The 68,986-nt window shown below is 28.9% G+C and overlaps 8 protein-coding genes and 2 long non-coding RNA genes across 12 annotated transcripts; 5 read left to right on the plus strand and 5 right to left on the minus strand.

The window, feature by feature from the left end:
- Positions 1-2,356: 2,356 nt before the first annotated feature.
- LOC135146114 (ras-related protein Rab-8A-like) lies at positions 2,357-3,840 on the minus strand. The gene is made up of 6 exons (XM_064078256.1): positions 3,807-3,840; positions 3,510-3,711; positions 3,311-3,403; positions 3,150-3,218; positions 2,947-3,083; positions 2,357-2,641 (listed from the first exon to the last, which is right to left on the minus strand). Exons 2-6 carry the CDS (start codon positions 3,613-3,615, stop codon positions 2,420-2,422), a joined length of 627 nt encoding a protein of 208 aa, XP_063934326.1. The 5' UTR covers positions 3,616-3,711; positions 3,807-3,840; the 3' UTR covers positions 2,357-2,419.
- A 3,507-nt stretch (positions 3,841-7,347) lies between these two features.
- Positions 7,348-8,256, plus strand: LOC135146130 (uncharacterized). Its single transcript, XM_064078276.1, has 3 exons — positions 7,348-7,413; positions 7,469-7,561; positions 7,625-8,256. Exons 2-3 carry the CDS (start codon positions 7,472-7,474, stop codon positions 8,246-8,248), a joined length of 714 nt encoding a protein of 237 aa, XP_063934346.1. The 5' UTR covers positions 7,348-7,413; positions 7,469-7,471; the 3' UTR covers positions 8,249-8,256.
- A 2,859-nt stretch (positions 8,257-11,115) lies between these two features.
- Positions 11,116-16,189, plus strand: LOC135146104 (uncharacterized). The gene is made up of 20 exons (XM_064078247.1): positions 11,116-11,160; positions 11,773-11,845; positions 12,004-12,102; positions 12,359-12,509; positions 13,007-13,026; positions 13,102-13,167; positions 13,239-13,475; positions 13,549-13,674; positions 13,772-13,811; positions 13,877-13,939; positions 13,987-14,024; positions 14,336-14,430; positions 14,481-14,520; positions 14,671-14,854; positions 14,991-15,125; positions 15,186-15,329; positions 15,381-15,499; positions 15,552-15,608; positions 15,671-15,745; positions 15,805-16,189. Exons 1-20 carry the CDS (start codon positions 11,116-11,118, stop codon positions 16,035-16,037), a joined length of 2,040 nt encoding a protein of 679 aa, XP_063934317.1. The 3' UTR covers positions 16,038-16,189.
- Positions 16,190-16,257: 68 nt separating this feature from the next.
- LOC135146113 (alpha-centractin-like) lies at positions 16,258-18,195 on the minus strand. The gene is made up of 14 exons (XM_064078255.1): positions 18,154-18,195; positions 18,037-18,101; positions 17,919-17,979; positions 17,654-17,723; positions 17,519-17,592; positions 17,330-17,454; positions 17,214-17,260; positions 17,073-17,148; positions 16,915-17,011; positions 16,772-16,858; positions 16,672-16,712; positions 16,545-16,625; positions 16,428-16,480; positions 16,258-16,373 (listed from the first exon to the last, which is right to left on the minus strand). Exons 1-14 carry the CDS (start codon positions 18,193-18,195, stop codon positions 16,258-16,260), a joined length of 1,035 nt encoding a protein of 344 aa, XP_063934325.1.
- A 5,062-nt stretch (positions 18,196-23,257) lies between these two features.
- LOC135146168 (non-structural maintenance of chromosomes element 4 homolog A-like) lies at positions 23,258-26,096 on the plus strand. The gene is made up of 10 exons (XM_064078328.1): positions 23,258-23,300; positions 23,686-23,756; positions 23,834-23,914; positions 24,181-24,356; positions 25,145-25,233; positions 25,294-25,396; positions 25,445-25,518; positions 25,575-25,735; positions 25,793-25,875; positions 25,940-26,096. Exons 1-10 carry the CDS (start codon positions 23,293-23,295, stop codon positions 26,033-26,035), a joined length of 942 nt encoding a protein of 313 aa, XP_063934398.1. The 5' UTR covers positions 23,258-23,292; the 3' UTR covers positions 26,036-26,096.
- A 91-nt stretch (positions 26,097-26,187) lies between these two features.
- LOC135146163 (solute carrier family 53 member 1-like) lies at positions 26,188-27,096 on the minus strand. 2 transcript variants are annotated; one of them, XM_064078321.1, is made up of 5 exons: positions 26,900-27,096; positions 26,748-26,835; positions 26,578-26,694; positions 26,304-26,459; positions 26,188-26,247 (listed from the first exon to the last, which is right to left on the minus strand). In XM_064078321.1, the coding sequence occupies exons 2-5, from the start codon at positions 26,804-26,806 to the stop codon at positions 26,199-26,201; spliced, it is 381 nt and encodes a 126-aa protein (XP_063934391.1). In that variant the 5' UTR covers positions 26,807-26,835; positions 26,900-27,096; the 3' UTR covers positions 26,188-26,198. The 2 variants fall into 2 exon arrangements, with proteins under 2 accessions (XP_063934391.1, XP_063934390.1); XM_064078320.1 differs by having other exon boundaries at positions 26,889-27,096.
- Positions 27,097-28,787: 1,691 nt separating this feature from the next.
- LOC135146174 (uncharacterized) lies at positions 28,788-32,348 on the minus strand. 2 transcript variants are annotated; one of them, XR_010283728.1, is made up of 5 exons: positions 32,269-32,348; positions 32,014-32,136; positions 31,598-31,664; positions 31,019-31,069; positions 28,788-28,903 (listed from the first exon to the last, which is right to left on the minus strand). It is a non-coding gene; the product is annotated as an uncharacterized LOC135146174 (long non-coding RNA). The 2 variants fall into 2 exon arrangements; XR_010283727.1 differs by having other exon boundaries at positions 31,598-31,773.
- Positions 32,349-42,960: 10,612 nt separating this feature from the next.
- Positions 42,961-44,312, plus strand: LOC135146092 (uncharacterized). Its single transcript, XR_010283675.1, has 5 exons — positions 42,961-43,094; positions 43,827-43,869; positions 43,917-43,980; positions 44,034-44,099; positions 44,221-44,312. It is a non-coding gene; the product is annotated as an uncharacterized LOC135146092 (long non-coding RNA).
- Positions 44,313-51,047: 6,735 nt separating this feature from the next.
- LOC135146134 (protein O-mannosyl-transferase TMTC2-like) lies at positions 51,048-58,744 on the plus strand. The gene is made up of 25 exons (XM_064078283.1): positions 51,048-51,172; positions 51,315-51,421; positions 51,528-51,631; positions 51,769-51,848; positions 52,019-52,154; positions 53,293-53,429; positions 53,608-53,746; positions 54,395-54,467; positions 54,814-54,937; positions 55,024-55,109; positions 55,202-55,342; positions 55,581-55,634; positions 55,691-55,774; positions 55,836-55,971; positions 56,030-56,116; positions 56,184-56,291; positions 56,397-56,432; positions 56,487-56,590; positions 56,697-56,792; positions 56,902-56,971; positions 57,038-57,122; positions 57,266-57,286; positions 57,348-57,411; positions 57,704-57,800; positions 58,686-58,744. Exons 1-25 carry the CDS (start codon positions 51,064-51,066, stop codon positions 58,742-58,744), a joined length of 2,337 nt encoding a protein of 778 aa, XP_063934353.1. The 5' UTR covers positions 51,048-51,063.
- Positions 58,745-59,889: 1,145 nt separating this feature from the next.
- Positions 59,890-64,254, minus strand: LOC135146175 (uncharacterized). The gene is made up of 14 exons (XM_064078334.1): positions 64,155-64,254; positions 63,918-63,997; positions 63,826-63,867; positions 63,661-63,739; positions 62,189-62,298; positions 62,062-62,126; positions 61,751-61,853; positions 61,524-61,685; positions 61,355-61,470; positions 60,941-61,038; positions 60,731-60,871; positions 60,477-60,584; positions 60,199-60,289; positions 59,890-60,090 (listed from the first exon to the last, which is right to left on the minus strand). Exons 1-14 carry the CDS (start codon positions 64,180-64,182, stop codon positions 59,952-59,954), a joined length of 1,362 nt encoding a protein of 453 aa, XP_063934404.1. The 5' UTR covers positions 64,183-64,254; the 3' UTR covers positions 59,890-59,951.
- Between the last annotated feature and the right edge of the window lie 4,732 nt (positions 64,255-68,986).

The raw sequence follows: 68,986 nt of genomic DNA on the forward strand, positions 1-68,986 counted from the left end.
TTCTTCATGATCATTGCTTTAAAGGTTAGTGAACGTTGTTCGCCTTTGCTTCCTTAATTTGTTCGTGACCTGCCAGACTTAAGCGAGTTAAATTAATGCCTTTACGCCCAGAGTTCAACCAAATACATACTTTTGCATCAGTATATCTATTTTAAATGTTTTTCATTGCTCACAATTAGGTAGACTATTCAGATAACGTTCAAATTTTATTGAGTCTCTGTTACCATTTTCCTCCGGGTGCCCACCACTAGAGAAACAACTAATTTATTAAAACCTCGAACCCCTTAATATTTCGCCATGACATAGTTTAATATCAGAAATCTCCTTTTCAATGTTAGTTTTATGACTAGAAGTTTTGTCCCGTAAGAACTTTACTTTGTATGCGAGGAGCCAGTCTTTCGTCCGAATTCCCCCTTTGGTACCCGTCTTATGATGTAAAAGACTATTCCATCGACACTGCTGATCAGAGCCTCAGAAGCTCGATAGTATTTGTAAAATAGAAAGGCTCTTAAGATCATTTTAGAAAGTGTTAACCATTACAAACACTCTTCTCCTATCTCCCGAAGTTGACAACCATAAATAAATACGTTTTTCTACTTTTTAGTCTAGCAAGTTATAAAATCCATATTAACGTAGAACCTTTGAGAGCGGTAGTGTTGAAAGCTACCAGTTAAGTCAAACCTCCCTCGAGGAGATTGCTGTATTTTTAAAAAACGTTATTTAAATTAATGAATTTTTTATGGGCTTAAGACTATATATTTTATAACTGAGTTTCCGAAAAATAAAAAAACTACTTTTTTTTTTATTTTAAGGCAGCAATAAAACTTTATATTTTTAATTCTAGCAGTGTCCTCGTAAGTAAATAGCAGAACTAACTTACCTGTTATGTTTAAATCCTAGTCATAATATATAATACTTTTTGTAAGCGAATAATATGGCTACTTCACCTGATAATATATATTTATAGGCAAAGTTACAATTTGTAAAAGCATAGCTTTATTTAGAGATAGACAATCTGCGATTAAGAAGGACCTAGCTTTGGGTCAGCATTGATGGTTTTTCACTTATCTACTCAGGAATTTTTTTTTAATTGTTAAAAAGACTTTTTTGGCTTATATTATAGTATTTGTTAAACTAAGATATTTCAGGCGGTTCATTTTGGGGTGTGAAGTCTATAGAATTAAGCAAAGTTTAGTTATATGAACACAACATGCATAGACATCACTAGTTTGGGTACTACAGCCTACATAAGTGGACATGAAGCCATATAAAATTTATAAAATAAGAAAACTTTAAGGTATATAAAATGCTAAAATTATTATTTAGTGAGTATCTTTTCCTTTTAATTAAAGATAGCTAAAATGACGCTACTAGTTTTTTGTTTCTTCGCACACATTTGTTCACCAGCGTTTTTTAAAAGGGGTAGTACTGTGTTAGTAAAGAATTAAGTTTGGAATATATTTAATTTAAAGCTATAGGCCAAATTTTTTCAGTCATGCTAAAAATTGGCAGCACGCCTTGAAGAGATTGTCTATTACAACATCAAGTTCTGATTTACAACTTTTTAATAAATGCCAAAGTACGTAGAATTATTATTTATGTTTAAAAGTAAACTCCAACCTTAAACCGGCAACAGTGCAGCTAAAATTACCAGTTAGTGTGAGTGAGGGGGGGGTATGAAAAATTACACCAATTTTCTAAGGGCTCTCCTTAAACTTCCTTTTTTCTGCACGGCCAATTTTTTATAAAAAAAAGGTTAAAATAATTTCATCTACGTTAATATATCATGAACCTTAAAGTCCTACAACTGTTTTTCATACCCTTTTCTTATCAGAAAATATTTGTGCCTAACTGCTAACAAACCTAAGCAATATTCCCCACTTATAAGGGTCATAACAAAGCTGGAAACCATAACCAACCCGCGCCTCTCTTTTGGTAAAGAATTTACTTTATCTTTCGCGGGACCTTTTAGAGGTTGCTCTCATTTGAGCAAAAATAGTTATCAGAAATTTTAAAATTTTTGTGCAGGTCTCACAAGTTTTAAAAACAGGGCAAATTTAATCTGGCGTTGTTTACTAAATATAAAGAAAGAATTAAATAATATGCATGACTGGCATCCTCAGAGCGTACGCTTTTAGAACTCATGAAAAGTGTAAAATAATTGTGAACGCAGTAACCGATATCGGGAATCTCTTTAAGTTGTAAATAGTTAATTGACTAAAAAAAATTAGTACAAAATTTTTGTTAAGCATAATTTCCCTATCTAAATCCTTAATAATATGAATTATTTATATATATTATATTTCTTATAAAAAAATTAAAAACCATCTTTATTTTTTTAATACAAAGTATACTACTAACACATGAAAGCTCCTGCAGGGAAGCGAACAAATTTTAAATAAAAACTTTAACACTTCTCTCAGAAAAACTTGCAAAAAGATGATCCTTTTTTCTCGTGTTTACCCGAGACTTTCACGATCCCTCGTGCCTTAGATTTCGTTGAGGATGGCTCTACGCGAGACTCCAGCTTACTTTTGATGCGTCCAGACATTTCTAAAAAGGCCTCTTTTATATTAATCATTTCCTTAGCACTCGTCTCGTAAAACTGAAGGCCATATTTTCTAGCAAGATCTTTTCCTTCCTAAATATGAAAGATCCAAAAAAAAGTTAAGTTCGCATATAAAAAAAACGATTTAAACGAAATACTTTAATCAATTAAAAATCCTCTAGGCTTAAGCTACATAAAAAAAGTTTTTATGTTTTCCTTTACTATTAAACAACAATAAAATCTAATTTGTAAGTAAAGTTTGTTTAAAAAAAGGTAGACTAAAGCTTTTCAGCTAACTATAACAACTTTTTTAATCTTTTCATACTGATTAGTAAATTCTTCCTTCAAAGCAAACATATTTTTTTTCTTTATTGATTATTCTAAAACCAAAATCTTACCTCTTTAGAAACTTCACGGTTAGAGTCCATATCGCACTTATTGCCAAGAATAATCTTCTCAACGTCATTGCTGGCGTTCTGTTCAATATTTTTCATCCATTGTTGAATATTTTCAAAAGACTTCCGATTGGTAATGTCTATAATATTTTTTTAATGAAGCATTATTAAATTATTTTTAGTAATTTAAAAATAGTAACACGAACCGTACACTAACATAATGCCCATTGCACCTCGATAGTAAGCCATCGTTATGGTTCGAAAACGCTCTTGGCCTGTATAATACAATTTAAGTTGGTAACTAATTCATACAATATAAAAACATTATATCTTATTCAAATACTATTAAAGAATTATTATAAATAACCTGCCGTATCCCATATTTGGAGTTTAATGGTCTTTCCATCGATTTCAATAGTTTTAATTTTGAAGTCGATGCCAATGGTGGAGATAAAAGTGTCTTTAAATAAATTTATCTTCAATCGTAAAAAGAGCAATATATAAAATATTAATAAAAGTAACAGAAACGGGTGAAATTTAAATAAGTAGGCAACGAAAAAACTGACCGTTAAACGCGTCATCACTAAAACGAAACAAAACACATGTTTTTCCTACTCCTGAATCACCAATTAATAAAAGTTTAAAAAGGTAGTCATAAGTTTTTGCTGCCATTATAATTATGAATCCTCTGAAGGCAAAAAATAACCCAGAGTTTTTTTTAAAGAAAAAAAGGCCGCTTTAGTTAAACTTAAAGCAGTTGATTTTAACCTATAAGTTATAAATATATATAACCAGAGAAATATTATAATATAGCTTAAGGTATAGGAAAAGACTAATTCTTCCGGTTAAGGATAATAGCTTACCACAACGCAAGCACAAGCCGACTCAGCGAACAGCTCGTAGTCGCGCAAACCTCATAAGTGGATTTCCCCGTTTTATGAGTAATACAGTTAAAAGGAAAAATCAATAAAAGGAATTTTTTAAAAATGCGTGGACATAATCTCTTTTACATTAAAAAAAAAACCGAGATAAGGCATCGAACCTGTAAGTTACATTTTAAGTATATATACTCTTAATTATGTAGTAAAACGAACTTTATACTTGGTTGTAGACATGGGATTTGTTTATTGATGCATTTTGTGCTGATGAAGACTAAGTGTGAAGAGTTCTTAAATTAAAATCGATGAAGCTCAAAGGTCATAGGAAAATCGCTTTTCTAAAATGTTAAAAATAACTTTGGCTATTTCCAAAAAGGAGAAAAGTCTCGTCTTCTTTGCATGAAAAAAAAAGAACTAGCATCGCAAGATTAGATACGTAAATTTGTTTTGTCAATAATTTTACTGATAGTAGTGACCAAAATTAAAAAGCTTTTATACTAAAACATAAAAGAAGCAATTAATGCCATATATAAAAATATCCTGAGTTTATTTAAAAGATAATAATTTAAATAAACATTGACAAGATCACCCTAAAAAATAAGTCCTACACTACATATTGAAGAATGAAGAGAGATGTTATTAGCGACTATTTGGGTATTGTTAGTTATGTTTTGATATTATATTATAATTAACAACAGCTGTGTGATGCGGTGCAAGTTTTACAAGTACAAAGAATTAGTGGAAGGTTTAGCCAAGTTAGAAAGTCAATATTTTTGATCTATAATAAGATGCACCGAAAAGTTGACAAAAATATTTTGAAGAGGCCTAATAAAATAATTTTTTCGACCCTAATATCCTAAGGTTCTAAAAAGACCAAATGTATTATAACAAATCACAATTAAAAAAGCAAAAGCTTAATTCATAAAAAGTTAAACTCAAAAGGCTTTGAGAAAAATTAACTTAAAAACTAACGATAACAGAAGCGAAATAAACTTAGAACTTTGAAATTAAGGCAACAAGCAGATCAGTATTTAACTAGTTTTTTTTAAAATAACTGTATCGGTAAAAATGCGAGCATAAATTATATACAATATAGAAACTGCACTTGTCGCTATTAAAGTAAATTCGTCCAACGAAATTAAAGCTTGTAGCGGTGTAGAGCGAATCACTGCTGTATAAAGCAAAGAGATGTGATCTTTGCTAATCGTATTTAAGCTACATTTAGCAATTGCTTACAGCCCCAAGATTTCGTAAGGAATGCGATATAAATCTTAAAAGTAGAACTACTAAGGGATACCATAAATGGTAGAAACACGCAAGTACTTTCAAAAGGTAATTAAAACTTAAGAATTATTAAAACACTTCAGAATAATTAGTACGACATGCATAAATTGCTGGTGAGCAGGAACTATTAGCATTCTAACGATTGAGATAATCGCATACTTATAATATAAACTAATGGGACAACCCAATTTCTATCTTCAAGCTGTAAGCGCCAACAAACTGGGTAAAAACCATTATGACTCTCTAGAGTAAGACCAAGTACGCTAACGCAAAAACACTTTGAGAGAAAAATAAACATCAATGTGGCATAATTACCTCATAATTTACTTAATTCAACTGTAATAATTCTAGCAATTAGTGTGCGGTTGAGAGACTAATTTGGCCAGTCCCAATGGGTTTATTTTTAAGAGTAATCCCATCACACTAGGCTAAATGGAAGGAGCTTACTATTATTAAATTAGTCTTAAAAGAATTTTGACTATTCGTTTTCTAGTGTAAAAGAAGCAAAGCGGGCAATCATTATTAATTAGGTATATAAATGTACATATAGTAAAAATAAAAATAATTCGTATTTCTTGACGGAACCTTTTTGTTGCTGTGTCCTTGTTTAGTGAAGTTAACTTGTCATGTACAGTAAATGAGCAAATAAGCTGTTATATGTGAGGTCCTGCAGTAGCTCAAAAACTCTAAAAATTCTTAAAAATTAAAATGTATGAAAGACAGTATACTTTTATTTCGGACACATAGAAATGGTCGGCAAGAATTTTTCATCAAGAGAACCTAAATAAAACAGATAAATAAAATTTAACATTTAGGGCTTAAATATTAAGAAAAATTACCTTATATATTTAAATTAAAAACAAATCCTCTCTTTCTTCCTAAACATTGATAAATAAATTTGTTTCATTTAATTATTTTTAAAATAAAATATTTGTACAAAGTATTAAGTAATTTATAGTTATTCATTTTGGTTTGTGGTATTTTTTTTTTTTGTTTCTTCGTACAAAGCCCGTCGTATAATAAAACTTTTGTTTAAGGTATTTACATAAAAATGGTTTTAAAATTTTTAAAGTTTGCTTGAACTCGGTGTATTCTTTATTTGCTGATGTATGTATGATAACTTAATGAGGTCTTAGCTGGAAGTTTATTTAACTGATAATAACTTATTGAGGGCTTACCCTGCTCTCCTTGTTGTTAATCTCATTAAAAGTGAACAAACAGGTTTAAGGTAGCACTTAAACAGTAGCATATTTGTTCTACTACCCTTAGACTTCATAAAAGAAAATTAACATGTGGATAATTATATATAAAAAACTACATTTGTAAAATTTAAAAAAGGAAGATATACAAAAGAGAGATAAGTATAATGAGTAGCTTATGTCTGTGGAGTTACTAGTAACTTTTTGTGGATGTAATATTTGGGGTTTATTTAAGTTAAACTAAGGCTACTTAACAATTTATACTTGATAACAATAGTGCCTTCTCAGTGTATGCAATATTACGTTAGAAAGGAAGCCAAGAACAATAAGGTTTCCGTATCAAAAAAGCAACTGAGAGATAAAGAAAATTTTCAGATATATATTTTAGCCCTGGTCCTTTTAAAAAGGGTTACCATTGATATGTAAAGCTACTGAGCCATTGTGAGAAGGTTTGAAAAAATTTAAGTAATATGCTAAGAGAAAAATTTCTTTTATAACTACTTGCATAATATCGCGTGAAGTGGCCTACAAGTAACTAACGGCGCTCTAGTTTGCATCAGTTGACTCCAAGATAGGGAGTTACTAGGTTATAAGAAAACCCTCTAGACGCAGTTTTCCTGCTTAAATAAATTATGATAAAGAAATACATTAGGCTATTATTGCTTTTGAGAATTTTTTAAATGATGGCATTCATTAACTATTTTAGCATTGAATTTTGATAAACAAAATTATTAGTATTAAGCCTTTGTTTATTTGAGTATGTTCGTCTAACACAGACGTTGTGTACCTTTACGACAGTTTTTAATAAATTCATATTACATTTATAAATCTTTTCACTTCCATAAAACATGTATTATGGCGACTAGTAGTAATTATTGACTAAAAAAAAATAACTTCGGTGGTTATATATGCAAGAAAACCCTAATCTATGTTTTTAAATATTATGCAGAGCAACCCGGGAAGGCGAGCGCCGCACCTCACGTTACCCTCAAATTTTTATAAGGTTACAGTATGACAGCAAACCACTAATTAAAGCACATGAACGCGGGCTGCCTGCTTTTATATATTTTTTTTAATTTTTACCTTCCCTGGAGCTTCAAATATTTTAGGTAAACCTTCTTTGGAGCTATATAAATTTATATTATTTATTATATTACACTTAAGATCATGGTTGTTCCTCACACTATCGCTAAAAAGCGGGACAGAAACGAAAAGTTAAGGCTAGCTTTAATTAAAGCTCGCGTCTTAAAGAGAAGGGTGAGTTTTTTTTACTCTTGTTTTTCTTTTAAAAGTTACTTTCATATATTAACACGCCTCTAGGAGGTCACTTTGAAACGAAGAGGTTTTATTAAGAGAACAGCAAGATATTATAAAGAATATGAAAATAAAAAAAAGGAATTAATCCGCTTAGATCGCCAAGCGAAAAAAGAAGGCAACTTTTTTGTGAAGCCTGAGCATAAGGTTGCCTTCGTTGTTAGAATACGTGGAATTAACAAGATTGATCCCAAGTCTAGAACTATATTAAAGCTTTTACGCTTGCACCAAATTCACAATGGTGTTTTTATCAAAGTTAATAAGGCCACTATGAATATGGTGCGAAGAGTAGAACCTTACGTGACGTATGGTTATTTAAGTTTGAAGACAGTGAGAGATCTTATTTACAAGCGGGGTCACGTAAAATTTAACGGCCAGAGAATTCGTATTCAAGACAATGATGTTATTGAAAATAAACTTGGCCGCTACGGTATTCGTTGCATTGAAGATTTAATCCATGAAATTTATACCTGCGGTCGTAATTTCAAGCGAGCTAACAATTTTTTGTGGCCTTTTAAACTCAGTTCTCCTCGAGGTGGTTATGTGAAAAAGGGCATTCATTTTCAAGAAGGTGGTGATTACGGCAATAGAGAAGAAATGTTAAGTCAGTTTGTTGCTAGAATGAATTAGTTTCTTTGGTTATAAATAGTTATTTTAATAAAAGCTTTACTCTTCTCATTTTTTATTAAGTACTCGTAATTATACACTGTTATGTGTTGCTTCAATGTCTTAACTGTTTTTATAATATACTGCTCTGTTCTTTATTTTCCCCTTTTTTTACAGATATTATTATCAAAACAAAAAGTTTTTGGTGTATATACGTTATATTTTCATAATTTTTTACCACTTTGTTTTAATATTTCCTTTGGACAATGCTATTAAATAGTTGTAGCTCTTTTTATTTAGGTTAATCGTTTTATATTAGCTAAGAACTATGCCATCTTTGGCGTTATTATTAATAAAATATAAAATGCACGCCCAGGCTCAAAGTGCTTTACTTTACTTACATTACGATATGTAAAGAATTTTATTTCAAAGATTATGATAACGTGAATAACAAAATCGTAGCTTTTTGTACTTAACTATAGGGTGATTAAAAAATATTTTGTACGAAGCACTTGTCGGTATTAAAGCTTTTCCTCTCTAAGAATACAGCAAGTTATTAAAGTAACTCTATAACAGTTTTGGTTTTTATGTATGAATAAGTGGTGGGTTTTTTAATATATTAAAGCCTTCAGTACGGTAAGGCAAGACACGACTTACAACGAAAAAGCGTTTAAGGCCGAGCCCAGCGGTCTCGAGCATTTTTCTGCAAAAACTTTTCTAAACGCTTTCATTGCTTATTTAGACGTTTTACTAGTCTTAAGGTATTTTAAGGTTGGACGTTTGTATATTACTACATGTTACTCTTATACGAGGTTAAAAACCCTTTTATCCTAGACGAACGAAGCTCGTTACCGCAAATAAATATTCTGCTTGGACGGTCGCTTTTTAATGTGATAGATAATAAATCGATGATCCCATTAGCATTGCCCGGATTATTTTGTTCTCTGTCTTTTTTTTTTCTTCTCTGCACTGCAGATAGTTATAAAGTCATAAGACATAAGTCACTATTTTGTAGCGATCTTCATTCTTTCGCTTTAATAAAAACAGTTGCTTTAACTTACTGACCTTCGAGTTGGGGAACATTCGCTTTTGATAAAAAATTTTTTTTTTGTTCACCTTTCGGGATTTTATTTCGCTTTATATACGTGAAAAGTATAGCGAAATATATAGAGGTAGCTATTAACTAACTTTATGAAATGCGATATAGAGTTGAGCCTTATCATTTACGAATAATGGCCGGTGATGAATACTTTTGGGCGATGAGTGATCATCTATAAAATCTTTTATAAGTGCGTAACGCAAACGTAGCTAAGAAGACAAGAAGTGTACTCTGATTTAGATGCTATTAATATATAGATGCAGATGCATCTTCAAAATATTTAAGTGAACATAACTCAATAAACGTCTATAGAAGCTGTTTAAGTAAAAGTATATTAAGTTAAAAAGTTGGCTATGAGAAAAGAAGATCTTAAGTTAATAGCAAGAAAATAATTAACACCTATATGCTTTCCCTTTAAAAGATTATTTGAAAAATCTTGAGAGTTACTGAGTAAAAGACCAGTATAGAAGACCGATAAATGCTATCTTTTTAGTAAACAAGTCAATTTGCTTAGATATACACAAAAATTAGAACGAGTGCTTGAGAAGTGGATAGGAGTAGGAGAATTGAGAAGCTCAATGTTTTAGTAAGTTGTACTTCTGTGTTTTTAACAACTATATAAGACTACTAACTTGTTCTTTTGGTTTTCTAATTTTAGTTTTGACTGATGTTAAGTCCTGTAGACACAAACAAACAGTTACAAGACGAAGGAGCGCAAAGTAGGAGAATAATCTTATTTTATTAAGTATTTTTTTACATATATACACTGCTGTCAGTGAATTAACCACAAATCTTAGAGGTATAGGTATTTGCGTCTTGAAATTTTGGCTTTTTAATTTAAAGATGCCTCTTAGTAACAAGAAAAACCGAAAACGTACTATTATAATAATTATACCCGTATGAGGAATAATGTTCCTAGGAAAAATTATACTTAGTCACCTAATTTATACGAGAAATCCAACCCAATTAACAAAAAAAACATTAATTTTATATTAAAACGCAATTAACCAAGTAAAATTTATATAGAAAAAGTACACACTTTTCAATAAACAACATTAAACAAATCAAAAACAAAATAAAAGCAAAATAGTAATAGGGAATGATATTAAAAAAAAAAACGGCAAGTGAACACTAACATTAACCCGCAAATTAATAACAGAATATATAACATCTGATAAAACGATTCTGAATTTTTAAAAAACCAATTAATAGTGTACAAATAATATATAAACAAAGAAAAAATTAAAAATAAAATAAAAGCAAATAAACTATTGGTGAATATGTTTGGAAATTAAACTTTAGCAAGCAAATTGTAAACAGCAAATCTGAAATATCTATCATACAAATTTAAATTTATTTAAAATTGTCTTTTGTGAAGGTATATAAAATGCCAGTATTGATAGTCAGTTTGATCTTCAGGCTCGCTGGTTTGCAAAAAAGTTTGTGAATTTTTTTTTTAATCACTTAAATTGTTTAATTTAAGTTTGGAGTTGACCCTGTCTCCCAAGTAGTTTTCACTCCATGTTAAATTGTAGTTGTCCCCGGCACTCATGTTCGTATTACATCGCCACTAGTACTTCGTGCTTATAACTGTGTATACAAAGTTGAGCATCGCTTCGATCGTCCGACTGTCGAGATTAGCTTTTTATCTGGGGCCTGAAGCAGCACTCGCAGCATGCCAAAAGAAAACTAGCAATAAATCGATTAAACCGACATTTATTAGTAAAAAGCTACAGGCGCACTTGTTGCCGTTAAAGAAAGTTACACTACAAACTGGAGGCAGGTGGAAGCGATGACTTCGTTTGGCAGTTTATTAAGGGGAATGATTAGGGTAGAGGTGCGTTACTACCTTTTTGAGAGATGGTGACAAAGCACTTTTATTTGTTGATTGTTCTGTTGTTAATGTGTGCCACCTTTCCCCTTTAATTGCCAATAATAGCTTATTAAAGCGAGTTTTAGTGACCTTTAACCCTACAGTAGTTGCGGAGGGGCTTGCAGTTCTGAAAATTATTGTTTTTTAAATTTTCAAATTAGATGGAAGTCAAAGTTTAGTGTGACCCGCTTCCTAATATCTCAGTAAACAAAAGTGTTCAAAAATTTACTGTGTTTTTTATATAATATAAAAGTAAAAAATTTCAAAATCAAGGGGTCTGAGAGACCTACTGCGGCTACAAATATCTTGAAAAGAGGTGCAACCACTTAGGGTCAAATAGACCATCAGCACCGAGATTCAGGAGAGCATAAAAGCTTTCCGGAGAAAGAACCTGGTACTGAAACACATGCGACTGATAGCGATACATATTTTACTATCTTTATTACTTAAGAAGACGCTAACCCTTCACAGCATTTCGATTTGATAGAAAAAGAAGACTTTTGGTGATGTTACTACAGACGCCATGGCCTGCATGTCTGCCAATTAGATAGAGATCTATCAACCTCTTGTTCGCAGTTGGAAAATTTGCTGTGGCCGCTTGAAGGAGGCCTTAATGCCCGCCGCGACCTCTACCAGAGTTACAGTGTGGGTAGGCATGGAATTAAATGACTCAACAGTCTCCAGTATAACATAGCAAATTATCCTGTGTTTCTTCTTTTAAGTTAAGAAAACATTTGACTGAGTGTTGCATGAAGCTTAAAAATTAAACGCCTATATCCCTCCTATGTGGCACCTGTGTTGGCAAAGCACGTCAGCATTTAAGAAAACTAGCGGGGGTAATCCTTGCCTTCTATGAGCGACTTACATTACCGACTAGACCTCACTATAAGGTTGCCATGTACATAGGTAATAGAACCTTTAATTCTTCATCAAAGCCGCCCGCTCTACTTTGAAAGCATTTGCACTTCATGCTTGCTTTTAATTGCTGTTTTTTAAAAGGTTACTCTCCAAAAGACGCCTGAGCAAAGAACATTTTATCATGGAGAACCACACCGCTATCGGCACTGGTCTTTAATGACACGATAATCCAGTGGTGCAAGCCAAATACTCGATAATTATTATCAGCAGTATACTTTCGCGGTATTTACACGAGACTTCGTAGTTGCAAAGGTCATGACTGCGACGGAAGCACAATACCCTTTACACTACGTAGCGAAAGCAGCTAATTCTGACATATACCTCTGCTGCTTGGGAGCTCCCCTAGCCGTAAGAGCTCTAAAACAAGTTACTCCCACTCTGTTTCAAGCAAAACGGTGCTTTACATAGAAACCTTTAGCTAGAGTCTAAATTTATATTTTGTTGTCGTGTTATTTCCTTTAATGAACTGTCAACCCTCCCCTAGCAGTTAAATATATTACGAATGAAAGGATGACTCACACTATCGTGGTTCGCCTTCAATACAAGTTTGGTTTTTGTCAGAATATTTAAGACTGATGTAAAGGTAAGGGGAGGGGAGAAAGGGTAACGCAGGGGCTAAGCGAGAAACCAAAAAGTTGGAATGACGTTACTAGTCTGTCTAAAGGCTCGAGTATTGAAAGTTTGTTGGCGAGTTAAAGAAAAAATAATTTTTGATTAATAATTCAACGAAAAACAAACTTTATGTCTTTAATGCTTTGGAACGTTACTTTGCAATAAACTTCTTTATAAATGCTTATTGTTTCCTTTAATGTCGCAAGTTGGTCCACAACATATCGCGAAATTACTTTACAATTTGGCTCTTTAGAAAAATGGCTTAATTTACTTAAAATAGACATATTGTGTTTACAAGAGGTTCTAATTTTTTCAAATTTTTTTGTTATAAAAATTACTTTCTTCGTTAGACAAAACTTTCTTTGGAAAAAATAGGTAATAACGCCCACTTTTCAGGATCTTTATTAAAAGATTGGGAAACTTTTTGGAGTTGTTGCCGAAGTTCGACTTTATTCCTACTATTATTACTATTTAGTTAAACCTAATTTTTTTTGTTTGAATTTTTTTTCCAGGCCGTCAAGGCTTTAATGGCGTAGCTACTTTTGCAAGAAAAGGGTTAACTAGTAGCGCAGATGCCAATCCCTTTCCCTGTTCGAATTCTACTTTGTTATCTACAATATACATTAAACATAGAACTAACTGCGCTTGTAATTCCGATTCAAACAAATTTTCGGGACACGATAACCAGTTGGGTTTAAAGGAGGCTGAGCTACTTAACTTGGAAGGGCGATGCCTCGTTACGTTTCATGGTAATCTGTTTTGGCTTCTTAAATGTTTCCTTAATTTTGAATTCTTTTTTTAATCTTTGCTCGTCGAAAATAGGCAGTTTTTTAATAGTGAATGTTTACGCACCTTCTTCTAGAAATTGCCATAAAGCGCAGTTTCACCTCGCCTTAACCCAGTTGGTGGTGAGCTTGCAATCTTCTTTGAAGGCCGTCATTATAGCCGGTTTCCCTTCTAAATTATATTATATAATTATTTACACTATTTATATATATCGCTTTTGTATTTTTTTGTATAATTTTAAAATATAAAATTATTGAAGGGGATTTGAACTTGACGGGAAGAAAAGAGGATGTTTCTTGGTACCTATAAATTATTTTTAACTAAATCATAAAATTAAAAAAAAAAATAATCTTTTTATTATCAGGTTTAACAGGGTTATATGTTATAGTGAACTTTTAAGTATAATAAATAATCACGAAGGAAAGAAGTAAAACATTTTTAGCTATTTATAAAATATTAATTAATTAATTTAAGTAACGAGAGCGGTCAACTTGCAAGAAAACTAAAAAAAGGTTTAAGAGTTGTTAATATTTAAACCCCCTCGGATTGTATTTTTACATTTTTAATTTGTAAAATTTACGGTAAGGATGTTTTTGCTTAATCTAGTAAATATTGATTGTACTCAAAGTTGTTGATGCTTTTTTTTAAGTTTAATATTAAAAATAAAGAATTTTTTATATAGTTAAAGAAAAACTTAAAAATTTTATACGGAATCGACAACTCGAACTTATTATAAAGTAGACCTAAAAATTGTTTTTTTAAAAAAGTTTCAAACTATAAATTCTTTTGGAGAGGGATATATATTTTTATCCATTTTTATAAGGGTTGGAGCGAGTTATTTTATTACTGAAGAGTTTAAGTGTGCAAGTTATTGAAATCGTGGAGAAAAAAACTTTAAAGAGAAAATTTCAGTACAAAGTAAAATAAAAAAAATTTATAAATATGAATTTTTTTATATTATTTTATAGATTGTTTCCAATCTTAAAGATATAAAGCTTCGGCACATTGGTAGTAATTTTTTTTACTTTGATTAGCAAGTTTATTGAAATCATCTTATTTTTCGTCTCTTTTTCTTCAATATAAATCTGGTTTATATAATAAAAGTTGTATATGAGTATATGCTTATCAGTACTAATTTATTTTTACTATTTGGATCAGGTAAGCGATACGAGAGCTGTTCAGAAGCTCAAGATGCCTTTTGTATTGGAAAATGGAGTGGAGAAAATTGTAGTGCTTCTTATCGAAATACACTTTTTGTCGGTCAGTGGATTGAATGCTACGAAAAAGCCGCCAACACAACGTTCACAAAAAAGGAGGCTTATATACTCTCCGATTTTGGCGCGTACGGCTCGCTCTCCTTTTAAAATAATTTAACAGTTTTTTAAGAAAAGTGTGCAGTTAATATTACAGTTTGCGACTTGCTAAACTTAGACGGTTTTGTGAAAAATTTCAACTTTTTTTTTTCCGATGCGAATTAGGTCGCCCACTGATTCGTTTTTCCAGTGCTGGTTTTACGACTTGCTGGAGCGGGCAAACCTCGTAGATTCTCTAGTTGCGATGCACCCCGAAGTCAAGGAAAGGTTTACTTGTTTTGATCAGTCTAGAAACAGAAGGTTTCTAAATAATTTTCATATTTTTTTACGTAGCAGTTCTCATTGTCGTCATTACAACAGATTTTCTAATGATGGAGCGAGAATCGACTTCTTACTGGTCGAGAAAAACCTCTTTAACCAGTTTGTTGTCGCTGGCACGCCCCTTCTGAACAAACAATTTTATACTTTTCTGAATGATAGTCGATACTATGAGACGGTTGCAAGGTCTAATTTTTTTTCTCGCATGCAAATTTAAAGGTATTTATATAAAAGCAGTTGCTCGCTGGAAAAATTGGATTTTAACCGCACCAAGTCTTACCAAGAAGACGAGTCTGATCTCCTTTTCTGTCTCACTGCTGGCGGACTGATCAAGCCAGCTCCGTACGACGGCACTGGTTCGCTCTTTTATTCCTTGACCGACTCCGTATTGGTAATTTATACGTACAGGAATGCAAGACGCCCCGCCTGCTGCCTACTATTTCCATATTGTACCCCCGCACACCGGCGAGCTGCTTTTTGCTTATTGCGTCGTTTAGAAAAAAAGTTTTGATAACTGATTTCCGCAGGGATGCTGTATACTCCTCCGCAGTTTTCTGATCACCTGCCCATCTGTGTTTTGTTGGACGCCGACAAGCACGTGGGTCTCGTGCATGTGCACACATGCGTGGGATTTTGCTACTGAGCTAAACTATCTCTGCAGAAACAAGTCCGGCCCTACCTAAAAACCTGGCACTAGATGGACGCTCGTCCACACGCGTAGCACAGCCGCACAAGTCCCAAAAAAAGCTCACGGCGTTCTTCACGAATCGCGCTCCCCCGAAGAGAACAGCTGAGGACGAGAAGCGGATGGACAGACAAAAAAAATCCGGCAGACAAGTTATTGGAATCGAAAAATATTTTAATCCTTCTAAAAAGTCTAAAGACGGTCAATGACAGAACGGCTTATTTCTTATTATTAAAAAGTCTTTTTCAGAAGTGCGGTCATCCCGTCTTCCCTCCACTCTGCAGCGGATATCCACATCTGCATATGCTTATTATGCACTAATAATAGACGCAAGAAAAGGCGGCACTCATTACCCTTTTAAAGGTGCTGAGCGATGCCAATATCGACCCTCCCACCCACGTGGAGTTCTGTCTGCTAGCGAGAAGAACGTTAGAGGAACTGAGAAGAGAGAAGAGCCCTTTGCCTGTCCTGCGGGGCGAGTATGCGGATCTTCACCGTCGGGCTCAGTAAAGCCCTCACTTCCGATAAAAGTCGACTGCCAAACCCTTTCCGAATCACGTGCATTTTAAAAAGGCCCAATCAACTTTTATGGCAGCAACCTCCAAAGAGAGTCGATCCTCCACTCAAAATGATGTTCTGGAAAAGTGTTTGCCTACGATTGGATAAAAAAGGCTTATAGAAAAGTGACCTAACCAATGAAAAGAAAAGTTTCCTACCTGAAGTCCATGTCCGTCGTGAGTACGGAGTCGACTAGTGTGCGATGGACCCCGGCGTACTCCTGGCCAATCAACTGAGGCCTTCGAGCATAACAGCAACGTGGCGGAATATGTAAGGAATGAGTACCTGAAGAGTATTTCCGGCGCCTGATAACGCGCTTTGCCAATCTTTAATATGAAAAAGTTGAGTTTGAGTGGAAAACCGCGGGAACACAACACTTTCTTACTGAAATTGCGCGCCCGTCTGGAAGAAAATACACTTCCTTTTCTAAATCTTTCTTCCCGTTAGTGGACTCGCTGGAAAGAAAGCACATCTACCCCAAAGCCTATTGGTTATTCCCTTAAAAAAAACATTCATTGAACCGTTTACTTTTTCTTTTATTTCGCGGACGATTTCGAATTCTGCGGAGGTTTCAAAAAAGTGTCCCTGCCGCCTCAAAAGTCTTTGCAAGTAGCAAGTGACTTCTCTTTAAAAGAGGTTGTAGTAAGAAAATAACTATACAAGTACTAAAAATAATATATATAAGCCTGCCAGCGAGATCCATTCGCTTCATAGAGTGAGGCATAGCAAAGCCTTCATAGACAGGCACGCTGTGGGTCACCCCTGAATCAAGTTTAAAGTTAACTGTAAGAAAAATAAATTTTAAAAAATTAGAAGAAAAATCTTGCCGTCGCCGCTGTCAAGGACAACTCCGGTTGTATGGCCGCTCGCATATCTAAAAAAAAAAATTAATTAACGTTCATTAGCAGTAAAAAGTAATAATATAACAGAAGTAGCGGCATACAGGCTTAGTACGGCCTGAATGGATATATAAAGAGCAGGAACGTTGAAAGTTTCGAAAAAAAGTTGAGCGGTTTGTTCCCTGTTTCTGTGAGGATTCAAAGGAGCTTCCGTCAGCAGAACTGGATGCTTTAAAAAAATGCAAAAAAAGAAAAAAATTTGATGCTTTACAGAAAAATCCATATTAACGCACTTCTTCTGACTTGACCATCAATTCTTCCTTATACAAAAATGCCCAAACAAGCTCCATGTCCGCCCACTCCTCCACTTTTAAAGAGTTTGTCATTATCATTATTTTTATTTTTAACATTATTGTTATTGGGCCCACCAATGCCGTGTTCTACAGGATAATTAAGCTTTAAGAGTCCTCTGTGTTCCGAGATCGCCTTCCCTAAGTACTATAACGAATATTTAAAAAGTTTTATTATTATAAAAGGGAACTAAAGCAAGTTAATTTTTTAAAAAAATTGTAAACTTGAATATATAAATTATAGTTAGCCTTTCATTTTATAGTAACAGATAATCCTTCGAATTTTTTAAGAGTTAGAAATCCTAATTACTTAAAAGAAAAACTTGTATAAAGTTTAAATCACCTCATCCTTTACTCGTTCAATACTCCCTGCCATCACCCTAATGTGTTTAGGCCGTCCTACCCTTATTACAAAGAAAATATTTTTTAAAAGATAAAAGGATGTAATTGTAGTTTGTTACAAATTGGGGAAAATTGTTTTAGGATTGTCCTCTCCTGCAAATCCTGCTTTAATAACTCCTGAACCCTTATATTAGTATTGTATTACTAGTATTTACTGTTAAAAATTAAAGGCTCACATTATCAATAACAATAGGTTGTATAACGTCGTTGTAATTCATTAGAAATAAAACTTTTTAAAATATGGTTGTTTGCTCTAAAAAGAGCAGAAAGTCAAAAGGTGTGTATTTTTCTACTGTTAAGAAATTCGTTTAAGGTTAGATAATAGTTTATAACTTGAAAGATTTCTATCCAGAGCGATCTTTATTACCACAAACGCCCTGTGAAGTTAAAAGATGTTGGATAGCCAAAGGCTTAAATCCAAGACTACCCTCACTCTTAGCATTGACTATTATTTTTGTACCAGCGCTAGTTATAGTAAAGACGAAGTTTATTTTTAAATGGCGATTCTTGGCAATCGATCGAGTTAACAACTTCGAATACTCAAACGGGTTTTTGGTCGTCCACGAGTACACGTATCTTATAATGCGTCTTTCACATTCAATTTAAACCCCCCAACGTAGCTTTCAACCGTCATGCTGAGTGCATCATTCCAAAGCTTGTAAGTGAGCCCTTCAGCTAGTAAAACGATTGGCGTGTCCAGCTATCCGTTCGTAGAGGGCAAGGGCTTAATTTTAAATATTTTCAGTAGCTTATATTGTCGCACATGAAACGAGAACATTATTGCCGAGAAGTCGTAAACACAGGCAGGAGATGCATACCTCATACTCAGCCGAATGCACAACAAATAAAACCTTCTCTTATTGCGCCTCGAAACTTTACTTTTGCTGCACAATAGAAGAAATAGCATCTGGGTCGCTGCCTTCACCTTCGTCGCCACATAATTTACCTGTATGCCACAGCGTGGTTCAGGTTAGGAGGTTAGGGTTAAGCCGACACCACGGAAATTCCATGTTGTTTAAAATAACGTGTCGGCAGCGCATGGTGTTATCTCTTCGTTATAAGAAGCGCGTTGCCCCTGGCTGCGTTAACAGAGAGGTCCCATTGCCGACACCAGCTAGCAAGCGCTTCAAGATAAAATTGTAAGTGCTGACATAGTAAAACGTGTAAGTTGGACGAAGAATAAATTATCGCGTAGTACCGGCCTAAATGGTCTCCCGTGTGTGAGGGTGGAGAGGAGGAGGAATATCGTTCGCATAGAGCGCGATAGCAGCGGTGATAGAAGAGAGCCTTGTGGGACTCCCGCTGTAAGAGAGCGAGGTGACGACAGTGCAGCGCCTTCTCGCAAATTGAAGGCCCTGCCGGTTAAGTGCGACTTGAGAACTTCTTGAAGTCGGCGTGGTATCTCCAAAGCATGTAGCTGGCATAACAGACCGCCTTGCCATATTCGGTCAAAGGCCCTCTCAACATCGGGAAAGACAGCACCAGTGGCTTTTTTTAAATTAAAGGCTCTGGTCGTCACTCGACTAGGCGAAGAATTTGTTGGGCCGTTGAGTATCCCTGGCGAAATCCAAATTGAAACTGATAAAATTCCACGAGCTTTCATAACCGCCTTCAAACGATTAAGTATTACTGCTTCAGCTATCTTACCACCTGCCGACAAAAGGCTTTTTTTCCTAACGCCCAGCAAAACGGCCGATGGTCAACAGCGAGTCGACGAGACCGCATATATGATTCATAGCAGCCTCTAGCAACCGTTTTAACATCAGGTTGGGCCGTCAGGACAGGGCGCCTTTCGCTTCCGTAGTAATTTGATTATTGATAGACAATTCCAGAAAATCAGAAAATCAGTGGTATCAAAAAAGATAAGATTGGGCACAAGAGGGGCGTTGTGGTCGGTTGAGGTTGTAAAGGCGAGCACTGGGCAGCTAGATGTTAAGCAAAAAGTTTCTTTTTATCTTCATCGCTTTCGGCTACGGTATTGCCGTTGCGAAGTGGTGGTTCGGGTTGAATGTCCTCGATTTCTAACTCGCTCAACAATTTTCCAAAAAGTTCGACCGGTTTCACTAGCCTCCGATACTTCGTTTGATTTGTTATTTTATTGGAAGTTTATAGGCGTCATCAGCTTTTGCCTGATGTGCCGGTGGAGGTTTAGCACTGGTTTGTCTTCTTCGCCTTTGCTCGCATCCTAATGTTCCTTAGGAAGGCGTTTAGGGCGGTACATAATTTCACATGTCGTCGTTGCTTTACTGTGAGCTTTGCGTTCGAATTCGACAACAGCATTGTTTAGTTTAGCGGAAGTTTCGAGTAGTGTCTTAAACGAAGGCAAGGCCTTTTCGAGCAGTTCGGTTAATTTGTTCCAGTTCGTGTAAGCTCGGAAGAATGTTTCTTATTGCTTCCTTTTCGTCGCCAAGTTTTGGGGCAGGACAGGTAAATGACCCGACGACAATTCATTTAGCGCCTCAATAGCCGTTGGAAGGCGTATATTTTTTAACACGGCGATATCTAAGACGTCCATTGTGCCCGTCTTCCTCGTCATGTGTGTTGGCAACTGTGGTCCTAGGACTCTCAACCCACCTTCCTCAGCGTAAGCCTTAAGGGTGTAGCCGTTCCGATTTACAACTCCGCTGTCCCACGCAGGATGTTTACAGTTAAAATCTCCGCATAGAATGGCCTGGATGTCACGCACTTGAAGAGCGTTAAGATCGAACAACGTGAGTGGTTGACTGGGCGATTTATATTGACATTATAGTAATGGGACCCCTACTAGCCAGGTTAAGGGTAGTACCAACTGCCTCGATCCCTTGCAGAGCTGGTAATGCTCTAAATGGTGTTAAATGACTCGTAAGAACGAAATATTATAAAAACGTAAATATGCAGTTTTAAAATTATATTAACTCTTCTGAACAGTCCGTAAGCGTAGATAATTTTGGTTTCAAGCTCTTTTTTAACCCAGTCTCGCTGTATGTAAAAAAGAAATTAGGCTTTGAAAGTCGTTAACAAGTAAGTGATAATATTAGCTCTTTAAGTTTTCAAAGATATAATTGAAAGCGTAGACGTAGTGATATTCTCCAGTCTCCAGTTATTTATAGTACCTCAAAGTCTTTACCTCTTCTGACAAACATGTGAAATCCTACTACAACTTTTGCATTTGCTTAACAAAGTAAAAATATTTGTTAATCCCTAGAACTGCCACACCATCCTTATCTTCTCAATAGGAAGAAAGGAATATAAATAGATTAATTTTTTTTTTCACAACCCCTTTTCCTGGAATATTGAAGACATTACTTCGGTGGCTTTATATATAAAAAACTAAATTGAAAGACCTACTTTAAATATTTTATAAAAAAAATTAAATTATTTTTGGCGCATTTTACATCCACTGAAATGCAAAAATAGTGCACTTTAACAGGTTCTATATGTAAATTTGTTATACCGGGATAGTCGCAGTTGAGCGGTTAAGAGCATTAACACATAAACTCATTTAAATTTTCTTGGACGCAATCTACTGATGAATTAGTAAATAATCTTGTTCTCATAAATTCTGATACACTTAAACTTTATAACAAATTAGTTATCTATGAAGCTATCTTTAGATTAGTAATGGGTTACGCTTAGTAGCTTGGGCCTATCCCTTGAACCTTTAATATATAATCCTTGTCTAATATTAAAAACCTTAGAGAATGTTTACAGGAACTGCTCGGTATTTAAGGCTTTTCTATTATAACGTATAATGCGAACTTATACAATTCTTTAAATATGCTAACCCTTAGCCTAAAATTGCATTAAAGCATCTGAAGGTTACAAATATACTACTAGCTACTTCCCTAAGTTACAAGCTTTTTCTTTTTTTTTAAATATATATAGCCGAGAGAAACATATTACTCTGTTAGAATAACATTGCAAGATTTTTTAAGAGATATATAACAATACTAATAATAATGGAATACAAAATAGTTAAAGTGTTAATGAGCAAGAGTTTTAACAATAAGGATATAGTAGTGATATCTTATTTAAAATTAATGTTGTAAAACTTAAATTATATACACCAAAACTAATAGCAATTATTACATGTTAATTGCATTTGTTATAATAGTAAAAGTAACTTAGAGTTTTCTTTGTAATCTTTTCATGCGTATTTATAAAGTCAGTGAAGGTTTCTCACTTTTATTTTACTATTTAGAAAGTGTTCTTATAAAGACTTTTATTAGGGTTAAGGGGGTTAGGGTTACATCCCTTAAAAGCAGCATCTTTACAGGACATTTCCCTCGTTTAAAGCAAAATGATAAGGCAGTTTAAGTTTTTTCACTCATAACACTGTAGCAAGCTAGGGATATAAATAGATAAAATTACTTTCAACTCTGAATCACAAGCGTGCAATAACAACGTTAGCTGTAAACCGAAAAAAAAGCAACCAAATTTAAAAAATTCTACCTAGTGCAAGGAAAAAGGCGCTTTCTAAACTTTCATATACTTTCCATGGGTAAAATTGGCTCATCAGTTATTAAAACGAGATGATTTACAAAAGTTTCTTTTTCTTAACTGATAAACGCGTTATAGAACTGCTGAAAAAATATTTTTTCTTTATTTTCAAATACTTTCATAATGTAAAAACATACGTTATAAAAACTAAGAAGACTATAAGTTTAATGCTTGCACTAGAATATAAAGAGACAGACAGTAAACTTTCATCGTCCTTTTTATCTTTTTATTAAGTTTAACCTTAAACTTTACCTCTATATATTTATATTTACCTTGATCTCATTCTTAACCGTGCTTGCTTCCAGGAAAATTTTTTCTTACCCCCAAAGTTTATTTTTTTTATTTCATATTATTTTGTTACTAAGTTTATATACTAATACTTTTATATTTTTCGTTTTATCTTTTTAATAAATTTTTAATTTCTTCTGTATTATTCATTATAAATTTATTTAGTAAATTATAACTTTTACCATATTTTTTCGACAAATTTAGAACATATGCTTAAGTATAAGTGTAAGATATTCATTAAAAATTGTCGGTATTCATTAATAATAAACTACTGTTAAAAGTTTAATATGTTAAAGTAACAATATAACCAAGCGCAATTTTTCATAATAATATATTATTATAAAGTTTCCCAAGAAAGAAATATAACTATTTAAAAATAAATATATTTTTTAGTTACAAACTCGCAAGGAGAGACTTAGAGAAAAACACAGCTTCGCTTTTAGGCTCTCTTGAACAGGTAGCTTAAAGACATGCAGGCCTTATAGCTTTTGAGTGCGTTGGTGAGTGCATTTAAGTTTTGTATGAAATGGAACTTTATTATATAAGCAATGTCGAGGTTTTACTTAATAAAATATTTTTATGTATATAATATTTGTTAAAAGGTATTACTTTGTGTATATTTTTTTTAAAAACCATTGCCGGGTTTTACTTGAAATTAAAAAATTATATATATAAATAATTTGTTAAAATGCAATACTTTATATGTTGCAATCTCTTTCAACGCTTAATAATAATTCGAGTTTGTAGCTAAGAAGTATAGTTTTGCTATATTCCATCTGATTATATAGCTATATTCATGCTCATCACATATTTACAAAGCCTTTTGCTTTTCTTACAAGAGCAAATTTATATATTACAAAAGAAAGGAAAAGATTATTTATGGTTTTTTTACTAAAAGTTCTTTTAATTATAATTTTGCTTCTATTAAAAATTAATGAAAGTGAACAATTGTCTCAAGAATCTCGATTAAGTTTAAGAAGAGATTATCGAAGTCTTTTAAAAGAAACCGAAGGTTCTTATATTTTACTGTATGAACAATACTTTTTGCTATTATTATTTTGAATCTTTTTATTTAAAATTTAACTAAAGAAAGTAGAAATGAATTGGAAGTCCCTACTTCTACAGGCCTTACAGAGGGCTTGAATAAATGCAATGAACTTTTTTCAAGAGGTTTTATAAATATTACTATTTTTATTACCTTTTTAAATTTTAAGCAAAAAAAATTATTATTTAGCTCTTTATTATAGTATTTAAACTATTCTTACTCCCATTTATTATCTTATATTTATCATATAAACATTATATTAGCTTTGAAACTTGTGGATGAATATATTTTTAGTTTTATTTTTTAATAAAATTTAAATTTTTTAAATATTTTTATTGCTTATATTATTATTAATTTTTATAACTCTATTTACCAGAATTTTAATATTTAGTTGAAACTTGTAGGGAAGCTGTCCTCGATTCTGAATACCTCGTTGTTTCTTCCTCGATTGCTTTAAAAAAATCGTTAAATTTGAATTTAAATTTTGTTTCGTTTGATGCCACATTTTACGTGAACAAAGTAAAAGAATTTATAAATAGAGCAGATTTCCTTGACAATTCTGAGTTGGTAATTAATTTATTTATACCAAACTTGGGTTGGAAGCTTAATAGTTTACAAATTTGTTTTAGAAAAGATAGCAGATCATAATTTTTTAAAAAGGTTTTATATTTAATTTATTTAAAATAAGTTTTTGGGGAGGGATTTTTATAATTCGTAGTGATGGAATATGTTTAGTAATAAAAGTAGATTCCGTAAAATTTACTAAATTGCTAATATATATATTTTTAAATAGATTGAGATAAAATTTTTAAACTTTGTTACAAATTCAGTTTTATAAAAAAAGAAAATCTCTTCAAATTTTCTGTTTTTTTTTTTTAAATTAAATTTAAAGGAATTTTTTGAAACGGAATTTTCATTTACTTTTTAGTGGAAGCTCGTTTTTTTTTAAAGTAGATTCCAATAACAATTGTTCGTAATGGTGTTTGATGTAATTTTTAAAATAAATTGTGATGGATTTGTTGTAGTTGCGTTTAATTTTCTTCTTCTGGTTTTGCTTTATAAAAATTTCTGGGTCCAAAGAAAACTTTTCAAAATAATTTTATTAAAGAAATTTTTGGGATGGGAAATTCTATTTGTTTAATTACCTTTTTATAATTAATTTTTGAGCGTCAAAGCCTCGTTCCTTATAATTCAGCGCTTGTACCTCACTGCAAACTTTTTTTTTTGTTGTTTCGTTAAATGTTACCACGGATTATTTTTTTTTTAGATTTTAATTTATAATAGAAGACCAGAATTTTTTAATACAAATTTAATTCTTCGTATATTTTTTAGTTTTTTAATTTAAAATTGTTAAGAATCGAACTTGTCGGCAGTTTGAATGGGCTTTTCTCGGAAAACACGTTGAAGAGCTTTTTAGCGGGAGGCCGCCCAGAATTGATTTTATGTTAATTTTGCATATTTTTTTATTACGAAAAAGAGACTATAAAGATCTCATGGGCTGCAGCTCGGGAGCGCTAAGCCAAGTGGTTCCGGAAGGAAAGTCACGCCAGAGAAGACAGACGGGCAGGACGACCAGCGCCAGCGAGGAAGACGCCCGCCCATTTACGGTAGAAACTACCGGCGTTTCGTTTATGTCGCAATTCACCATGTGGCAGGACGGCAATGAGAGCGGCCAGGAAGAGGCGACGACTCGCGAAGTGGCCCGAGTCGCAAAGTATAGTGGCTTTGTGTAGCTATTGGTTGGTAGTGTATTGTTCGCAATGCTTATTGGCCGGTATATGGCAGGTACCTGCGGCGGCTGCGGAGGCCCATGTGCCTTTTCCGCTTTATTATGAATCCCTTCTCGTTCGTAGCTACCGTCGAGAATATCTTCTATCTTTCCTTTCTGGTGAAGGACGGATGGGCGGCCATACAATTGGACAAAGATACCAATTTGCCTACGATTGGTCGCCCTTTTTTCTATGGCGTTGTGATAGGCAAAAAAACTCCACTATCTTTTTTAGAGCCCGCTACTCCTGGTATTGAGCACGAGACTTCATCCGAAAGGAACCAGCTTGTTTGGAGTTTTACGATGAACGATTGGACGGTAAATATCACCAAGTATCAGCCTAAATGATTCTTCCTCTCATTAACTACTCCCGTCCGTCCAGGCCGCAGTAAAAGCCTTTGACATCAAACGGCCCTTCATTCCCCCGGCTGCCGACGAGGAGAGCAGCGAAGCACGCGACGACCAGGAATCCGACTGAGGGCTAATCAATTTCTTTCCCTTCCACGTGCTATGCGGCAGTTGTCCGGATTCCCGCTTTCCTGCGCGTTTTCGTTTCACGAAACAACCATTATTTTATAAACTTCTTTAGTAGTTGACTTTAATAAAAAAGGAAAGTTTCCAAGATTTTTTTTATTTTTTTATCAAACACTTCTTTCTGGTAAACTATAAAGTTTGTTCTCCACGTGGTACCTTCAACCCCAACATATGCATTGACAATAATAATAATGAAACACCAAAAAAGTCACCATTCCACGCGGAAGAGGTTCCACATAGCCCTCCGGAACACCTCGGCGACCTCCAGCACCAGCGTGAGCTCCTGTCCTTTCAGGTGAACAGCAGACGCCAGCTGCAGGCTCCATGTGCACCGCAGGACAAAATCCGCCCCGATGGCTACGTAGTACCTAATAGCAGAGTTCAGGCAGCTTTAAACTTAGCGGCTACCAATATAGCAGTTATGATACGAAGCGTGCCGCCCTGCAGGCATGAAACAAACCAATAAAAAACATTCTAGCACGTGACCATATGACTGGATAGACGAGATGCCCCCGCAGGAAAAGGTGCCTGCCCGAGCGGACCTGGCCCAGTCCCCAGTCCATCAATACGTCCCAAAAAAACGTGCAAGCCGAGTTGACGATGCTTTTTGTTTTCAATAATAATAATGACATCGTAATCAACAATAGCAGCGAAACCTCGAGAGCCACCAAACAACCAATAGTGATTGTTTCTTCTGGGAATTAGTAGAATGCATCAGGTATCCAATCCAAATCGCCGGAAACGCTTCGGTGAAAATAATGAAGACAACAGTATATAACACAATAATGAAGGGAAACCAGTGGCGTACTTGAGAAGATTGACCAAATAAGGAAACTTCTGACCGGTTAGCTTGTAGAGCCAACCGCATTGGATAACGCGAAGAAGGAAAGGAAACGATAGGACGACGGGTGTCATGAGGGAATGGAGGCAACCACGTGTTGTGTCGTAGACTTCTTTTTGTCTGTAAAAAAAAATATTAAATTGCTCTTTCAAATATTCTGGTGAATTTACATTTCTTATTATTAAATTTTAATTTTTCTCAACTTTTTAAGTAAATTTGAATAATAAAAAGTTATAAATGTGTTTATAATAGTTTTCAGATTTACATTATATATTTTTTTATAGTAAATTTCAAAAAAATAAAACATAAATATATAAAAGTTTAACTAAACAAAAAATAATATAAAAAAATTTCTGAAAATATTGAAAAAGAATAACTTTAATTAATTTAATAGTTATTAATAAATTGAGAAAAAAAAGTCAAGTTTAGAAATTTTTAAAAGTAAATTGTAAATTCTTTTTATTAATTTACTGTTTTTAAAAAAAAAGAAATAAAAAATTCAAGTTTTAATGGCTAAATTAGAAATTAGTTAATTCTTTTTCATAAAAGTTAATAAAATATTTTCTAATTTTAATATAACTTCTACTAAAATACAAAATATTTGATCGTATTATTAATATTTTTTATATAAATTAAAATATTATAAAATTTTAGTACGAAATTGTTAATGTTTTATTCGCTTTTAGCAAAATTAAATAAAAGATTTTCAAAATAATTTATAAAATTGTCTGATCGTTTTGATCAAGAAAATATTAAATATTTAATAAACTACATATAAATATAAAAGTTTATTACGAAATTATAAAAATGTAGATTCGTTTTTATTAGAGTTTATAAATTAAATAATACATTAGAAATAATAATAAATTCTGTTAATTATAAAATTGTATTAAAATTGATTAGTTTTCCACTAAATTTAAAAATATATAATTTTATTACCAAATTAAAAATTGTTTAAATTTAATTAGAAATTTAATAATTTTAGAAATCATAATAATTCGTTACTAATTTTAAGTGTAGATTAAAATTAGTGTTTCATTAATTTTAAAAAATATAAAATTTTATAACTAAATTTATTTCTTATTAAAATTTATTACTAAAAAAAAAATCAAATAATGTTTAAATTTACGAAAGTTAATTAGTTAGTCAATAATTTAGAATAATAAATATTTTATTTCTAAATTATTAAAGGTCCTTCATAAATTTAGTAAGTCCATGTTAAATTTAATAATAATTTTAAATGTTAGTATTAGTAGGCATAAAAAGTACATTTCAAAAAAAATAATTATAAAATACTAATAAATTAAATTGAATTCACTACAAATTTTTTAAAAAAAAAATAATTTTAAGTTCACAATAAAATCAGTTTAGATAAATTTATTAACAAAAAGGAAATAGTTTAAAGTTAGAATAAAAAGTGGCGGTTTTGGAGTTTGTGAATCAGAAATGTACTCCCAAAATTCTGTAAAGTAAAACTTATTATCATAAAATAAAATTCATATATAAACATTTATTCAATTAAATTTGTCAATTCAATTTTTTGGCGCAATACAATTTATACGAATCGAAAACAATTAAAAATAATTAATAAGTCAAGTAGTATTAAATTTCGTAAATCAGATTTATTATTAATAAATAATAAAGTGTATATGAAATATAAGACACGAAATTTTAAACAATTAAATTTCGAGTTAAGACTAAAAAAAAAAAAAATTTATATGAAATTTAATAAACCTTGTAAACAAAAGTTTTAAAATATAAAATATATATGAATTTTATGAAACAATAACTTAATTTGAAATCTTTGAAATAAAAATTAGAAAAAAAAAAATTAATTAAAAAAAATTTCCGATGAGAGAAGATGGAGCAGATGATCAGTTCCAAGTCGGCCAGAACTTTAGAGAGAGAAGTGAGGCCGTCCGCTAAAAAAACTTCTTGAAACGTTATGGAAAGTCGAAAAGGAAAAAAAACCTTAAAGAAATTAATTTAATTTTCAAAATAATATATTTATATAACAAATTAATTATAATAATATGTTCAGTGAATTAAATTTTTAAAATTACAAAAGTTAAATTAAAAAAGTTTTAATCAGAAATTTTATTTCTTTCTCAAAATTATATATAAAAAAAGAAAATTTGATTTCATGTTTGTAGAATTAATTATTTTAAATTATAAAATGAAATAAGAAATTTACTTAAAAATTTAATTTCTAGCGAAAAGAATAAAAAAAACTTTGAAAAGAAATTAATTATTTTGAAAATTATATATTAAAAAAAAAAAAATTAGTTTTATTATAGGAAAAAGTTTGATGGATCTAATATAAATTTATAAACTAATTTTAAAATAATTCATTAGAAATTTAATTTCTTTTGAAGAAAAGAAAAATCTTTTTGAAACAAATTAGTTCTACTTTAAATTTATGTGTTAAAAATTTTTAATTTACTTTTCTTAAAAAAAAAATTCTGGTCTCAAAATATACAAAAAAAATATTTCAACTAACTTAGTAGATTAAATGATTAAAATTTATAATAATCAAACTAAATTAGTTTTAATTTAACATAAATCTTTTAAGAAGGGAATTAAAAAACTTTTTGAAAGAAATTAAATCAATTTTATTTACTTTCGGGTAAAAAAAATCACGCTTTTAAATTTACCCAAATAAAATTTATTTTTTAAAAAAATCGTTTAGTGAATTTAATTATTTAAAATGTTATAACTAAATTAAAAAAATCTATTTAGAAATTAAATCTGTCTTAAAATAAATTAAAAAACATTTAGAAAGAAACCAATTCCATTTCAAAATTAGGTAAACAAAAATAAAATTTTATAAATAAATAAATTATTACAAAAATAAAAAGTTCGAAGGAAAAAAATTACTTTTTAAGTATTGAAAAAGTTTTATAATGTTATGAAAAGTCTAAAAAAAAAAAAAAAAAAGAAAATTTTACCAAAAAAAATTTAAAAAAGTTAATTATAAACTAAATTTTTATTAAAGGGAATCGAAAAACTTTATTATTTAAACTTTTTAAAAAAAAACTTCAAATAAACTTTAAATCGAAAATTAAAAAAATTATTTACTTTATTAAAAAAATGGTTTACAGAATTAATTTGATTTAATAAAATAAAATTTACAAAAAAATAATTTAATAAATTCAATAGAAACCAATTTTTTTTAACACGAAATGAAAACTTTTAAATAGGAAAAGTTGGAAGAAAAAAAAAAAACTAAAAAAATTTAAATTATTGTACGTTAAGAAATTAAATATAATTTATAATATTATAAATAATAATAAGATAAATAAATTAATAATAGTAACAAAAAACATAAAATTGCAAGTAGTTATAATTAATTATTTAAAGCAATAAATTCAAAAAAGTTAATTAGAATCAAAATATTTTTCATGGGAAATTAATAAATATTTGGCAAATAAAGTTATAATAAAGTTAATTATATAACAAAATTTAAAAAAATAAATCAAACAAATTTGAATTACGAAAGAATTAAATTTCAATATTTGCTAAAAAATAAATTTAAAAATGTAACCACAAACGAAAGAAAATATTTTTTTATTAAAACAAAAATTTTAATTTCCAAACAACTAAAAATCAAATTAAAAGTTATAACCGAAAAGATGAATAAATTAATTTTTTATTATATTATCAATAATTACTAGATATAAACTAAAAAAATTAAAAAGAATAAATAATTTACTTTCAATAATAATAAAATCAAATTATCAGATAAAAACTGAAAATATCAAAATAAATTAAAAAAACATTATAAATTGTAACCATAAAGTTGGAAAAAATTCTTTTTATAAAAACATTTAATTTTTAATAAAAACTGAAAAACATCCAAAAAAAAAAAAGCCAAAATTCATTTTGGAAACGAACATAATTATATAAACTAAACTTTAAAAAAAAAAATTTAAAAACCACCCATCAGTAATAATAATGGAGTAATAATTTATTTTATTAATTTTTTGAAAGTTTAAAAAATTAGTTAAAAATAAAATTTTCTATAATAAAAAGTTCAGAGCAAAATTTCAATATAAATAATTCCGTATGAAAAAGAATTGGAACTACCTTGCACAGTAAATCTAAAAAGTAGCGCCGCTGGGGCCCGTAAAAAAAATTCTAATATTATGTAAGAATTGTTAAATATGAAATAAATTAAAAATTTAATTTAATGCTGAGCAATCTTATATAACGAAATTGTATGAAAAAAATTATTTAGACACAATTCTTAGAATTTTTATAAATTGTAAATGTAAACTCTTAAAATTCTTAAAATGTCTAGATTTTTAAGAAAAAATTATTAGATCTCTTTGGGCCTATAAAAGTTAATAATGAGTCAAGGTGCGCCTTAATTAAAGTAAAGAATTAAAATTAGAATCAATTTAAAGCATTTTTCATAGTGTTAAAAGTATTCTCTTTTCCTTAATTTCAACCTAATTTCCTGAAAGGAATTTTAGTTTCTATCGACGCGCTCTATTATTTATACTAAAACTTACAAATGAAATTGTAAGTTATAGCAAATATGAAGAGTTTAAGGTCAAAAAATAGCGATGCAATAAAATTCATATTATGACAACACGCTTAAAGATAAAAACCAATTGGTAAAAGAAAAAATTAAAAGTAAATTTTAAAAATAAAAAAAGTTACCGTTGGAAGTATGAAGGAAATTAACACGGTAATGTAGAAGACGGAAGGAAAAAAGTCGACTAGAAGACTTTTTTTATCCACAAGAATAGATTGAGTGTAAAAAAATAAGCAAAGGAAAAAGAAGCCGCAGAAAATAGTAGCGACGTTGAATAACTTAAAGGCACCAATCGTGTTATCTTAGCACAGAAGTTGAAGAAATAACCATTATCAAAATTTTTATAACATAAAAAGTATAACAAAAAAAAGTTTGTCAAAAGTTTAAAATATTAAGGATCAATTTTAAAAATGATTTTTATCTGGAAGAGTATAACATAAAAGTTTACTGTAAGTTTAAAATTATGAATTAGTACTTAAAATTATTTTGGTTTTTAATAATACATATATGATGCACTCATATTTAAGTGTTAAATACATACGAGAAGTTAAGCCAAAGGCAGTCGTATAGTTGATTTGATAAATTTTGAAAATGTACAAATTTCCAGCGAACAAATACAAAAATATAGCCAAAATAATAGGTGCTTGAAAAAAAGGGGGAATTTCTATTGCGTCAATAAATTATAAATTTTATAACTAAATCCTTCCTCTTTCTAATTAGTATAATATATTAAATTAAACATAATTAATATTTTTTTTTTTTTTTTAAAAAAAGTTAATTTTTATATCTCTGGTACCTAAAAGCATGCGATAAGGTAGCATTACTCACTTAATGAACCAAAGTAAAGTATAGATAAAAAAAGTCATAAAACGAAAGGTTAATGGTAAAAGGGGCCTAAAAAAAACAAGATTAATTGGCATGAATACAAAATATATAAAAACTAAAAAAAATAGTAATAGTAAGCCCGCTTTGCGGTTTTGTAGTTTGTGAATGCTCGTCCTCTAGTTTTACACGAGGGCTTAATCCTCGGGGGCTGAATGTTATGTGTATATGGAACTGCGCTAGCACGTCGTTCTTATAGTTATTTTATAACTTATTACTTTATCAGATGAATTACTACTGTGCTTAGTTTATACTATAATATAGCATAGTTTACAATATATATTAATTTGGGACTTAAGACTAGTAAAACAACATTAGTTAAAACTTTCGAATATATTTCTTCTCTCAACTAAAAAGTTGTCATTGACTATAAAGCCTGTGAAAATATTGCAAATATTTGGTAAAATATATAGAGATACGTGATTTCTTAATACCGTTGCCTTTGTGGTTTCACTCAAAAAGTAGTAACATATCTTTAAGTTAAAAACTATCATCGAGAGTAATATTAATAAAAATACTACCATTATAAGAAAACGATAAAAAAAAGTTTTAACGCTGAATATAATCTGGAATTGCGGTAAAAGACGTCTCTTGCCACACCTTCCTTTAAAAAAAAGTAAGTAACGTATGTCACTTAGGCATTACAAAAAAATAACTTTATCGCGTATCAGTCGGTGATAAGGAAAAAAATCTCAATTTTACTGTAAATACATATATATAATCTTAAAGTATTTAATTAGAATACCACATATTTTTAAAAGTAAAATGCCTAAAATAATATGTAATTTTATTTAAATACCACAAACCTTAAAAGTATAACTACACCTTGATCATCTCTAATGTTAGCGGTGGTAAACTTTTTACCAAATATTAGGACTAGCATTATTTGGCCGGAAATTTAAAAAATATCAACCTATTATAAAAATGTTTATTACCTTGTTAGTTCTTACGTACTAAATATATATAATAGGCCCTTAATGTTGAAGTTAAGACTTTTAAAAAAATTTTTTAATTTATAAACAAACTTAAAAAAGTAGACGGCTATTCTTTTCAGGTTGATGTCATACCTTCCTCACCACCAAGTAAGTAAAAGTCACATTAATAACTAAAAACTGTAAGTTTATAGTTATAAAAACATTCTGGTACCTTCATTTGTAAACTCTCTATTATCAAATAAATCTTAAATAAATTTTTTTTATTGAAACACTAAGTTTCTCTCTCAGCCTGTGGCACCAAATTGTGCAAAGTAATTTTTGGCAATTTTTCTATCCCAGACCGAATGGCGGTACTCAAGAACCCAAAACTTTAATTTTTCGACAATATTTAAACCTATGAAGATAAGTATTGCTTGACAGTCAGACGCAACTTTAAAAGCGAAAGAGTCAGCGCCCTTGTACCCTTCTTTTAAATTAAGCAACGGTCTCTTTAATTTATCTGGTGTTTTTATTTTAAAGTTTGGTAGATTACCCTTATTTCTTAATAAAATTTAAAAAAGTTCATATATAAACTCTTTTTATTATCAGCATCTGTTGTGTTGGTAATATGACACTCGAACACTAAAGTAGACTTAACGTCATATTTTTTATTTGTAACGCAAAGCGCTTTTTCTAATACTTAATCATATTGGTAGCTCCTCCGCTGATTTTTTCTAGCTTGCCTAAGTTGAATTACAAATCAATTGATCTCAACTCTCTAGTTCTTTTGTGTAAAACGGGTAATTATTTGATATTAACGATTACTAAATATAATTTTTTTTTAAGATGAGACAAAAACTGGGTTGAATGAAGCACCTAATGATATCCATGAAATAAGGATTTCAGTAATATTAAATTTCCCGTATCAGAACTATTTACTGTTATCATATACTGTTTTAACCCTAAGAATTTAACAGCTATATAAACTTTAAGCCCTTCGATCAGCATGAGGTAACTATGCAGAAAAAAAGTCTTTTCTCAGTTAAGCATTAAAAAGTTCAAGGGTGGGCATCAATCTTGCTTTCTGGCATGATAATCTTTAAAGCTTCAGGCATAACCGTATATAGAACATTTAGACTTTTCAAACGATCTTTCTGCGTTGCACGACTACGACAAACGGCCTCCTTGTACAGTACAACTCTTTTTAAAAACAAACCGAGAAAAGCAATATGTACTACTATCTAACATTGTATTAGGACTATATTTGCCAAAATACATTGCTTTTAGAGTAATAAAAAGTATATATTTTATTAATAATTAAAAGATTTAAATAGATATACCCCTGAAGAGCAAGATAGAAACAGTTCACTTCGGCAATCGACAAGTAGACCCAGGCGCAGAAGCACTAAGGGAACCCCCTGAATATCAAGAACTTGTCACTCTCCCGCATTGTCAACTGCCTTTTATACTCCAATGTAAGATTAGCTATTTCCAGGATATGGGGATCTATTTTCGAGAAATAATTATAATCTTTAAATTGCATTAGATCAATATTCATTATTGTTCCATATATGGTAATCTTTATACTGGTCATGTAAATTAGCCATTATTTGGGTTGTTATTTTCACAAATCGTAAACAGTTAATATAAAAATTTTTTTTTGGCAACCTTAAAAACTTTTCTTTGAACAATAGTTTTTAGTAATCAAATAATAAGTATAAACACGAAATGCTACTTATTATATTAAATATCTTAACGGCATTCATTTATTAATTGCGTTTAATGAAATTCATCATTGCTACTAAGAATAGTAAAAACCAATACAAAAAACAGCGGTCATTCGAATTCGAAAAATAAACTTTTCCTGTGATAATAAATCTTAATAAATTTTGATAAGTAGCCACGATAGAGTCAGTTTAGCTCTCTTGCAAGGGTGGAGTAAAAAGTGAAAAAAAAAATTTCTTTATTTGTTTAAATACTTAAATTTTTTGAACTCCACAAAAATTCTTTCTGCGACAAAAAATTTACTGTTCTTTTTTAAAAAAGTACTCCTTACTACTAAATAAAAGCTGTTACCTTAAAAAAAGAGATTACTTGGTTTCGAGGTTTAACAGAAGAACCGTATTATAAAAAAAACCATTGTATTATCAAAACCTTAGGGGTTTCTAACATGCGGTATACTTTTAGCTCGTCGATGAAAAATGAATATAATTACTTGACCCAAAATAAATCTATCTTCCTCATTCGATGACAACTTAGTAAAATAATAGTACATTATGGTTATTTCTTCGTTGTCTATCTAACTGTTATATTAGCCTAAATATATTTTTTACCTCGCCGCAGCCAGCATCCCACACTCAAGAGGGTTGGTACCCACCTGTGCTACTTTCCCGATGGAGCGCAACGACTGTCCAGAGAGGCGATCCCGAATAAAACTAATTGGAGACCTCCCGGCTTCGAATTGGTATTTTTAAAAAAAATAAATAGCTTTATGTACATGAAAAAATAAATAATATTAAGACAATTATTAATCGAAATTTTACAGTTGTTTAAATCATAACGCTTATTCGTAATCGTTAGTACGACTCCCTTTCGAGTAACTTTTTACGACTAATCTTTGGCACTGTATATAAGCAACATTAATAGAAGAAAAACAGTTTTATTAGACTGCCTCGCACTCGTGCCTACAGTTTAAGCTTCCTTTGGAGCGCCAAATTACGGACTTATACACCAGCCTTAGATGATTATTTCTTTAACCCTTTAACGGGCAAAACTCTGGGCTTAAAATAGAATTATTTTTTTCTGCGAAATCATTTCTCTATGTTGAAAATGAAACTAGGTGACAAGTGATAAACATAGTAACCAGAACCTATAAGGGTTTGAGCACCAGCAACTATCTACATAAAGTTTATAAACCACTGAATATCCGTAAAAACTTTAAAGTAATCCCGCCCTATTATTTAATAGTAATTATTAAGGTTGAGGTTAAGTCAAACTTAAATACTTAATTGATGAATAAATTTTTACATATTCTATAATGCATTTATCACCGCATCGTTAACATAATAGGAATAATTACGACAACTGCGCCGAGGAGCCTTTTAACATTAATGGGGTCTACCCTCCAACTGTTTTTCATAAATGTGGATCTTACTGGTTTTTAAACTTTAAAAGCTAATATTCCATAAACAGATTAAAGTAATATATTGTACAATTTATTACAAAGAAATATAAGCTTAAAAGCGTTGTAGTAATATATACGATCACTCTTAAGCTGCCCGACAGGCATAGTTACAAAATGTAAAAAAAAGAAAGAGAGCGAAGTGTACACCCCCTTATAATTTTTTGTTGGTGTTGTACTTTGTATGGTTAGCCTTCAACTGCATATTTGTAGCTTAAATGGTTTACAAATATAGAGTTACCCTATTACAGTACTCATTTATTTTAAATAAGTTAAATGTAAATTTCAGCGCTTTTTAATAATGTTTTTGAAGAAAGAATGCGATAAAGAAAAAAGAGTGAATATTACTAATACAACTAGGCCTTATATGTACCCTTATAAAACTCGTTAATTTTGAATAAGTTAAAACTAAGTAGTGGCGCTTTTTAATGAAGTCCTTATATATAAAGAGCTGACAAAAAGATGCAATTAAACCATATACCTTTATTAAAGGATAAATTATTATCATAAACGTATATATAATTAAACATTATTTAGACTGTACCAAAGAGTAAATGTATCTTTACTTTATTACTCTTAGATTTCGATTGAGACTCTTATTCTTGGTCTTATATTAGGTTAAAATTGAGCTAGCTCTCTGATAAAATAAAAAAGATTTACTAGTGAAATAATTTCTAACTTTTGCACGCCCTTCCTGATCTAAAAGTTAGAGATAATAATTTTATATCTAAAACAAAACAAAGTTGTGTTACACTTTAGTGCTTATGCCTAACTAACTTACTAACTTTATCTAAGTTTCTTTGACTTTATTTTAACTTATCTTGTTCATTATTTGATAGGTAAAAGCACTAAATTAAAAATATAAGCTAAAAACTTAACTTGATAAAAACAGTGCTGTTACTATATATATTTAAGGAGTAAAATCCTTCGTTATAAGAGATGCGAGCTAATTAACTTGCATTTAGTTTCGAACTTTCTCTCGTTCGATAGCTTTCGGGCTTCGCGCTGTACCTTCGTCGAACGCTTGGTTCATCCGCGGACGAGCTTGTGTAGAAACCTTGTATTAGCAGAGACTTGCAGCACGTAAAAGTAAGTCCTTTAGCAAAATAGTTATGCGATTGGCAACTGCAATAGGTTGGCTACTTGATGGGTAGTTGCGCTGCTGTGGCGGAGCTGCGTGGCGTGTACAACTGTTTGGATACTTGTCAATGGGGAACCACACAAGGAACATTCGCTGATTCAAGCTACATCCTGTATTGGTTGTAATGGTTTTCCGAAACTTGTTCGAGCAAAAAACTTGGACGGTGGCTTGATATCACCAGGACCATACTAGTAAAAGTGGCCCAAAAGGTCCATATAGTACGTTTGTTCATACGTGTTCTATTCCTAACGTGATGCAAAAGACGTTTACCGTGAAGCACACCACAATAGGTTGCCATCCACAGATGGATTGTTGTGCCTTTAATAGACTGAATGAACATGACGTCGTGGTTAACAACCCTCTACGACGATCGTGCCTTGTTAGCTAAAGCGAAATGAATAGTACCCGAACCTAACTTGGTTGCTTACCAAACGATTGTTGTGATTATGGTTGTCCGGCATAAATCTAGTTCGGTTGAGGATCGGCGCAATGCTGTGGAGAGACGCAGGCTTGTTACTTACACGTCGAAAGACGGGCTCTTAAAAATGGTAAAAGGCACGTATGAAACAGGTTCATTAGGCAGGTTTTATCGTACCTGTACTGGTAAGGTTAGTACTATGTCTCAGACGACTGATGTCGTACATTCACGTAGAATTGAGCTTAGCCTACTTTCTCTGGGCTGGTAACCTGTGTAGCGAAAATACTTCAAGCTACCTGCGAGAAATACTAGATTGCCTTCCAGACGCTAATCCTCAGTGAAAAGCAATGGGAGTTATGTGGGATTCTAATAGCTCACTACTAGCTGTTAGATGAAAACATATAAGGTGTGTACATGCTACTACTTTAGGCACTAACTGCGTGCGAAGCCTCTTGTCAAGCAAGGTGTACACAATGAGCAATTTTAATAGCATTAGATCCTCGTCCAGGGGACTGCGGTCTAGTCCAGGCTTCGGCTATCGACTATTGATTCTTGCGTCTAATGGTAGTAGTACTAGCAATAGTACAGGCTACTGTTGAAGGATCATGACCGGGTTCGGGTACCTTTCTGGCTCGTTCTCGGTTCGGCTTCAGTACCGTTAGTACTGGTCTCTATGCAGGATGCATTCTGTGTAGGCTACTAGCACACTTCTGGCTCAGGGCCGGCTGTGGGCCGGGTGCACTCTTTGGAGTCTGTTCTCCTTGGGTTGCATTCGGTTCCGGTTGGCTCGACGCTAGATTTGGTAGTGTTAGTTCCTATACGGGATAGACCCTGCATAGGAACGAGTACTATGGTTTTAATAGTGCTATTACTAGTATTATACTATATATATACACGCGCGAGCGAACTACATGTTTAAAGTTGATTTCACTAATGCATGTCAGAGGCATGCCTTAACAAAAGTATAAAATTATTTTCCTTAACCTATTTATAATTAAATTCGATTTAGACTGTACTAAACAGTAAATATGTGAAGTACATGCTTATTTTGATTCTTATATGAAAAAAAGGGTTTAAGTCGGTCATTATTATATTAAAATATAAAAAATTTTGCAAAAATTAAATCTTGTGTTAGTTAAGACCCCCACTCGCGTAGTCTTTCGAGTTGACTGTGGCACTTATAATAATATTGACATAAAGAAAGGTACCAAGTTAATCGAGCTACCACAACTGCACCCAAAAGACAAAGCCATAAGACTGTATTAAGCTATACTCTAAAAAGAACCAATGAAAATGAAAGTATAATGATCATAAAATTTTCTTTAAAAGATAAGGAATTTAATCAAACTTTTGGCCCAATATTCTTATGGAAAAAGAATATATTTTATATGTAAAATTACAACCACTTAAAAAATAAGATATATAATTTCTAGCATTCATAACTTTATCTTACAGAGGATCTTAATTCTAGATTTTATCAACTAAATAAAGGCCAAGGGGAAATTCTAGATTTCTTTTCTCTCACTTTTTTTTTATTTTACATTATTCTTTATGTTAATTTACTAACTTTACTTATTTAATTTTTCTTGTTAATTATACATATATATAAATTCATCTATTTTTATTTCTTTTTAATTTAAAATCCTGATAGCCGGGCTATGCAGTTCGTTCGCATCATACACAAATAATTAACTACATATGGTAATGTAGGTATACTTAGTTTCCCACTTGCATCCTTATGTACACGCCAAGACTTTTCATATTTTTTATTGTTGTTGACTGGTTAATCTATGAATGGTTTTCGGGGTGCCTTTGTCGCTAAATTAGTATATATCGACTTGTGAGTTTTGCCTATGTATTTTGTTAGTGTTTCCTTGAAAACAACCTTATGCGCTTTTCTTAGCGAAATTTTTCAACCAGACACTCACGCGCTTTACTCTCTTTTTTCTATTTTTTCGTGAAGCTCAATTATTATTGCATTATTTTTTATAAAATAAACACACGGAAAACGTACTTAAAGTAAGATTAATTACAAAAGTAGTTCTAAGGATTTCGGAAGAGATAAAAGTTTATTGTAAAATTCGTTTATAAAATTTCCCCATATTCTACTTACCTTAACACGGCAATCAAACATTTTTGTGACAACTAAGAAAACCATAACTCCACCGCAATTAGATCAGACTAATAAGAAAAAATGTTATTTAGTTTTTATATGTTTACATTAAAGGTTATATCATAAATATATTTTTTTTATAACAGCTCTTATCGCTTTTAAAATCTATAAACCGTCTAGTTATATTATTCCTCTGGCAAACAATGCACCACTGCGATTTAAAATGACTATGTAAAAGTGTAAACAATAAGCTTTGATTGGAAGAATTAATTTTGCTGATAAACAAATCAAATCATGCTTATTAGTTCATCTCTTAATAGATTTCAGAGTACACTCTAGCAAAAAGTAGTTTTTTTAGCACATAGGAGATTTGCGTTTAGAGTTTTATCACATTCGGTTACCTCATGAAAATGTTAAAAAATAATAAAAATATATATAGTGAACATAATGTAATAGCTGAAGAGATTGAAATACTTCATAACAGCATTTCTCCTTCGGAATCTACCGAGCTTCTACATAACGTTGATGATCAAAATTTAGTAGCAGTTGAGCAGAGGAAAACAGGTTCTTTTATTTTAATGAAAAAAAAGCTGGTGTAATATTTTATTAAATTTTATAGTTTTATTTATAACTGTAAATTTATAATGCATATTCATCACAAACAGATTTTAACTGAGTTTAAAATAAAGCTTAACTCCCTTTGATTCTCTTTATAAACAAATATTTTAGTAGAACTTTTCTTATAAATAAAACTCTTTTTTCTAAATATAAAAAAAATTAAATTATTGAACGTTACTTATACATATTTTTGGATATATACTTTGTTATATGAACTTATTTAGTCATTTTTTTTTTTTAATTTATAAAACTTTTAAGTTCTATGTTAGAATAAATATAAACTTTTTAATATAAAAATCTTTCAGTTTTAATGAATAAGAAACCCCTTACATTATTTTGCTTATCCTTCTTAGGTCTCTTGCATTTACTAATTTTCCTCTTTTTACTTCTCTTTGGACTCGGAAATAGAGTTTTTAACAAAATTCAAACTATTCCAATGAACAATTACCCCCTCTTTTTGTCTATATACACCACATTTATATATATTCCTGCTTGTTTTTTATACATTATACCTGTGCTTTACTGTACATCTTGGATTCCCAAAGGTAATAAAAATAAAGAAAAGTTTATGGTTTATGGCATCTTTAACGGTTCGTTTAGAACAGCGTAAAATCTCTTATAAGAAGTACTCTATAATCGGTATTCTTGATTCCATGACTGGGCTAATGCAGGTTCGATTTCGCCAAAAGTTTTAAAGAGTTTAGATAAGTTTCTTTGTAATGATTTTAAGATTGGTCTTCCTAAAATAATTGTTAAATTTAATTTAATGAAATTTAAATTTATACTAATTTTTTTTTGAAATTATATGTTATTTATAAAATGCTTTTAATTTGAGCATAGAAAAACTTTTTATTTAAACTTAATTTTCTCACCGCTGTTGCTGTAAATGTTGTCTTCACAAAAGTTTAGAGTTAATAATAGTAACTTACTAAATTTATATTTACTTAGGAAAGTAATTAAACAATTTTTTTAACTTAAGTTAATTTCAAAAGTTAAGTTTATTGAAAAAATATTGCTTCTGAATTTGACATGTTTAAATTTTATTTAGAAGAATGAAATCCTATGAACAAATAACAATAACAAAGCAACATACGCAAACTTCATACAAGACTAATTAAGACTGTTTAAAAATATTTTTAAAGTTTATAAATTTGTTTAGTAATTATAAAGAAGAGTTCTACAAATAGTTCGCTAATATTTGCTAGGATTATTTGTTTTTTTAATATTTAATTTAAAAAGGTTTTTCATCTTAAAAGATGTGATTCTGAGTTGTATATATATATATATGCAGTAAAGTAAAATAATATATATAGTAAATAATAACATAATAATCAGCGCTAAGTAAAAATATATTATTTGAGAAGTTAAATAATTAAAATTTAAAATTTTAGATTTTTTTGAAAAGAAAAACATTTTTATAAAAATATATATTATTTATGAAAAATTTAATAACGAGTATCAATATATATATAATAATTTAAGTTTTTATTAAGCTTATTCATTTTTACTAAAAGAAGTTCTAAGTAATTTTTTTTATTAAAGCCTAAACATTTGCACGAGGAATACTTCAAAATTTTTTTTTATTTTAATTTCATTAAGCTTTTTCCCTTAAATTCTATATTAGGTCTAAAGGCTACTAAAAATATGATTTCATATTTAGTTTAATTTAAAAAAGTTTAAATTTTTATAAATCTAAATTATAACCTTTAAATCCTCTTAAACTCAACAAAATTTATATATAAAAGGTGAACTATTTCAAACTAAAAATTCCGTTATACGTAACAAAATTCATATATTAAAGTGAACCACTTTAAAACCTTTTTTCTATAAGCGTCTGCCTTAATTAGCTTAGATGCAACGATCTTATAAATAGATTAGTATTTTTTTACAACGTAATCCAGAATTAATCTCTGAATTTTTTTAATCAAATTTATATATGAAAGTAAACTACAAACTATTTTCTTTTGACTTTTGCCGTAAATATTTTAAATGGGATAATTAAATTAATACTATTTAAATATAATGTAAAATATAAGCCTTAAAATTCTGTACACGTAATAATAAAATTTATATATAAAAGTAAACTACTCTAAAACTTATTTTAAACCTCGTTATAAAAAATATAGATGGGATAAATTTTTTTTAATAAAGTTTAAATACGAAAGTGAACTACTTCAAACTATTCTCTTTAGATTTTTGCCGTAAATAATTTAGATGGGACGCTCGTAGTTTTACTTTCCCAGGCGGCTATCCCATTTTCAATGGTTTTTTCATTTTACCTACTAAATTTCCGCTACACTTGGTTACACGTGACCGGAGCTTTTTTTGTTATTGCAGGATTGGTCATTACAATCGGTAAGTATAAACTGATTGGCCGTATGTTTTATAATTATTTTTATAAATTAGAAATTACTATACAAAATTAATAAAAATTTAAATAATCTTTATTACTTTATAGAATACTTGAATTTAATATTTAACTAAATTTTACGTATAAAATTTACTTTATACATTATAAAAATTCTTTTGTTTGTAATGGAAAAGAATGTATAAATATTGGATTGTGCTAAAGATATTATAAACAAATTATATAAATAGATAAAGCTATTTATAATAAAAAATTCAAATTGAAGACATTTTTTTTTGGTAGATAATATAAAAAAATGAAAACTTTTTTAATAAAAAAAATTCCAGTTAATAAATAATTTACATTTTATAGTAAATTATTTTTTTTAATAACAATTTTACAGTAAATTATTTTTCATGGCAGTACCAGTAATATAAAATATTAAATGTTTAAAAAACTTTTTCAAATTTTATATAATGCTAAATTCCCCTGTTTATAAAGATACCTATAAAATAAAAATATAGAAACGCAGATTTATTTTTTTATAGAACAAGTTTGTTTAAGCAAAATTGCAGCTCGTTGATTGGTCAATAATAATATCAGTTTTGTCTATTGGTCAATTTTACTATTATTTAGTCCACTAATTTTTCTTGTAATATCATTGAAATTTTAATGAATTTAGTCCGCAGCTTCTTTTTATTATTACTAATAACTTTTTTTTTAAAATACCTCCAACGAAGCTCCTCAAATGGTGACCGGCCTCGTCAATCATCATCATTTTTAGTAATATTAAAAAAGCTTTTATTAACTCTTCGTTAAAACTAACTCAGTTGGGTCCTTTGTTGGGTTCTATCATGTATTCCAATGACACTATCAGCAATTTATAAAGAAAAGGCCAGCCTTTTTAATTTTTTAATATAATAAGAAAAAAATTTTCAATCTAAAAGATCCTCGCTGCGAATTTTATAGACCCGATTTACTTTAACGGCTGGATTTCTCTTTGGCAGTTCATAGTATTAAAAAAAAATTTATATTATTTTATTAAAAGATTTATAATTATAATTTCTTCATTATTTTTTTATTAGAAATAATATATCTTATCTTATAACCCTAAAAATATTCATGTTGACGCAGTTTTCGATTCCGCTCTGCATTCCTGCAGCTTATGCTTCTGGCCAAGATGTCTGGCATATTCCCGCCATGCTAAAAAACGGCTGGCTTTGCTATTTAGGCAATAATGAACTTTTTTTTAAATACCAAATTGTTTTAGTGGTATATAAAAAATATCCTCGTGGAAAATTTAGGATTAAATTTATTTGTGCGTTTATAAAATATTCATTCGGTTACTTTCTTAATATTATTGTTAGGCTACTTTTCACATTTACTTTAGAAACTTATGTTTATGCTTAAAAAAATAATTTTGTAAAAATTAAAGTTAATTTTTATTCGTGCATTATAAAAACCTTTACTGCTTACTTTCTTAATATAAACTTTATGCCACTTTTATGAATTTATTGTACTAATTTATGCATATACTTTAATATTATAAATAAAATTTCATGAATTATAATTATAAACATCAATCGCCGTTTTTTGCAAATATTTATATTATTTTATAATGAATAATATTTTTTATAATTTTTTATTTATAAATTTTAAATTAAGAAAAAATTAAATTTAAATTAATTTTTTCCTTTTTCTCTATTAAACTTTTTGTATTGTAAATTATTTTTGGTGTATTAAAATTTTATAACATTTTTTTATCCAAAAAAAATATTTTTTTGTAAATAATTATTATTTTATTATTTCATATTTTCTTTAATGCATTGGAACTCTACAACAAATTTTGTGAACCGATAATTTTTATTGGTCTAAAATTTTTTATTTAAAAAAAATAATTTTCAATATTTTTATTTTCTATTCGTTTTTTTCATAAATTTTATTATGCACTAAAAAAATTGTGACTTAAAATTTTTAATTTTTTTGTGTATCGGAAACTTTAGAATTTTTATTTTTATTTTTTTAATATTTTATTATTGTTGTAAATATGTTTATTTATTAGCGTAGGAATAATTTTTTTAAAAAAAAGTAAATAGAATAGTTTGTTTTCTATAATTTTCTATTAATTTTTTTTTATAATTTAATAATTTAATATTGATTTGTTTACTTTTTTTGTAATTTTTTTTTTTTTAAAAATAAATTATTATAATTTACAGGTATAGACTACTAAAAACTTTACTGAATTAGCAAATTTTGTTATCCTTAATACTTTATAAAAATTATACTTACCTTATTTTTTTTATTAATAATCTTTTTTATAGATAATATAATGATAAGCGAAAAACTATTTATAAAAATTTACTATAAAAACATTTTTAATTTTTTAATTAAAAAAATTTGAGAAGTGAATTTATATATGAAAACCATTAAAACCGATAAATTTTTACTATATATTCAAGGAATCAACCCCAGCCAATCCAAGGGCGTAAAAAAAGACGATTGCGCGAGTGCGCCTATCTACGTTAACGTCTATTTGGCTTTTAATATCGGATATAATATTTTTATTATGCTGATTTTAAAATTTGGTGCTTTTTTTATAATGAAATTTATATATATATATTTGCTATAAAAAACTATTTAAGCTTAATAATATATAATACATAAATTGCAAAGTTTATAAAAGTATGGGCAACTATAATAATATATCAAGTAAATTTTTAAAAAAAGGCTTATGTACAATTTTTAATTAAAAATAATAACAAATGAAACTTGTAAATATAAAGAAATGAAAAATTGTTTATTAAAAAATTTTAGTATAAAAAAATACATTGAATAAAGCTTATATAAAAGTAAATTAATAATATATTAATTATAATTTTTATAATTAATAAAAGAATAATAATTTATTATTTTATAGAGTAATTAATAAAACTTTTATTCACAATATTAATTATTTATAAAAAATAAAGAGAAACTTGAAAAATTTAATAAAGTTTATTCGTAACAACCACTACGTAATAGTTTTGCGCATTTACTTGTTTATTAACAATTCCAATATTATTTTTTTTAAAGAGTTAGTAAAGCTCATAAGTAACGTCTATTACGATAAAATTTTGTTAAATTAAATTTTAATTCTACCTTACATTAATCGGTAGAAAGTTAACATTTATAATAGTTATGGCCCACTTAAGCAATTCCATAAAGCTTTCCTAAGTAACGTCATTCCATTATATTTTGTTGCAATACTTATTCTTTTTTTATAGTGAAGTTAATAGAAGTTTATTAACATTTCAACAATATTAAATTTTTTTTTAACAATTTAATAAAGCTTATAAGTAATGTCCATTTGAAAAATCTTTGCGACACAAGTTTGTACTTATTAAATACATAAAATAGATAGTAGTTCGCTTACTAACGATTATAATATGGAATAATTATCTTTTACTAAACATTTTAACTAAGCCTATGTGTAACATCCATTCCGATATAACATAACCGCGTTTCTTTTTATTTCTTTATAAAGATGTAAAGTAGATGGTAAATTGCTTACTAACAATTTTAATTATAAAAATATAATCAATATTCTTCTACTAAACAATTCAATAAAGCTTATAAGTAATTTCCATTTCAATAAAACTTTTTGTCGCAATAAATTTTATTTAATAAATTGTATAAAGTAGATGGTATATTGTTTACTTTTATAATATAAAAAATAAATCTTACACAACAAACTAAAAAAAACTTTTAAGTAACACTCACAAAAAAGGCTCTGCCGATTTACTTTTTCTTTCGATGGCTGCTATTGTTCCTTTTGCTTCGATTGTCTTTTCGCTTCCGTTTGTCCCTGGGAACAAGTCGCCGACTCTTTGGGGTTTGATACTATTTTAATAAACTTCTATAGTTGTAGATTTTTGTAAACAGAAGTAAAAAAAATAAATTTCTAATTATTAATTAAAATAAAAAAAAAGTAGAATTTAGTAGGCATAAGCGATTTTTTAGGATAAACTAAAATCTTTAAAGTATTTATAATAATAAAATTTCTTAAAGAACAAAATTAAGTCATTGCTAATTTTTATAAACCCAACGAGCTCAAAAGATATATATTATATAAAAGTTTTAATAAATTTTGTAAAACTAAAGTAGTAAAAAAGTATTTTTTAAAGACTATTATTTTAAAAAAAAAAGGAGCCATTCTCTAATTTTGATTAATAATAATAAAAAAGAGTTAAAATTATCACAAAACTCAATAAGTTTATAAGCTATTAAAAATGTTTTATTAAGTTAAATAGTTTATAAAAAAAAAATTTTTGAATAATTATTAATAGATTAGTATCACTAGGAAAGTTAAAAAAATTAATAAAATTTTAAAAAATTATATTATAAAAAATAAAAAAATTTAAAATCAAAAAAGTTCATAAATTAAAAAGATTCTAAAAGTCAAAAAAGGAAAAAACTTGGCTTATATTTTGAACTAAAGCTTAAGTGTGAGTAAAACTTTCTAAAAATCTGTAAAAAAATTAAAAAATAAAAGGTTCCAAGTTTGCTAAATTCATCCTTTAAATTTTATATAATTTAAAAAGTTTTTTCGAGCAAATATTGCAAACACAAACAACTGCCGCTATTTTTATATGTGAATAAATCCAGAATAATTAAATTTTTTACGCGGAAAAAACTATTTTTAGGGGGCCTCGGTCTATTTTTTATAATTATTGGGCTCTTATTTTATCGGTTTCCCTTACTTTTTCAAACCATCTGGAAAAAAACTTTCCGTCGCACGACAACAGAAACACAAGCTGTAATAGCAGGGGAGCGTAAGGCTATTATGATTCTTGTTAACTTTATTTACTTTTCTTCTTTGATAACAATAGCGGATTAAAATTAATTTGACTTATAAGTTAACTGAGATTTCCAAAAAGAAAGATGAAATGTAGCAATAAGAATTTTTGAAGTTTATAATTTTTTATAATAAAAATTATTGGGTAGTTTATAATTTATCTTTTAATTTTTAAATAAGCCATCAATATTAAAAGAAAAACTTCGCTTTTCCAGCGGTTTATTATAATAAATTTATAAATAAAATAACAACACTTCAAAAACACACAAAGAGTACTATTAAAGAATAACTTTTTGTAAATATACTGTTAAAGTTTGCTATTCATAAATACTAATCCCTTTGAAAGTGTTAAGCTAGTTTTCAATTATAATCTATATTTTTACATTCTCTAGCTTTGGATAGTACGCCGCTGACTTCGCAACATACACGAAATAAAACTTACTGCAGTTTTTCTTCGCAATCCTTATGAATTGTGATTGTTTAGAGTAAATCGTTAACTTTACCACAATATATTAATAAAGTTTATTACCAAAATTATATAGTTAACGATTTAGTTTTACGCTATTTTTCAGTAAGCGCAGGAGACCGCAAACGGCAACTTATAAATATCAACGATTTGAGGAAAAACGAAGAAAAAAATTTTGAAGGACAACAAAAGAAAAGTTCAAGACAGCTTTGCTTAAAAAACCTGCAAGCAGTACTTAAAGTGTAAGAGAAGAGCATAGAAAATAAAATATATAATCTAAAATTTTTATATTGTTTTTGCTTTATAAATACGAACGCCATTTATTTAAATTTAAGGAAAGAAAAGCCACGAATGTCCAGAAAAAAGAAATATAATTTAATAAAAAGTAAATAATAGAGTACTATATTATATATATATATAAAATTATATATTACAAATATTATTAAAGTATTAGAAGATAAATATATATAATAATAAATGGCGCAAGGAAAAAGATAAAGGTTTATAATATAAAAACTAAAAAGTATTTATATCAACTACAAATATGAAAATGAGCCCTGACCCTTTTTCTTACATGAAGCTACTAACATAAAACAAAAATATCAAAACTTGGAAAATTTTGAAGTAGTCTAACAAAATGTTAATTTTTAGTAATAAATCTTTTATTTACGTCATTAACTGATTGATTGTTTAATAATATTGAAATCGGGTGTGTTTCTCAGTAAACATAACACCCCGTAAAGGATAATTTTAATAACAAATTCAGGCTTATCAAAAGAACGCATTTTTTTAAGCGTTTTTTATTTCTCAATCCTATAACCACATTATTTAGTAAAATAAGCACTTCTTAACTTATGTCCTTCCTAATAGATATATTGTAGAGAACTAAATCGGATTCAGCTTTATTCTTTATAGCTGATTTCATTCTACTTCCTTTTATAAGTCTACCTCTGGCTCTCTGGTATTTCAGCCTCCCCCCGCTTTTGTTTCTGGTCTCCTTGTAGCGTAAAACTCTGGTTCTTGTTTTCTTTGACTTCTTATTAACAAGTTAATTCTTAGCCATCTTTACTTTGTCACCCCCTGCAATACTTAAGTAACTTGTTCTATTCTTATTTTATTGAAATATTCTTTTTCTTTTGGGCACTTCGGTTTCAAGGTAGAAACAATACAAGAGCATGTAATTGAAAATAAATGTTTTTGGTACTTAAATTATGTGAATGACCAAAACTTTATAGCAGTTATCAACCAACGCATAGCCAGCAACGTGTTTACAAATTTCTTTTTTTTAACAAAGAATTAAAGTTTTACAAGTAAAATCAAAAAAAAATAAATGTAACGGTTGACTTTACAAAGAAACGCGCTTTTTGCCTAAAAGAAATTACTAAAGCACTGATGTCAATAATGGTTTAGTTAATTGATGATTTCATTCCTAATAAATAACTACCATTTGCTTATTATTTCTGTAGTAGGTTTGTTACTACAATTTTACTGTAAGTTTTAAAAAAATTAAACTTATTGCCTGCTTTACATTTTATTAATTAAGAAGTTCAATAGTGACAGCGTCAACTTAAAAAAGCTGCAGGATGAAGTTTTTAGTATTCAGAGATTAGAGTCAACGGAAATATCACCCCACTAACGTAAATCTGAATACAGCAATGCTGAATTACCAATCAATATGAAAAGTATGTAGAAATAAAAAATTTTAAACAATCTTACTTAGAACTTTTAAAAATTTAATCCTTAACAGAACAGGTATAGTAGCAACTGATATGCAAATGTAGCAAGTTTACCTCCACCCAGAAAAAATATTCTTTTACTAAGTTTGTGGTTTGCAGAGGGATCTATTTGCTTCTTTTACAAAAACGTAAAGAGGGGGTTACAAAAAACTTTCCTTTTTTAAACTCTTCATACAATAAAGTAAAATTTGGTAATAACGGGAAAGTATACTATGAAGCTCTCCGTAGTTTTTAATGAAATCTTATGTTTGAAAATTAACATTATTTGTAACAGCTCCAACACGAAATCCCTCTTTTTTTAAAGATACCACAGAATGTCTACAAAATGTAGATGCAGTGAAATTCAAGCTATTGCTAATAAAGTGTTTATTAAATATTACTGAATTAGTTAAAACAAACTTTCAGAGTTGTGCAACCGACAAAAAACAGTCGAAAAAATCTTAAGCTTTCAAGTTTGATTATTTAGTTACACGTTCGCTGACAAAACTGTACCGCTAAAACAACAGAGAAGCACAAACCGCAGACGACTAGAGCTTATAGTTTTTAGTTTTATTGGTGTAAAAAATAATTCGCTCATGATCCTACTTTATATGTGAGGTATTGGTCAAGCTTAAAAATATTTAAAAAATGGCGAAACCTAAATTGAAAAAAAAGATTCTATATATAATACCTTTCATACTTTACATTCAAACGATCTTCAATATCCTATTGTAAATATTACACCTTTAAGTTATTTTTTTATCTCTTTTTTTGAAAAACGTTACCCATTAGTATTTAGACCAAAAAGTAAAGCTTGTTTTAGAATTGGTGCGTTTAATTTCGGTTAAACGCAAAATTTTAATCCAACGACAAAATTTTTGAGGGCCAAAGACGTTAAAGTTGAGCCAATTTGGACACGAGCTCGGCGGAGCACAGTTATTGTTTATCATATTTTATTAGTAATGGTAAACGCGAAGGGAATTGCTGGCCAAGAAAACGAATGCAAAGATTATTTAGAAAAAAAACTCAAGTATTCTAAAAAGACGAAGAAAAAGAATAAAACTAAAGTTGGTAAGTTCTAACCAGTGAAATTCTATGTAATTTTTTTTAATAATGATAAACTTTACTTACTTCTCCATAAGTTTTCGGGATCTTTTTTTATAAATAATATATTAACAGTTATTAATAAATCCATCGATATTCAAACACTTAGATTTTACTTCTATATGGTACTTTGACAAAAAAATTATCCTTGTCCCGCTGGTAGCCGTCTTATGCTTTGTTAACACTTGGAATCACGAGTTTACTTTTGATGATTTGGTTGAACTTAATAATTTTTTTATAATAATATAGTAAAGTTTGTTTTTTACATTTAAACTCTACAAAATAAAATAATTTCAAAGTCCTTAAACTTTTTTCTGTTTAGGCGGCTATTCAAAAAAACAAAGATCTCCTCCCCGAAACTCCTCTATACAATATTTTTATTAATAACTACTGGGGTTCCCCTATTAAACATTTAAACGCGCATAAGTTTACTTTCTATAACTATTATTATTATTATTATTATTATTATTATTATTATTATTATTATTATTATTATTATTATTATTATTATTATTATTATTATTATTATTATTACTATTATTATTATTATTATTATTAACTAGATCCTACAGACCCATAACCACTCTAACTTTTAAAGCTAACTATTTACTAACCGGTTTGAATTCCTATTCCTACCATATTGGTGAGCTTGATAACAAATCTTTTTTTTACTTCAAAATTTTTCAATTTTTTCTTTACTAAGAAATAATATAAACAATAAATTATTTCACAATAACTAATTTATAATTTTTTTTTTTTACATAATATTTTTTTTACGTTAAATTTTTTTTTTAAATTCTAAATTTTTTCTAGGTAATATTATTTTCCACGCTATAAGTTCTTATCTCGCTTGTGTACTTTGCTTTACACTTTTTTATAATAAGAAGACTGCACTTCTCAGTGGTCTTCTTTTTGCCGTGCATCCTCTTCATTGCGACTCTGTTGCCAGGTGACCATTTTATACTTATTGCTTTATAGATTATAATCTAAACTTATTTTTAATTTTTAATTAAGTTAAAAATTAATTTTAAAAATTCTGTTCAAGTTTTTTAATTTATAATGTTATTTATATTTAACTTTTTAGTTATTTTTATCTTTCTACCTTTTTTCTGAGTTTACAGTTGTGTAACTTTTTTAAGTTAGTAAAGTACTTTATATTTTTTTTCGTCTTTAATAAATAAATTTAAACGCGTCTCACACTTTTTATCTTTTTAGAAAATTTAAATGAAAGTTTCAAAGTGGTTCTGTTTTTATATTGAAATTTAGTTTACATAATAAAAAAGATTATATAACAGGAAATATAAATCGATAGTGCCGTTTGCGCTTTATAATTATTTTAGTTTACTTTTACTTTTTTTTAAATTACTTGTAAATTTGCTTCACATAATTAATTAAATTCCATAAGCATTAGAATTTTCTGTTTTAAACTTTTCCAAATTTATATTATTTTCTTTATTGTTAATTTTTTTTCTTTATAATAATTGTAGACTTTTTAAATTTTTAAATTATTAATTTTAATTTATTTAATATATACGTTATTATTATGCTACTACTAATTCTGATATATTTTTAACTTCTTTCTATTTCATGGTTATTTATTTTATTTTACTTTATATTATTTTTTATATTTTTATTAAAAAGATAAAATTATGTGCCTATTGTTTATATATTTGTTAAATAAATATAATTTTTATTATTACATATTTTTATAATAAATAAATTTTATTACTATTATATACTATTTTTTATACTTTTATAATCAAATAATTATAATTATATATATTCTTAGTGCATTAGGAAGAGTCGATAAATTTTTTATGCTCCTAAAATATTTTTTAATAAACATTTTATTATTTTTATACACTTTTTTAATATTATTTTATGTTTTTTTTATTATTATAATATTTATTATTATTATATATTTTTTATATATTACAATATTTTATTATTGTAAAAATGTATATATTTAATATGTAAAAATTTTTTATTTAAAATTTTATATATTTTTTTTATAATAAACATTTTACATTCTTATTTCCTTTTTTTATATTAATAAGTAGAATTATTATTATTATATACACTTTTAGTGCAGTAGGAAGAGCCGATGTTTTAGGCGCGATCTTTTTTTGTCTGTCGTTAATATTTTTTCAGAAATCTGTTGGCTTCTTCCGTTCAAGCAATGCGAATCTCTACACTGCCGGCCGCACGAATTGGCTGCTTTTCGGTAATTTTTTTTTATAAATTACTTAACTTTACTATAAAAGTTTTCTTCACATAAATCTTTTATACATAATTTTACTCCAGTTTTATTTTTTTTCTTTTATTTTTTACAACCTTATTTGAATTATTAATGATTTTCGAGATGCGGAATTATTTAAAGCATAATTTTTTTTTTTAAATAGGAATTTCAATATTATTTTCTGTTATCGGCTTGTTATCTAAAGAACTTGCTTATGTGTCCGTTATTCTATTCGGCGTTTATGAGATCGCTGCTTTATATCGAGAGCGACGCATACACTTTTACGGCACACGGAAGATCAGGTTTGCATATTTTTATTAAAAAATATTTTTAAGAACTTATATTCATTTTTTTATTAAAAAAAAAAAGTTCTAAAAACAAAAAATAATATTCTAATGAAGTTTAAAATTTTTATATATAATATTAATATGATTTATACAGGATTTTACTATAATTGTTTACTAATATGTGCATTAAATAGTGTTCTTTACTGAATTAAATAATAATAAAAGGAAATGCAATATTTAATTATTAATTTATATATTATTAAAGATCTATACATAAACTTTTGTATTTGAAAAAGTTTGAGTGTGTCACACTTGAGCGGTGTGGTTTTTTTTTATTGAGTTTTATTATAAAAGTTACTTATTTACAAGTGTAAGTTTATTGGTTTAAAAACAGCCACTAGGAATAGTAATAAACTGGTTAAAGTTTTTATTATCTACAAAAATATATATTATAAGAGGTTTTTAGTTTGTTGCTGCGCAAAACTTTAATAAAAAATGTGGTATATAGTTTTTTTATTATATAAATAATTATATATTTTATACCACAATAATAATTTTAATAATTAAAAATATAAATGGAATAAGTTTTGCTTATGATGTTTGTTTATAGTAATTTATAAACACTTTTCTGCATTTTATAAAAAAATAATAAAAATTATGTAGCCTTGTAATTGCTGTGCGTTGTCTTTATCAACTCGTCTCTTCTCCGCTCTTCCCAGTCTTCGCCGTCCGTCAGGTACACATAGAAGCTTTTTGAATTTTATAGGTCCACTATAATTATTGTGATGGGTTAATTAACTTTTATTTATAGCAAATATATAATGAAAATGACGTACTTTACCGAAAATATATTTTTAGTAGTACTACTATAATAATAAAACAGAAAAAACTTTACTGTTCACTATAGAATAGTTAACCATTAAAGTTACATATTTATTAGCGTTTTAAAAAGTTGTTATAATAATAAAATAAATTTATAATTAATAATATTAAAAACTAAAAGCAATAATAAATTAATAAAACAATAAAAATAATAATTAAAAATAACTAAAAGAAAAAGTTAATAATAATGCTGTAATAAGCTAACGAACTTATTTTTCTGCTGCGTCACAATGTACGGCCGCTATTTGATTACCGGCGCCACACGCCAGTACATATTGTCTCACTTCAATTATATTTCCGAACTTCCAGATAAACTTGGAAGAGGTTTCCTTAGATTATTATTGTTATGATTATCATTATTAAAATTGTTATTGTTGTTATTACTACCGTTATTCCTATTATTATCATAGGATTATCAATTTCCTACTTCCATTTTCTTCACTGGTGGCCTCTTGTTTACCCCGTCAATTTATGCTGCGATGCCAGCTACAATTCGGTGTGTTTTCATTTATTTTGACAGCCTGCTTATCAATCCACGTGGCACTACACTGCCTGCCTTGTGCTTATCGTTCTTATAATTTACTATAGGTTGAGTTGGTCACCAGCCTTTACGATCCTCGTGTCTTCATTATCGTATTTTTTAACGTGTTCATGCTATTGGTTCTGCCATACAAGTTCCTCGTGACTGAACCGGATCATTCTGCTCCTTTATTGGTGTCTTATTTTATCGTAAGTTTTTTGTTGTAATTATTTTAGTGCGTGATAGTATATAAAAACGTTTATTGTAGAGCAGTGTAAGAAAATATAACAATAGTAATTAACAAAATATATTTCTTTATATAAATAAATTATGAAAAAATCCTACAATTTTAAAAAAACTAAATTAGATAATTTCAAAAGTATATGAATTATTAGAAATTTATATTACTTCTAACTTTTCTTTTTTCCATAAAATTATATATATAAGGGACTACTTCCATTCCTTCCATGCGCAAATTTATTTTGGTGGGCCGGGTTTGAGGTACTCCGCCTGTTTATTTTCGGACGTTGCATTTTAAGCATTGCACCACCAATCAGATTGCCGAGAGAATCATGTACATGCCGTCCTTTGGCTTTTGCTTTGTAGTGGGCCACTTTATTTCTCAAGCTCTTTTTGCTTATGTAAGTTGCTTTTATTTACTCTTCGTCTCTTCTTTCTTATTGAACGTTTTTATAAAAATAGGCTAATCCCGAATCGCCTAAGAAGTCTTCACAGAAACGCAATAAAAAGGCGTTATTCTCCGCTTACGCCGCCGTGGCTTGTCTGCTGCTGGTCTTGGCAGGGAGAACCATCCGCAGGAACATGGACTGGGCAAACTGTCCAACCTATCCTTTGACTCTTTCTACTTCATTGCTTACCAATAAACTTTCTTCTAGCGTTAACCTTGTGGGAGTCTGCGATAAAAGTATACCCCAACAATACCAAAGCTCACTATAATTATGCTAACGAGCTTATCCTATTGGGTTCGTATATAGTGTTTATGTTTTTTGGTTATTATATATTAAGTTCGGTGTTTACATAACTTTTTAGGCGATCATGCTTCACGAGAGAAAGCGCTGGAGCACTATAATAAGTGTTTTTCTGTGCGATATGATGGATTCTACACTATGAACTATGGAAAGGCGCTTCTTTTAATGGGTTTTCTTTATAATCATTATTATTATTCTTTTGATTATTGACGTTCTTATATAAACTTTTAATGCTATTAATTAATATATTGATGTTATTAATATTCTACTGAAGGGCACGTAAAAGAAGCAGAAGAAATATTTTGGCGCGGTATTTTTAGCCTTTTAACTTTTTTAAAAAAAGTTTTGAATAGACTATAAATAGGCATAAACGAACCACTTCGCGCACTCGACGGCACGCCAGTTCATCAAGATTATCTCTACAACGCTCTGGGAGAGTTGTACATAGCCCAGCAGAAGTGGGAAAAGGTGTGGCGTCCTGTTAATTATTATTATTATTATTATTATTATTATTATTATTATTATTATTATTATTATTATTATTATTATTATTATTATTATTATTATTATTTAGGCAAGAGAATGTTTTAAAGGAGCAGCTTTATATCTTATGTCCCCTTATAAGCTACCTGAAAATTTTCTTTTAACCCTGAATCCAACTTTTAAGAATGTTAAATAAATTATTTTATTACTATAGTTATTATTATTATTATTATTATTATTATTATTATTATTATTATTATTATTAAATGTTATAACTATTATTATTATATATACAGCTCCGCCTTTACACGATAGTCAATGAAAATACCACCAATTTCAAATCGAAACTTTTAAAAATTGACGAATGTCATCGCATTTTATATATATATATATATATAAAATAATGTATTTTTGAACTCATACCTTTTGTAGTGCTCAGTAATAACTATCCTGAAAGAGAGTTAAGCGAAGGGCAGTTAATGTTTAGAAACCATAATGTTTCCAACGCACTCAACTGGTTATTTATTTTATTTATTTATGTATTTATTATTATTATTACTATTAATCATTATATGTATATTTGATCATAACCTAAACTTTTAATTTTTTTCTTTCTTTTAGCAAATTTACTTATCATAAGTTTTTATATGTATACTTTAGGTACGCTGACGCACTTTTAAAGTATCCAGGACATAAAATTTTAATGTTTGAAACTGCTATACTTTTTTATATAAATAAAAAGTTTGACGATGCACTGTATCTGCTCTGCAACTTTATTAAACTTGAGAAATTTGTATTTTTTTCTGGTGTTAATAATAATTATTAGTTTTGAATTATAAACTGCAGTATAGAATATATATAATTTTCATTTCTAATAATTAATAATTACTTAAGTACTATAAATATTAATATTTAATTACTTTTTATTTTTGCTTTGTCAAGCCTTAATATAAAAATAACTCACTTTTTTATAAATAAAAAGTGTATAAAAAAGCCAAGTAACTTTAAATATTAATTTTGTAAAGTAAACGCACATAGAGAGTTTGTCTATTAAAAAAATATTCACAAATCACCTTAACCTACACTTTTTTTTCGCAGCACTCTGATGCTTACAGCCTTATGGGCTCAATGCTTCAGGAACAAAAGAGAACCACAGATGCGCTCGTCATGGCAAACTTATTAAATAACCTTAAAGGTTTTTGTATTTTTTTAAAATATTAAAGTAAAATATCTTTCATTTTATATATAAAAAATTATTTTTGTTTATTATTATAGTAAAGTTAACCGTAAGTAAAATATCCGTAATGCATACTTTTTAGAATAAAAAGAAAAGTTACGTCAGGAGTTATAAAGTTTAATAATATATTTATTAACTCAAAATTATGTAAACTGAAATAAATCTTTAACAGAATTTAGTATAGAAGGTACTATTTATTTTTTGCTTAAATAAGTTACCTGAGCGCTTTAAGTTGTCTAAATTCTTTGTGCTGATAATATGTTACAACTAATTAATTCCAGCTAAAAGCTTAGTTTGGTACAAGTTCGGCTATTTAGTAATCAGCTATAAAGGAAGCGCTGGGATTTTACTAATATAAATTGTATATTCAATAATAATATTTTTCTTTTTAGATTTTATGCATATAACTCTAATATTCTTTTAAATTATCGTAAGTATCTTAATTAATGAAAGAAAAAACGAAATAACTTATATACTTGATATTCACTAAAAATACGTTCATATATTTTGCTTCCTTCCGGACCAATAATGTTTGTCTTGAAAACTTTAATAAATTAAAGAAGTGTTGAACTTGTTTTTATGCCCCAACTTTTTTTTTTCCCGCCTTTACCGCTTTAAAAAGTGATTCTATAATGACTCTCGTGCTATGAACGTGTTACTATTTAGTGGAGAGTTCAGTTTTATGTAGTTAATTTTTTCAATGAAAATTTAGATTGTGTTGCACATTCTACTGGGAAGTATTTATAACTTAGGCGATTACGAATACTATTTTACATAATTGTTTATAAAAAATCTACAAAATTTTATTATTTTATTTAAAGAATTTTTTTTTCCACTTTATAGATTACGAGAAAAATATCGCTATTTTGGAAGCAGCTCGACTTGAGGCTAACCGGCATTAAATTAAAAGTTTTTTTTTTAAATAAACATTATATAAGCAAACAGGTTTTAAAAAGCTAATTATTTATTCTATTAAAGTTCACTATCCAAATCCAGTTCTTAGAAACACTTTATTTAATTATTAACTATGGTAGTTGTAGGTGTCCTCTAAGTAAAGTTGGTTGATCAAACTTTTTTTATACTAAAAAAATTACTTTCAAAATAAATTTATTCATAAAAAATTAAATTTAGAGGATTGCCGTAAAAAATTTTACTATCCACTTATATTGGTTATGGTATCGGCCAGAAAAGTCTAAACGTCCACACAATTTTTTTTTAATGATATTACTGCTTTGGAAATTACTTTAATTTAAAACTTTTATACTAATTGATAAAGGCGAACTAATTAGTGTAGCCCATGTCAAAATTCTTTATCACAGCTATATTAGTACTTTTTGTATAAGATTTATAAATAGTACTCGCCAGCTAGATAAAATCTTGATATAATAAAATATTGAGTAGTACTTTCATTAATTATTTTTTAGTAAACAAATAATAATTTACAGTTATGAAAATTTTATATTTGTTTAGTAAGTTAAAAGCAACAACGCTCTGAAAGAAAATCTTTTCGGTGTAAAAGTTAATATTATAATATTAATTACAAAAAAATTTAAAGTTATTAAATTTAGTAAATCTTTTTATAAAGAAAAATGCTATATTCCGGGTTAAAATTGTAATTTTTAAAATTAATAACTTTGTTAAAATGTATATAACGTAAGTTTATTTTTTATATCATCTTTTATACTTTTTAAACTTGTCATTAAGTTAAAGTACTCTTCAAATTTATAGTTTTATAGTAAACATTAGCAATTAAAATAAAGAAACTGTTAACTTCAAAAGAGCCAATTAAATTCGGTAGTACGCTCATACCAAGTAGTGTTGCCGTGATAATTATTTGGGAGCCACACAATTTTTGCTGGGTAAATAAATCCGCAAAGATATAAATTAATTTATCTATATCTGAAGAATTTAAAGTTATATTTCTAATACTTGTAAAGCTTGTACAATGAAAGCCCTTTATAAGTGATAAAAAGCTAAATTTCTTTAGAAAACAAGAAAGCTAAATAAAATTTAAATTAATTTATTTTTTGAGTATTCTTTAGGACCATACAAGTTCTGCTCGGTAAGTAAATCTGCCACAATGTAAATATTTTATCTGTTATTGTAGATTTACATGCATGCTTTAAATACTTGAAAAGAATAAAGTCGTCCGTGCAAACCGATTTGAACTGTACTGTAAAGGTATTCCTTGTCGATCCGGGTAAAGCCATAAAACGCTTCATCATCTGAAGTAAAGATTACCTTATAGCTGTTTTTATATAAACGTTAGTTAATGATCTTGCGTTGCCAAAGAAGTATATTCGTTTTTAATCGTTATTAATATTTCGTGTGTTACTAAAAACGTTAAGTTACGCACGTTCCAGAATACTCCAGCCCAATACGGTAATTTTCAAAACTTTTGTAAGGATGAAAATTGAAAATAAAAACAAGTTGGGCCCGCTCAAATACTGTTACGAAGTAATATTATAATTAAGAAAACGTTATAATCTGAGGAAGTACAAAGTAAACTTGACGTAAAAAGAATTGCTTAAAAAATACAACAGCATCGAATATTAAGCAACAATGCATATGAATATATAAGTTTAGTTACTAATAATAAACACAGCCCCTCACACTCTGTAGGCCCCAACTTACCAATAACTTTATCGTCCTCGTGGGCTAGACTAACGTAAGCTTGAGGAGAGAGAAGCCAAGGATGGTTGACTTCCAAATGGTGCATAGCAATATCAAAGTTGTTGAGGTCTTAATAGTATTATAAAGTAACATTACTACTACTTAAAAACTTAAAAAAGTATCTATTTAATATTTGTTATACATACAAAGTTTATTTTATTCGTTAAGTAACCACTTGGATAATCGCAAAAATTGCTATAAAATTGATCACTAACATTGATATAACAAGCAATTGTCGAATAAGAGATTCCACTGGCGTCTAGCGTAGTGGAAGCTTTCATTATTTCCGACTCTTGGAAAATCTAACCACTCTGGGTGTCCCCATTCATTCCCAATAAAATTTAAATAAGCTTCTCCTTAAAAAAGAGATTTAAAAAACTATTATATTTACAAAAAAAAAAGTTCCGAGTAAATTTATTTACTACCTGCAAGTGTGTAAGTTAAAAATCTGATCATTTTGTGCAAAGCGATGCCCCGATCTATAATTAGTGACCGCTTGCAAAATTTTGACATGTTAGTATACCTTTTGCAAGAAAGAAATAGTTGATAATGGCGAGATACAATTTATAAGATCGAAAGAACTTGATTTTTTTTATAACTTAAAACAAGATAAATCTACTGTATTATTTCGTTCTCATAATTTGTTTTAATAAATTTTAAGTTAAAGATAAAAGAGTCTTTTGTTAAAAGACTATAATTAGCACAAAAAATTCCAAAAGTACAAACAAAAAAGAATTTTCTTATTATAATTAGTAGTTTTATATATATTTAATTACTATTTTAAAATAATCTATAACTACTTATTATGATTTCTTAAAAGTAAACTTTTTATTTTTTACATTTCTTTATCCATTAGCCAGAAGGCCAATGTTTTGTCTCCTACTAGCGCCTGGTCGTGACTTTCGCAATAACAAACTGTTTTTTCTTTATAACGGCGATTAGTCAATGTGTGCACCTACAGAATAAATACTCTTTTTTTTGGAGGAAAGTAAAATAATTGACGCTCACAATGTTTCCCATATTCCAATCTTCATCTTTGTTTTCTTTAAGCAGTTGGATCCACTTGTCTGGGACAGCCATGGCCATACGATAATCAAACCCCAATCCCCCTTCCTCCACCGGTCTGCAAAGAGCGGGTATCCCTGAAACATCCTCTGCAATAGTGATAACCTTAACGAAATCCAAAATTAGCCTACACTTATCCCTACTACTAAAAAAACTATATAAATTTATACTAGTGGATAAACTTCATGAAGCATTGCGTTAGCTAACATCAGGTATACCACCGCCTCTTCATCGACAGACTCGCCAAAATACTCATGATAATCACCACTAAAGCTGTACCCCAAAAGTACCGCGTGGAGTTAAATAAATTAATATATAAGCGGTGGACATGGACTAGGTTGCGCTTTAACACTAGCCTAGATCTACGGTACAGCGGTGCGCTACCACCCTGTTGGGAGCTCGTGAGAAGTTTGTCTTTTATTTTTTGGCATTCTTGAGTGAAGTAAATACTTTTAATGAAAAAAATTAAAAAAAAAAAAACCCAAATCCAATGCCATGATGCTTATAAAGCATAGAAGTTACACCGTCAAATCTGAAACCATCAAACTATTTTCAAACAATTAAACATAACAAATGGGAAAATAAATGAGCCTTCTCTTGATAATTACCATAAACTCATCCATCCACCATCTTAAGTTAGAGAGAAGAAACCTTAGAACTTCCCAGTGGCCGTAGTTAAAAAGGCGACTGTCCCATAAAGAATGAACTCCCTTCGGGCCTAGAGTTATTAATTAGAGTTCGCTGCTGGCCGAAATTAGCGTAGATCTTTTATGTGGTTGGAAAAAAAAGAAGTCTCCCCTTTTTTAGCAGAGGAGTATAGTATTATAGAGAAGTTTAAATTATTTTGAAAAAATTGTGCACCGCCTAATTTAACATTCTACAAAAATTTGATTTGACAGGTTTCTTATAAAATCCACAAAAAATATTCCTCGTGCTTCGTTTGTATAAAGAAAAATTTTTTCTCTTACTCTATTTCCTCTAGACACTTTCTTGAATATTGAATTGCTAACGAACTTTTATAATCAATGCTCTTTTAAAATATATTGAAAACCTTTAATAATTTAACGTTTAAGAAATTTATTTCCTACCATTTTATAATTATTTATTTTTATTTCTGAACAATTTTAACTTCCACCATCATATACAATTTCAATATAAGCTTTGTTATTACTACTAAATTTAAGTAAAATGCTAATCATATTAATATTAAACTTATCGTTTCTAAAAAATTTCATTTTCTATTTTTATAACTTTATTGGTGTTATATGTTTTATGTTTCTAAATACTAAAAGTTCATATAAAAATTGCTCATCCGAATTGTGTAGACAAAAAAATCTTTATATTCTTTATAACTAAAGGCGCCGGGAAATATTATATTAGTGTGGAGTGGATTATATACTTTTGTATAATTTACTTAAAAAACTCGCATCAAAAACAACGCTGATTTTAAAATTTACTTTAATAAAATTAATACTTTATTAAAAATTTTAATAAATTTGTGAAATACGTATTTCTCTAAATTGTAATTTCTTTAAGCGTTTAAGATTTTTTAACTTAAAAAGTATTCTTAATCAATCCTTCACTATGTAGTTTAAATTTTTTTTATAATTACTTTAACAAGTGCGAATTTGTAAAATAGATTTTTAAAGAGTTTCTGATTAAAATAATAAGCTGAATTGCAGATAATAGAATTTGTAATGTTTTCTTTAACAGTTGTCAAAGGATCTAAATTCATATAGCTCTACGTAGGAGCGTAACTAAGGAAAAATGCTGAACAGCTTAAATTTTAAAATAAAATTAAAAAATTTGTTAATTTATAATAATATAACGCTTAAAATACGTTAACTTTTGTAAATCACCCAAAAATTACACTTTTAAGCACTTTCAGTTTTTTTCTCATTAAAAATGGAAAATTTACTATAATTTTATATGTTAAATAATAAAAGCATTTAAAATATGTAAAATAATGAAAATTTACAATTAAAAATAGTTAAGAATATCTGAATAATAAAATTTAAAATTTCATTGAAACTACAAAAGAATAAAATATATAATAAATTGTAATGCGTATAAAAATAACCTTCATGGAAATAACAATAATCACTTCCATCAAACATATTCAGCCCATCTTCGACATTCTTGGAGGCATGGCTGTGCACCTGCAAGCATTATTACTTATTATTAATATAATTAACTTTTTCTTTATTTTTATTATACTAAAAGCAAAAAAAAAAAAAATTAAAACCAAATCCAAAAGTACAATAATTCCATTTTCATGAGCGGTATCCTTTAAAAAAATAATATTTGCGTAAATAAATGAGATAGAATTTTATTAACAATTAGTTTTTTTAAATCTTCAGGAGTTCCAAAGCGAGAAGAAGGAGCAAAGAAATTTGTGACTTGGTAACCAAAAGAACCTTTTTTAGAAAAAATTAAATACAAAAATATATTTGTGCAAAGACGTTAATTGTAAAATTAGAATTTATAATTTATCAAACAGCAAAAAAATTTTAAAGTTTGTTAAGTAAAAGATTTTTTAATAAAGGTTTTAATAATTTAGAAATTTAAAAACACCATAATAGGCATGCTCCAAGATGGCCATAAGTTGGATTGCATTGTAGCCATTCTTCTTTATATGCGGTACAATGTAATCAGTAAAGTACTCGTAGCTATTACAAATAAACTTATTTATTTAAAACGTAAATTCTATAACTATAAAAAAAGTTGCTGAGTACAAATTGGTAATCAGTAAAGTACTCGTAGCTATTACAAATAAACTTATGTATTTAAAAAGTAAATTCTATAATTATAAAAAAAAGTTTCTGAGTATAAATTGGTAATACTGTATATTTATAACCGGAAATATTTTAAAAAAAAAGTTTTCCTGAAAGTTTCTAATGGTTTTAAGTTGGCTTTAAGCTTATTTCAAAACCAAAAAGCTTAAGCTCGAACACCGCAATTATAGTATTAACAAATATAAAGAGCTGGTTTCATTTTTTTATTTTATGTTGAAACTTGTAAATAAAGGAAAAGCAAAATATATAAAATAATTCAGCGACTAAGGAAAAGAGGAACGAGCTTGAATAATGAGAAAACTTCGCTTACGTAGCAATGCGTGGCTCTGGAGAGCAAATACCAACATGAGCTTCATAAATTCGAAGTCCTCCAGTAATAGTCGGCCGTGCATTTTTGAACTGGTACGCATTAGGAGGATCGTAGTACACACCTAGTTTATACTTTTTTTTTTAAATGTTTTCTTTATTGCTTTAAGTTTCAGTTGCTTAAAAAATAAAGTTTAAATGGAATGCTCTATTTTTATATGAAAGCTAATATATGAAATGCAGTGTTAATATAGGAATAAAAATTAAATAGACCAGCATACTAAATGCATTTAAAAATAAAATTATATATAATGCTTTATTTTTATTTGTAAAAAATAATTATACTCTGATTATAGATAGCATGCTAAATATATTAAAAAAATAAAAGTTACTATATAACACTCTCTTTACGATTGTAAAAATTATATGTTAATATGATTACTAATATTGGTAGAAAATAAATCAATAGATCAGCATGCTAAATGTATTAAAAAAAATAAAAGTTATATAATATACTTTATTTTTAAAAAGTAGTTGTAAGACTTGATGGTCATGCTTAAATTATTTAAAAAATAAGTTTTAAATAATGCTCTATATTTAATTGGAAAAATGAAGTATATGCGAGTATTAATATATTGGACGAATAATTAGTCACTAGATCAGCATGCTATATTTGGAAGTGTCACCAGAAAAAATGGTTTCGTTTCTGTTTTGCCTTGCATATCTTATCCATGCTGGAATGCGATATTTCCAGTCACCACTTGTACTTTGAAAAATAAATTTAACATTGGATAAATGCAAAGGGCCCTGTAAGAGTAGTTAAGTAATAAGTAAAAATAAATTTGGCTTTATATGAATTTCATTTACAGTGTCTTTTGATATTGTAACCTCCCAAACCCCATATTCGTTTGATTGCATTGGATTTGCTTCACGATCCCAATTATCTTTGATAAAAACCTTTACACCGCCGGATTTAAAATTTATATTAAATACTTACTAAAGTCTCCCACCAGACTAGCTTTTTTGGCGCAAGGAGCCCATTCTCGATAGGTTATAAAATTTCCGCACCTAAAAGTTCAAGTCAAAAATAATTACCCTAAATGATATGGAGTTTTTGAAAATAACTTTCTAAAACCGAATTTCTTATAGCCCATAGAGAAGCTACCTAGAGAACCTTCAATGAGTTCAATATTTTTCCGTATTAACCAATACTTTGCATAACTACAGTAGAGTGCAAATTAAGTGTGTTAAGAAATTATAAAAATTATAAACTTACTTGGAACAAATGTAATCGCTAAACGGAGTGAGGAATGGATCTAAAGCTAGAAGGTTTTTAAATTTAGGAGGTTCTGGTACATTAACCTCACTCATTGAATAATCACTATACTGCCAGGGTAAGGAGATCAGTTAAATATATTATTGGTAACTGAATTAAGAAATCTGCTCTTTTGGTAAAATGAAGATATAATAAAAAATATAAAACTAATTCTAGTTCACTAGTTTATTAAATAAATACAATATATAAACCAAATTTTACAGTAATAAAATTTTAAAATTATTTCTTGGGTAGCGAGTGCGTTCGTTGCCTCGCCTGCTTTTTGAGTAAATATCTTATAAACGGTATTTGTAGGGAATTACTCTTAAGCGGTTAAAATTAAAAAAAAGCCCCCGAAAGCTTTCTATAGACCTAATTATCCCATTTTAGTGTTAACTTTTTGTAAGTTGCTAGTAAAATGCAATATGTAATACTTGGCAGAAAATTGGCAAAAATAAAAAATTACAGTGGTCTCCAGGAAGAATATAAAGGAAAAAAATAAAGCTAAGGCTCGTAAACATTGTAGACAGTCAAATAACAAGTTCGTTTCTTAGCTTATATTTTTAAAGATATTTTTTTTTTGGCTTTTAATGAAGAACCTTGTTAACTAATCAATTAACGTTATGCTATACCCTTCAGCGTTTACGCATTAAATTTTAAAAAAGTTATCAAAACAAACTATTTTTAAAATTTTTGAATCTATTGGAAACTACTAAGATTCTAATTAGACGGTTAAACACAAACCTAGTAAAATGTTTAATAAGTTGAATAGTACAATAAAAATTAAAGTAAAGAAAGTACGCAAATACATATAAACAGCGACTCACAATATCTTTCTAAAAATGGTTTTTTGGGTTCCACCTCTATAACATTTACGGAAGTTCCTTATATTACTGCTGTTTTAAGATCAATCCATTAAAAAATATATATTAGCGATATTTGATATTAACTTAACAAAGTCACTTAATAAAAAGTATAAAAATTGCTTTTTTTTTCAAAGTTTTGTGTCTATTTTTAATTAAGCAAAGAATAAACCTAAAAGTATTTTTACTGTATAATATTAATGTGTCAAATGTAAACTGTTCAAAAGTTTTTTTTACAACTGAAATTGTACACCAGTTTAATTGTTTACCAAAAAAACAAACTCAGACTTCTTGTATAGTAGTTAAGTCATCTAAAACTTTATATAATTTAATTTATAATAAGATAATTTGTATAAATATTCATTTTTGAATGCAGTATAATTTTAGTTTATTAGTTATTGTTCAAATCTCTTATTAGATTCACTATGAAAAATTAAAAAAGATTACTTTTTTATAAAAAGCTAACTTGTGCCGCCAGTGCGCCGTAAAATTATAAATAACAATCTATTATTATATTTTTAATGCTAAGGAAGCTATACCATACTTTCTAGTAAAAATAGTATATAGCTAACACAACTTTAAAAAAACACTATTTCATTTAAGTCGGGCTAGAAGAAAAGTTAACCAAAAAAAAAATTAAATAAAATGCTGAGAAAAAGCTCCATTAAATTATTTACTGGAGACGCTTTAACAGATAGTAAAGGTAACGTTATTTTTATGAAAATACGGTGTTATCTTTTAAACCTTAAAGGAAAAAATTATTTTATCGCTATATTACAGACAAATAACAAGATCAGGAGAGTACAAAACAGAACAACGCAGAGCGAAAATAAAAAGAGGGCATTACCTATATTAAAAGAGGAGTCTCAACAAAACTTAAAGATTGAGACAAAGCAAAATTGGCTTACAACTTCTAAATTTGGGCTAATGAGCTAGTTATTAATTAATTTATATGATAGTTGCTTAAAAACTTATCTTACTAACCTTAGCTATAAATCCGAGTTAATGCTCTTTCGACTAGTAAACTCATAACTAATAGATCTTTTTATTAGTCTTGGAAACTATCTATCAATGTCTATTAGCCCCGGGCCTAAGATCTGTAACACTCGCAGTTACTAGGAATAAGAATTAAAACAAAACGTTCATGGCTCTTGTGCTGAAGAGCTTCGGGTTAGTACCGAAAGTAAATGCAAGTTTTAAGGGCACATCATCACAACCCTTACACTACCTAATAATACCTTGACGGTTATGAAAAACGAAGAATTCAATTAAAGGTATAACGTAGCGGATCAAAGTCCGTCATGGAAGCTCTAGTGCAGGTAAGCACTAAGGCAAGGTTAAAATGTATAAAGAAGGAATGTTAAGTAAAGTTAAGAATTTAGATCAAGGTGTTCATTACTTGCTACGCTGCCATATCAACGAAAATGATATTTGGCACCATCATGTTAAAAGAGCTTTTTGGTAAAAATGCAATTTTAACGCAAGCGAGGAAGAAAATGGGATATAGCGGTGCTTAGTAGTAAAAAGAGGTGAATATTAGTAGAATATTTGCTTTTTACGACAATTTAAAAATTGTAGCTAACGACAAACTTGTTTTTACTTAAAAGTATAAAACTTTGTTTCACCATATATTTAGTGGTAAAGTGATTATATAAAGAAATACAGGGATAATATATTAACCTATAAAATTGGAGCTGACATGTTCTTAAAAGCAAGATTTCGATTTTGTTACACGTCATCTTTTAGGGGTTCTAAAATGGTCAGAGAAGAATAAAAAATACATTCTCTACGAAACCCAAGTGAATCTGTTTTAGGGAAGAGTAAATCTTTTATTTACAACACTTAGTAAGCAAGCGAAGATTTATTAACCAAGTTTCGTGAACTTGGCTGATCCCGCTAAGGTTCCCTAAATATAATTAAAAACCAATAAAATCTTTATTCTTGTCGCAGTAATTTTTTTTATTCTTTTAGTCTATTAATTCTTGATGCAATAACGGATTTCAGCGTAGATTTTTGTGTTGTTTTGATAGCATGGGAAATAAAAGAATAAAGTTTTCGTGTACTCTTCCCTAACTATTAAACCCTTCTTCATCAACTTCGGGTGCGCTTGTTTCGTTAGCACGCAGA

Source organism: Zophobas morio, unplaced genomic scaffold, assembly GCF_036711695.1.
Source record: "Zophobas morio isolate AGI-343-1 ecotype UQ-CSIRO unplaced genomic scaffold, CSIRO_AGI_Zmor_V1 ptg000213l, whole genome shotgun sequence".
NCBI lineage: Eukaryota > Metazoa > Arthropoda > Insecta > Coleoptera > Tenebrionidae > Zophobas > Zophobas morio.

Excerpts from the sequence above, each read along its gene's own strand:
- LOC135146175 (XM_064078334.1), bottom strand. The coding sequence starts at position 64,182 with ATGGCCATCTTGGAGCATGCCTATTATG. Across the intron at positions 60,585-60,730 it reads CAATTGCTTGTTATATCAAT|ACCTCAACAACTTTGATATT; the intron begins GTTAGTGATCAA and ends AATACTATTAAG. Across the intron at positions 60,290-60,476 it reads CGAGGACGATAAAGTTATTG|TATTTGAGCGGGCCCAACTT; the intron begins GTAAGTTGGGGC and ends ACTTCGTAACAG.
- LOC135146134 (XM_064078283.1), top strand. The coding sequence starts at position 51,064 with ATGGTAAACGCGAAGGGAATTGCTGGCCAAGAAAACGAATGCAAAGAT. Across the intron at positions 51,632-51,768 it reads AAACATTTAAACGCGCATAA|ATCCTACAGACCCATAACCA; the intron begins GTTTACTTTCTA and ends ATTATTAACTAG. Across the intron at positions 56,972-57,037 it reads ACTTTTAAAAATTGACGAAT|TGCTCAGTAATAACTATCCT; the intron begins GTCATCGCATTT and ends TACCTTTTGTAG.
- LOC135146168 (XM_064078328.1), top strand. Across the intron at positions 23,757-23,833 it reads TCTTTTAAAAGAAACCGAAG|AAAGTAGAAATGAATTGGAA; the intron begins GTTCTTATATTT and ends ATTTAACTAAAG. Across the intron at positions 25,876-25,939 it reads TTACGATGAACGATTGGACG|GCCGCAGTAAAAGCCTTTGA; the intron begins GTAAATATCACC and ends CCGTCCGTCCAG.
- LOC135146114 (XM_064078256.1), bottom strand. The coding sequence starts at position 3,615 with ATGGCAGCAAAAACTTATGACTACCTTTTTAAACTTTTATTAATTGGT. Across the intron at positions 3,219-3,310 it reads CCAAATATGGGATACGGCAG|GCCAAGAGCGTTTTCGAACC; the intron begins GTTATTTATAAT and ends TGTATTATACAG. Across the intron at positions 3,084-3,149 it reads GGGCATTATGTTAGTGTACG|ACATTACCAATCGGAAGTCT; the intron begins GTTCGTGTTACT and ends AAAATATTATAG.
- LOC135146163 (XM_064078320.1), bottom strand. The coding sequence starts at position 27,006 with ATGACACCCGTCGTCCTATCGTTTCCTTTCCTTCTTCGCGTTATCCAA. Across the intron at positions 26,836-26,888 it reads TCTTCTCAAGTACGCCACTG|CGTTTCCGGCGATTTGGATT; the intron begins GTTTCCCTTCAT and ends TTTTCACCGAAG. Across the intron at positions 26,248-26,303 it reads AACCTCTTCCGCGTGGAATG|GTACCACGTGGAGAACAAAC; the intron begins GTGACTTTTTTG and ends TTGGGGTTGAAG.
- LOC135146104 (XM_064078247.1), top strand. The coding sequence starts at position 11,116 with ATGACTTCGTTTGGCAGTTTATTAAGGGGAATGATTAGGGTAGAG. Across the intron at positions 11,846-12,003 it reads CTACCAGAGTTACAGTGTGG|CACGTCAGCATTTAAGAAAA; the intron begins GTAGGCATGGAA and ends GTGTTGGCAAAG. Across the intron at positions 13,476-13,548 it reads ATGCCTCGTTACGTTTCATG|GCAGTTTTTTAATAGTGAAT; the intron begins GTAATCTGTTTT and ends CGTCGAAAATAG.
- LOC135146130 (XM_064078276.1), top strand. The coding sequence starts at position 7,472 with ATGGTTGTTCCTCACACTATCGCTAAAAAGCGGGACAGAAACGAAAAG. Across the intron at positions 7,562-7,624 it reads CTCGCGTCTTAAAGAGAAGG|GAGGTCACTTTGAAACGAAG; the intron begins GTGAGTTTTTTT and ends ACACGCCTCTAG.
- LOC135146113 (XM_064078255.1), bottom strand. The coding sequence starts at position 18,195 with ATGAATTACAACGACGTTATACAACCTATTGTTATTGATAAT. Across the intron at positions 17,724-17,918 it reads TTGAACGAGTAAAGGATGAG|TACTTAGGGAAGGCGATCTC; the intron begins GTGATTTAAACT and ends TATTCGTTATAG. Across the intron at positions 16,713-16,771 it reads CAGACGGGCGCGCAATTTCA|ATTGGCAAAGCGCGTTATCA; the intron begins GTAAGAAAGTGT and ends TTCATATTAAAG.